Source organism: Diospyros lotus, chromosome 4 (assembly GCF_014633365.1).
Source record: "Diospyros lotus cultivar Yz01 chromosome 4, ASM1463336v1, whole genome shotgun sequence".
Classification (NCBI taxonomy): Eukaryota; Viridiplantae; Streptophyta; class Magnoliopsida; order Ericales; family Ebenaceae; genus Diospyros; species Diospyros lotus.
The window spans coordinates 16389581-16443817 of NC_068341.1; the positions used below are offsets into that span (position 1 = coordinate 16389581).

General features: G+C 34.1%; 3 protein-coding genes across 9 annotated transcripts; 2 read left to right on the plus strand and 1 right to left on the minus strand.

Annotated features, from left to right (window-relative positions):
• Window positions 1–258: 258 nt before the first annotated feature.
• On the minus strand, window positions 259–8456 carry LOC127799955 (uncharacterized WD repeat-containing protein C2A9.03-like). 4 transcript variants are annotated; one of them, XM_052334261.1, is made up of 10 exons: window positions 8269–8456; window positions 7743–7887; window positions 7501–7668; window positions 6807–6893; window positions 1816–1950; window positions 1624–1734; window positions 1421–1512; window positions 1219–1324; window positions 1030–1116; window positions 259–889 (listed from the first exon to the last, which is right to left on the minus strand). In XM_052334261.1, the coding sequence occupies exons 2-10, from the start codon at window positions 7881–7883 to the stop codon at window positions 476–478; spliced, it is 1341 nt and encodes a 446-aa protein (XP_052190221.1). In that variant the 5' UTR covers window positions 7884–7887; window positions 8269–8456; the 3' UTR covers window positions 259–475. The 4 variants fall into 4 exon arrangements, with proteins under 4 accessions (XP_052190221.1, XP_052190223.1, XP_052190224.1 ...); XM_052334263.1 differs by lacking the exons at window positions 7743–7887; window positions 8269–8456 and adding an exon at window positions 4008–4070 and having other exon boundaries at window positions 7501–7540; XM_052334264.1 differs by lacking the exons at window positions 7743–7887; window positions 8269–8456 and adding an exon at window positions 4008–4058 and having other exon boundaries at window positions 7501–7516.
• A 15978-nt stretch (window positions 8457–24434) lies between these two features.
• LOC127800422 (probable beta-D-xylosidase 7) lies at window positions 24435–32592 on the plus strand. Its single transcript, XM_052335015.1, has 6 exons — window positions 24435–24917; window positions 26676–26978; window positions 29051–29220; window positions 29764–29861; window positions 30812–31582; window positions 31703–32592. The coding sequence occupies exons 1-6, from the start codon at window positions 24468–24470 to the stop codon at window positions 32287–32289; spliced, it is 2379 nt and encodes a 792-aa protein (XP_052190975.1). The 5' UTR covers window positions 24435–24467; the 3' UTR covers window positions 32290–32592.
• Window positions 32593–38884: 6292 nt separating this feature from the next.
• LOC127799594 (uncharacterized ATP-dependent helicase C29A10.10c-like) lies at window positions 38885–48584 on the plus strand. 4 transcript variants are annotated; one of them, XM_052333763.1, is made up of 10 exons: window positions 38900–39014; window positions 40393–40425; window positions 40562–41936; window positions 43427–43615; window positions 44502–44597; window positions 44706–44868; window positions 45019–45151; window positions 45239–47005; window positions 47128–48002; window positions 48107–48584. In XM_052333763.1, the coding sequence occupies exons 3-9, from the start codon at window positions 40562–40564 to the stop codon at window positions 47455–47457; spliced, it is 4053 nt and encodes a 1350-aa protein (XP_052189723.1). In that variant the 5' UTR covers window positions 38900–39014; window positions 40393–40425; the 3' UTR covers window positions 47458–48002; window positions 48107–48584. The 4 variants fall into 4 exon arrangements, with proteins under 4 accessions (XP_052189720.1, XP_052189723.1, XP_052189721.1 ...); XM_052333761.1 differs by adding an exon at window positions 39131–39191 and having other exon boundaries at window positions 38901–39014; window positions 40393–41936; XM_052333762.1 differs by adding an exon at window positions 39086–39191 and having other exon boundaries at window positions 38910–39014; window positions 40393–41936.
• Window positions 48585–54237: the final 5653 nt, after the last annotated feature.

Consider the following 54237-nt stretch of genomic DNA (forward strand, 5'->3'; position numbering starts at 1 on the left):
TGTAAAATTACAGATTGCTTAAATAGTTTGATCGTGAAATAGAAAACAAAAAAGCCTAGCCAAGACGGTGTAAGACCCCCCCTTAAAACATACATATGATTAGGAACAAAAGATATGATTTATCCATGTAGGTCATCCGAAGACTCAATTCATATAATTAACACCCCCCCCACTCCCCCGCACCCACGACAATTAAAATTCATGACGATAACTTGAATTAAATACCCAGAGCATAATTAGTAAAAAAGAGAAAAGATGTACCAAAATTAATGAAGTCACTAATTACCATCTCTCTCTATTTGGGTACGAAATATATACACAACCGGTTCGGTTACAAACAAACTTTGCAAATCAAGTTTTCCTTTCTTCCTGTCCAGACTCAAAAAGGGTCCATTAATTCCAGGCTTACCCTTCGAAAATACACCAAACCCTTCAAAATGTACAATATCTATGAAATGCCAAATCCATCCTTGTCCTAATATATGGGATCCAAATAACGGTAACAATGCCTCCTGTTAAACTCCATTACACTACCATAAGTACGATCCGCAATGCCAACAAACAGTGCTTCAGCATCAGGGCTGAAGGAGAACCCGGCAATCTCTCCGAAAATGTCGATCTCCTGCGCCTTGGTGTAGTCGGACTGTGTGTCGTAGATATGGAGAAAGTCTGCGGGCTCAGCCATGGCCATGAACCGGCCATCTGAGGTGAACCGTATGGCTCGGATCGCGCCCATTCTCCCCTTGAGCAGAGCAAAGGACCGGGAGAGGTTTCTGATGTCCCACAATCTGCAGGTTGTGTCCTGGTTTCCTGTTGCCAGGACTCGCCCGTCTGGGTGCCAGGCCGAAGCAAATGAGTAATCCAAGTGCCCCTTCAGATTCCCTACGACCTGTTTGTAACCTAAGTTAACAGATTGCTATTTCATAATGAAAATGCACTATTGCTAGGTAACTCGCCTCAATTTGTTCTAGTAACACAGCTTTGAACATTACCAAACCAGTATTGAGATTAAGAAGAATGGAAACCAACCTTTCCAGACTGAGCATCGGCAATCAAGCACTCTGTACTATCACCAAGGACTGCCAGTAATTTACCATCAGGATTGGCCGTAGTGTTCTGCAAACAAAAGGAACAGTGACAATCCATGGATTAGGAATTTGGAAAATATGGCGGGTTATGAGAAACTGTGTCGGACAAGAAGTGTTGATGCCAACTCACATTGACAGACCAAGGAAAGGAGAAAGTGTTGAGGCATGTGAAATTCCCAGAATCATATATTCTCACATGAGCATCGTTGTTCGCAGCTATAATTCGTACTGTGCCACTGTAACGAAAGTGGAGCAGAATAGAAACATCAATGATGGTGCCTGATCTGAATGAAACAGGCTTTATACCTCAAGCCTAGCTACAGCATATTCACCTGGGATTGTGTGATATGTCCACTGCATTAGTTATAGCGAATTCCCTGGTGCTTATTCTTGTGGCAAAGGCAACCCCAGGCTGGTCTAAATACTGTAAGTGTAAGAATCAGAGAACATGAGAATGCCAAGACAGAGTAGTTTAAACATGAAAAAGGAAAAAAAAAAAAAAAAAAAGCTTTTTGTCAATCTTTTTATGTTATACCTTGCAGATAAGCTCCCCCTTGATACCACCTGCAACCAGTAGATTATCTTTAACAGCCATGGAGCTTACTTGGACTCTGGACAGGGTCTGTGTCGGGGAACTGGGGTATGGCTACAAAAAGAAAATTTAATTCCTTCAGATCATCAGAATAGGCAAATAATAAGGCAAGTAAATATAAACAATGATACTTACTAGTGTTGGCTCGATAGGTCTGGCAACATCTAGTACTTCTTTGCCCCTCCTAAGAAGGGCGGACCAGTGCATTAGGGAGTAGTTTTGGACAAGATATGCATCATGCTTCGAGGTTGCCCATAGAAGATTCCTCAACTGTGAAAAGAATGAGGGCACATTATTAACAATATTCAACTGTCACATAATGCAAACCGTGACTATTGTTTCCATCAATTCAATAAACCAGTAAGTGGCAGGACCTAGACCATCTAGTAAAGAGAAGACAAGGCAGAAAGGGAAAATAAAGTCTGGTGTATAATTCTTGCATGGATTTACTGTTTTCTTCAACTCAAAAGAAAACCATGAATCAAGAAAACATTCTACCCCGGCACTAGTTCCCCTTCAAAAAGATGGTCCATTCTAATGATTGCATGTATGAACTTAAAAGTTTTCCTAAGAGGCGTCCAAAAGAAAGAGGGGGAAGAAAGAAGAAAAGAAGATGGGAGTAATGAAATAGTTAGGGGAGTTTCTTAATCTACTCAGCGGACCAAGATAAAACAGAGAAAAAAAAAAAAGAAATAGTCAGGAAATTATGAGAGGAAAGGAAAAAAATAAATTACAAGATGCAGTGAAATTATTGCCATAGTTTAAAGTGAAGTAGTGAACAATCAGAAAGTAATCGCCTACTGCAAGCTGACAACCTATTTAACAATCCATAGCTAAAACCCATAGGACATTTTACTTATATATGTGCCATTATTTAGACTTCACCCTCAATGACAAAAAAATGATAATTAGCAAGCCACTTCAGCATGTGGATACTAATTGTGCCTTGTGATACATGGTACTAGCTCAGCTTAATTTAGGGAAGAGATTATTCTGAAAATAAGCAAATCTATCACTAAATTTCCATCCTACAGGACACGTGATGAGAGAGCAGCATCATGCTAACCCACACTAAGAGCAAGTAATCAACCAACCACGGAACAGGCCGCAGAAGAAGGGAAGTTATACATGTGAAAACAGGTCAGACACCAAACAGATGCACATGATTAGGTTTACTCACAATACTCCAATTTAAGAATTTCTAGACCATGATTATATGACACTGCCAAACATAAAACAAAACAGATATATTTGATCGACTAAATTCAATGACAAACACAGACACGATGGCAAGGAATTTCCATGCTTCAGAAAGTTCAAGGGTACACAATTGACTTTGTTGATGGTTGTTCTTACAGAATTAATAGCACTAAAAAGTGAATGTTTCTCAAGGAAGCCTAAATCCTGCAACAAGGACACATCCAACAAGATAATAACAGAACCTATCCACATTAAGATAGTTGGCATATTTGGCAAATAGTTGCCGACAGAAACTTGGGTGCCAACAGAAACTTGGGTGCCCTGACTTGGTACAACATGGGTATGCTATGAGATAAAAAAGGGAAAACAAAAGGAAATTACTGGAAGCAAAAAGAAGAAAAATGACAACAATAATAAATCCCACTAGGCAAATCAGGTACAGGGAGACAAAAGACCCAAGAAAATACAAAAATTAAGATTAATCTACTACTTAATACCATATTGAAGAAACCATGCTTGAAACAATCCCCCAGTGATACATTACATGACTAAAATGTTAGTAAGAAGGTGCATGATAACAAGGAAATATGCAGTCCCATCTCTTGGTAAACATTACCCATTAACACTGAGCCTTAATTCCACCAGGCCAATCAGCTACTGAGAGCAAAAAGGCCAGGAAAGAAAAGATGCAAAAATTAAGATCAGTCTACCACTTAATACCACATTGAAAAGTTAAAGCGTGCTTGAAAGAATCCCCCAGTGATACATAACATGACAAAATGGTTAGTACAGAAGGGGCATTATAACTAAGGAAATATGCCCCATCTCTTGTAAATATTAGCAGTTAGAATTAAAAAAAAAAAATCCACGACGTTAAGGCATATAATGTTAATCAATGATAGATTTGAAGACTATTTGAGACCCAAGTTTATCACAGAATTCTCCTCACCAATAAAAATCACTTATGTCAAAAGATAAGACAAAAGAAGTTAAGCTAACATGATGCACACTCAGATGATGAACATGAAAAGACATAGCTCTAATTAGCACAATGAGAATGAGATCATTACTAAGTGGAGATATTTCTACATGGGCCTCTTAAACGCAAGAATTATTCCCTGTCATACCATATGAAATGGAATCCTTATTGCGCCAGCTGCTCAGATTTAACTGCCACCCTGCTTTTAAAGCTGAAATAAAGATGAGATAGGAGTCCCAAATGCCACGGGAATAATATTATGAAAGCAAGTTAACAGCTAGAAATGGAAACAATTGAAACCAAATCTCAATATCCAGGGACAGATTAACTTCTGCACATGACCAAGAGTTTTGGCAACAATAGACCAACTCAAGCTAGAAGTTAAAATGAACAATTAGCAGATAAGGAGCAACCAATGTATTTTTTTCCATAGCTGTACAACAATCATATTAAGAATCCAAAATTTGTGTCAGCAAGAAGTAGAGCACCAAAGAAAAACCAAGTCAACAACCCCAAAAACGGAACCTAAAAATGCTAGTGAAAGTCAAGTAACGTAGAGAATCTGTCAGAATATGACAAACAGGCGCAGAAAGAGGACTACAGTAATCAACTATATACAGAATGCAGAAAAGAAAACTATAGTGACAAACCATTCAGATTGTAAGCCTGATGACAGTCAATGAAAAGCCACCAGGAAGGAACAACAAGCTACAGTCCTACAGCCAACCGAACATTTAAAAAAAAAAAAGGGTGGCAGTGGAATTAGAATGGTTAAAAAATAAAACTATGGTGACCAACCATATAAATTGTAAAACTATTGAGTCATTGACAGGTCAATGAAAAGACAAAGCAACCACCAACAAGCTACCATCTTTACAACCTAATAGTTAGAAACCCCAGAGGAGGAGCATTAAAATTATCACCTGGTGCCAGCTTTATGATTCCATAACTCTTTGAATAGGAAAACAACAAACTACTTGTGTTTCACCAGTAAACAGGAACAAGAACAAAGAGTTAATGTTTTCCCAATGAACGGATGGTTGTTCTTAGATAGAAAAAGATTCTAGGTGGGCCTGTAAGGCATCCAACCTCCCTAAGATCCTAAGCTAATTTAACCACATAAAGCATATATCAAGCCATAGACAGAGAACCAGCATGCACTATTATATCTCATGTATGACTAAAAAGGCTTATTAGAACAAGCTAAGTATAGTTCCACTGAAAGGGTATACTGCATATTTGCTTGTGACAAAGGGAAAATGTACAAAATGTTTAGTTTTTATCTTTACCAAAAGAAATTTATCAATAACAGTTGCAACATAGTACCCCAACACTTTCTATAACAGCAAGACAGAATAAAAGTGGTCCATTGATAATAGGATCTCCTGAAATATAGGGTGGCCACCTCACAAATACCACAAACTCCATTTGGGTCACAACAATAAGAGGAATCATATAAATCTAGAGAATACAGCAGAAGGCATAAGAATACAACAACAAAGTGGAACACAACACAATTTCAGCACTCACTTGATCCCAAGACATATGCACATTGCTGACTATCTCTTGAGTTCTTAACAATAAATATCCAAAGAAATAGTCAAAAGAAATGGAATAGCATGACAATGAGATAGCATATATTTCCAAGCACAGTTAGAAAACCAATGCCAAATGCATGCATAAATGTGTATACTCTCATTTTATAGCTGTGTGCATATATTGGTGAACATAACAAATAATTAAGCTACATCTACATCAGTAACAAATTGCATTTCTCAGTAGAGCCAAGTCATATCTCTCGCCAAAATGCCTCTCCATCCATAACTTGGGCATCAAAATAACTACTATGTTCACAGCAATTCATATATATTCAAGATTATACCTCCCAAGTACAGGTCTTGTAGTCTAATAATTGCATGTGAAACTTGGCAAGTGTAAAGAATCTGCACAAAAAGTATTGTGTAAATACAAGACCCGGTCCAATGCTACTTGAACCGGGTAGAAACCAAAAATAGCAAGATATGAAGCTAATACACAATTAAAGGGCCAGAGTGCATTCCATATTGTTGCTTGAATAAATTTCAGGTAAAAATTTGCCACCTACCCATCAGGAAGCAATATAAGCAATCACAAAAACCTAGGCAGATAACACTGTAAATAGCATCCCCAGAATCATCTGTCAGAAGAAAACTCAGAATAGTTGTGATCATTTAAATCAGGGAAGGCAAAGATGCACGAGCTTCCAACCTAGAACAAGGTTTATCAAAAGCATAATACCCTCAATAGAATATTATTTAATCTTGTTCAGGATTCACAGTGGTAGAAAGCTATTAAATATGCTGACATAAATTATTAGTAGATTGATAAAACCCTTGCAAAAGGTCAATATAAAAACTCACTCACAAAATCAATATCTTAACAAATGCGGCAGAAGAAAAGAGATAAAAGGTAAGGAAGTTAAGGTTTACACAAAAAAAACAATATACAAACAAATCCTTTGAAAATACTACCCCCAACTTTATGCCTATAACAAAGTGGACTCAGAAAGGAAGAGAGGGCAATTCATGAGCAGGACTGAAATTTCTAAAGTTTGTTAACAAACAAGATTATGTAAATTTTGGTGATATGAATAGAGGCCAGGAAGAATTTAAAGCAGACATTACAGGAGCTTTTAGCTCAAGGGCATAAATAATTACTATTTAGACTTAACTAGTGTTGCTTGATTAAGACTAACAAGGGAATGAACAAATTTTGAGATTAAAAAAAAAAAACTGATTTCTTCAAAAAGGTGTAGCAGTTCTTCAAAAAGATACTGCCACCAACTAATTTTTCAATAATCATTACGCTAAACATGAAAAAGATCATAAAAATCAAACTTAAATAAGATGTGCTTCTTCACCTCCTAGATTAATACTAAAGCCTTAGAATCAGTTGAGAGTATCTCTACCTGAAAATGCACAACTGTGGCTCTGACAATCCTCGTATTGAACTGAAAGTCATAGAAGCTATGGCCCTTCTTCACCTCCTTGAACTCCTATCAGAAATTACATTTTTTAGCTATGATAATGCCCAACAGAGAAACCATGCTCTACATAAGAAAGCAACACAGGCTTTCAATAAAAAAAAAAATATTAGGGAATTAGCCAATGCTGAAAGCATCTAATGAAATCTGTCATTACATCATTATTATCATCATGAATTGCACCTTGTCCTAACCAAGTTAGGGTCGGTGACATGACATTCATAATGCCAATTAACTTCTAAAAGTCACATTGACAATATAAATCCATGCAAAAAAACATTATGGAAAAATTTTATGCCAGATGTCCTCCTTGACACAACTCTCTAATGAAGGAATGATGACATAAAGTTTCAACACCGTTTTCAAATTTCATTACAAAAAATATGGAAAAGAAATATTTTCCTACAAAATTCAGGTTAACAGTGAGAAATAATACATTCAGGACATCGGTTTAGTATATCATGTTTTCATGGATGAACAAGAGAAAACCATCAAACTACTAGAATTTCAATCTCTACCCTTCCCTCTTCTTTTCTTTCTTATAACAATCAATAATCATAACAAACATAATAATAATTTAGCCAGCATTGGAAACAGAGGGGCTCAGCCAAAAATGGACCTTTGTCAGCCCCTTGCGAGAGCGTGCAAGGTTCTCATAATTTTTGTACAGTGACAATCTCTTCTCACGGTAATCATCTCTGGTGAAGTTGAACCTCTCCCAAGGAATTCCCTGAATATCTTTTCCGTTTCTAGCTTCCAAAGCAGAAGTATCACTCTTTGCATCATTCTGTATAACAACATAATTGATTCAAAACTCAAAAAACCATATGATTTCCAGTTATACGGAAAATCAAAACATACCTCCTCGGAGTCATCTTCAAAGTCCGAGTCCGAAAACTCATCAACATGGTTTCTGTGTGAGTTGGTGGCGTGAAAGGCATTATCATCAAAACCATTCCCGTTGTAGATTTCTTCCGTAATGTATCCGAGCATTTGCGCCATTGTTCTACAATCAAAAATTGGAAACATTGATCAACCAAATCACACAATATAAACTACATAAAAATGTATAGACAAGATCATTCAGGACTTTCTACCGAGAAAACGAGGAAAAACGCAAGGAAAAAAAATTATCTATAGAGAAAAAAATGTGAACAGAAGTATTTGTAAACCTAATTTAAAACCAATCTCAAAACAAAACAGTGGTTATCTCACAGTTCTCAACCAAATTGAAAGGGGAGTACACAAATTAGTAAAAAAAAAAAAATCACAAGAACAGAAGGCATCCGAGGAAAACCATAATGCAAACTTAAAGAACCAACAGATGATAGAACATAGAGGAGGACGAATGGATCAAGACAAAATCGAAGAAAGAAAACGCAGTTACCTATGGATCTTAGAAGAAATTGAGTAGAATGTCAAAAGCCGGACAAGGCAATGAACAATCTACGGCACAAAATTATGAATAAGCGTCGGATAGTCCAAAGCGAAAGGGATAGCGCGGCAAGAAGATTATGTCAGAGAAAAAGACAGCAAGACGAGAGAAGAGATGAACATCGGAGGGGAAGAGCGATCAATAAGTGTACTACTTATAACGTAATTTTTGGTAACGTACATATATTTTTGGTACAAAATATATATATAGATAGACGGCATGCATCATGTGGTGTGGTGCTGTATAATTTATTTATGAAATATTACGATAGATTTATCATTAATACAAATATATATGGGTGTCCAATTTTATGTCATGTGGGTGACTTGTATATATTTAAGTGTGCTTAATTAATATTCTTAATTTATAAAATCTTACGTTAAATTTTACCAAGTCACATGATAAGTACGTAAGTACAGCAAAGGGAAAATATGGATATCAAAAGCAAAGATCCTAATTACAATGTAATTGGTATCAAATTTTCTGCGTATTTTTGTAATTTACTAATTCACACAAAATGCTAAGGGAATTATACATATTTCAGATCAGCATGCTTAATTAATGTACGTAATTTATATAATAATAATGTTACAATAAATTTACGGATTCACACACAAAGTAACAAAAAAGAGAAGGCAAAATATTATGGATATCAAAATCAAAGAGCCATGCTATACTTATAAGTAACTAATATCCAATTTTAGTGGACGATTCCAGATATATTTTAATTATATGTTTAATTGATATGCATAACTCAACGTAAAATAATATGATTAAATAATAAGATCATATGAATTAAATAAAATAGATAATAGATGACATACATGTATTCATCATAAAATAAGATTATTTCATAAAATGTGAATCTCTTATCAAAATAGGTCTTTGACATTTCAAATTTTTCTCTTACTACTTTTTGGGCAGGCAACTTTTTAATGGTATAAGTGTACAAAAGTTAGGTACAAAAAACCTAACTCAATATTATTATATTTAATTGTAATTAAAATATTTATCTAATAATCTTCCATTACAAATTAATTAGATAACTTGCACTCTACTTCAAGTCACACTTAAAACTCAAAATTAATATGCATAGCTCACTAATCAATTAAATGGACCCCTATTGATAACGGATTATCGTAAAAGATAATTAATTATATTATTAATATAATTTTAACAAAATAAAATAATTTCTTATTAATGTTTTTGCTGAGAATTTATTTTAAAATTCTTAACAAAAACAATATATTACATTAGGAGCTCGAGCAACTAATAAATTAATTATTATATTTAATTAGAGTTCTTATACAGGGTCAAACAAGTTGACAAACAAATTTATAAAATAAAAATTAAAATATTAAAATATCTTCACTAAAATTACATTAGAAAAAATATAATACGATATAGATGATAATATTTTATTCTTTTGATTCCCATACTATAAACTTGTATGTGAACCTATCCAGAAGTTTTCATTCAATTATATTACACAAGTCGTGAGCCCGCAAGGGGTTACAACCAAATCGAGATGCAATCCGCCAGCTGGAAGTCCACGTGGAGGGTTCTGGGGTGAGTTGTTAGCAGAGGCCACGTGGGGAGCTCTGAGGCCCCACGCTGTAAGGCCTCGGCTCAGCTGGTGAAACCACGTAGCTGACGACAGCTGTCAAGTCTCTAGTCTCCGTTGAAAGTATACTAAAGCCGCCAAGTCGTTACCCGTCGCGCCGCTTCGGTTGGCCGGCGTCACTGTGAGGCCCCCGTACGGCTGCATTTGGTTTGGTGAAACGGTGTTGTCAAACGGCGGTTTTAAGGAAAATTCAGACCCACCGCTCTCTCTTTCAGTCTTTCTCCACTTCAATTTGGGGGTTGGATCGGGTCCCACCCACACCGCCTTGAAACGTAAAGTCACGGGAAATGTTAGTGGCTGTTTACTCGTGGGAGGTGATTTCAGTTTTTTTTTTTTAAAATAATTTTTATAAAAAATCTGATGAGTATTCAGACTTTAGAAATATAAAATTTAATTTTTTTAGTTTAGAAAATTAAAATATATGTTAAAAAAGAGAGATGTTTATAATTTTTTTTATATAACTTCTGTGAAAGAATGGGTTGGAGATGATTTGTAAAAAAAATTTGAAAATGAATCTTTTTCAAATCTTCAAATTAACAAGAAAAAAAACCCAGAAAATTCATTTTAGTAGCTTTTTAAGATTAGTTCAAATTTGAAAACCCTTAATTTTCAAATCTCCATTTTTTATTTCAAAATTTTTTGTATTTCAACAAATTTTTATTTTCTTTAAAATAATTTTTTAAAAAACTAAGGATATGTTCTTTTTGTTATTTTTAGACTATTTTTTTTTATATTTTTTAACACCCAAAATACGTCTACTTACTAATTTTCAAAAATTTATTTTTTAAAATACAAAAAAAAATTATATACAAAACTCAAAACACAGAAAACGCCCATGCCTCTTCTGTATCCTCTTATCTCTTTTTCTATTTTGTATTCTTTTTTTCTCTTTTAGAGAACACCATCGTCATCGACTAGTAACTGAGATCAACCCCTCCGATCGTCGTCGTTTGTCCTTCACATTTGCCCCCGCCCCCGCCCTACCCAGATTCACCATCATGTCTACTATCGCCGATCATTTCTTCCTTTTTTACCCTTTTGCCATTTCTTTATTTAGCCACCGCCTTCCTCCATGCCCAAATTGAATATGTAATATAGTTTTTTTTTCATTGATATTTTTAAAATTTTGGATAAATTAATATTTTGTTATTTTATGATTTATAATTTTTTTAATATTTATGTTGTGGGTAATCTAAATCTCAAAATCAATGTCAAATTTCAATTTGTAGGTGTTGACATTCAAAATTGATCGACCGTGATTCTTTGACCTGTACTGATAAAATTAACACGAATGCAAGGAGAATAAACAAATAGAACTAAGAACAAACTATATGCAAGGAAGTTTTTTGTGGTTCGGTTAAAATGATGCTTAGTCCACGACTGTTCCCTGATAATTCTTGCAAAATAACAGTATATTATTACTTTCCCCCTATTCAAGGGTTGTCGACATCTATTTATAGCATAGGGTGTTTATAATTTGAATAAAATTCAAATATGGAAGGATAATACCATAGAGATAATATATTCTTATAGGCTCCCCAAAATCAAAAAAAAGATTATGCATTATCAGGGATTTGGTTTGTCTCAGAAAAGGCAAGTGGGTATCGTCTCCGGTTATTCCGCAATCTTGTTGTTATGTGAGCTGAATAATTCGGCCAGGAAGCTGCAAGCATCGTTGGGAGCTCACTTGATTCTGTGATTTGAACTCGAGTTTTGGTAATATGCGACCTTGGTATGACAACCTCAGACTTAGGTCCGTTGGGTTTCGAGAGATTGGGTCGGCCCACTCGATCAAATCCAACCCATTAGAAGTGGTTCAGAAATTACCCATAACAATAGGTAAAAACAAATTCATCATGGAATTAATAGTTGAGTCAAATTAAAAATGATTTTAAAAAGCATTTTGTAATTTTAATATATTATACACGGTTAAATTATCAGTTATTTCTTGTATTATATTTTAAATTATTTGAATTAAATTTATTGAATAAAATATTATAAAATAAATTTTCTCAAAAATTTAAAATAAATGCATTTTTTAATTTCCTATTTTGAAAAATAATTTTTTAAAATAATAAAAAAGAACGTGTTTTTAATAATTTGAAAATAGATACTCAAAACACAAAAGTAAAAATGAATTCAAAATTAAAAATTAAAAAACGAATTCAAAACTCAAAAGGCACACTATTGGGTTCTAAAGAATCTAGTTTTGGGTTTTGAGGGCAACAAAAAAATGGGAAGGGATGAAAAAGAAGAAATTGAATTAACAATGAAAAAAAAGAATTGACATCTATTGATTGCAGCTTCGTTATTAACAATGAACCAAAAAAATGTCGATGATGTCAAAAAAGAAACAACGATACTTTTTTCAAATCTTGGATTTGAAAAAGGTCACAATGTTAGCGTTTTTCTGCTGTTGCTTCTTTTTTTTCTTGTTCTTCTTAGTCTTTGTCTTCTTTTAGAGATGTTAAATGGATCACACAATCCGTAAGTCCTTTTAACTAAACTTATGATTTATATATGGTTAGGTCAAGCCCAACATTTCTAGGCCCGTAACCCAACCCATCAAAGGGCTCAGCTTTGCTTGAGCTCGTTGAGTCAGCCCATTGGATCGAATCGAATTTTAATTTTTATAAAAAATTAAAATTATAAATAATTTAAATTATTGATATTTAATTTAATAATTTTAATATTTTAAAATTATATAGACAATGTCACAAATTCACAATTATAAATCAATAAATGCTGGATAATTTATATCTCATACATAATTTTAATATTAATTTTACAAAATATATATATATATATCATACACAGATGGCCATAATCACTTTAAAAAATGTTAAATATATAAATAAATATGTATTTCATACATAACCGTTAAAGTTCAAATTCAACCTATGAAGTAATTTTAAAAACTTTTAAATATTTATAAAATTTAATTCTACTTTTAAAAATAAAATTGGAAACTATTAAAAGTTTTAATTTTCAAACTTTTAATTTTTACCTTCTAAATTTTTATTTTATAAGTAGGATTTTTATTTTAAGAAATATTTTTATATCTTATATATTAATTAAAGAAATATATTTTTTAAAATTATTTTTCAACTATTTTAAAAATATGTTAGCTTGACATGTTTCTATTGAGCTTTCCTTGTGAAAGCTCACAAAGTCCTGAACAGCTTAACCTACTCTAGAGATAGGGTCACAAATGAGTCGAGTTGTTTAGGAACAATTTGGTGTTGGGCTCAATAAAAGTTCGTTTATTAAAGTAAACAAGTCGAACTTGAGCCTAATTTTGAAACTTAATTTATAAATGAGTTAAACTTGAACTCAATAAAACTCAACTCATTAAAGCTCGCGGGCATGTTCGGTTAAAAAATTGTGAATATTAAGAAAGTCAATTAAAGATTCGTAAACATTCTCAATAGCTTTGAATAATTTCATTTATAAATATATTATTTAACATAAAGTGATCAAATTTTAAATTATTATAATAATATAATTAATTTAAATATATTTAAAATTATATATATTAATTTAATCATATAATATAATATATGTATATATAATAAAACAAAATAGCAAATTACTGAGTAAAACAACAAATTTTGGTAAGTTCAAGTAAACAGGCCCTCGAGCTCCTATCAAGCTTGAGCTCATTTCATATTAATCAACCTCAGCTTGAGTCAAGCTCGAGCTTGACTAGAAATTGGCTCATGAATAGAGATTGAACTCAACAAAATTTAACTCAATTTGATTGCAAGTTTATCTAAAGCAGTCTCACGAGCTCAAGGCCACTTGGCCCACTCTAAGCTGGCTCGCGGGCTTTTGATTTGTTTAACAATTTGGGTTCAAGCTTGATTCGTTCCATTGAACGAGTAGACCTTATTTAGCTTGTTGAACAAATACTAGATGATAAGTTTAATGGTTGACCCGACCTAGATTTGAAGTGCCAGTCTTCTGTCCCTATTCTTCTTCTTTACTAGTTTTGCTTCATCTTCTTTGTTAATTAGCTACACCACCACCTCCTCCTCATATTTCTTTTCCCATTCCCTTTCGCCCATTTCTCTTCCTCAAACCCATATTTGGACAATCTAGACAATGGTCCAAATTAAGTGTCCTAGGAATCCATGAGAACCCACCAACAATCCATGCCAATGACATACTTTTTTCTATTCTTCTTATTTTTTTTGCTTTTATTTTAATTAAATTTAGTTTTTATTTAACTCAATTGTTATTTTATTAACTTAATTTAGGGTTAATTAGTAGAGTTAGCAAGGGAGAGAGTGATTAGGCCAAAAAATTAAATTACAAATACCTCTAGAACAATTTCTAAAATAGAAAGAATCTCCAAACCACAAAAGATTTGAGTGTAATTTACTCAATAATTTTTATATGAATGAACTCCACTCATTGCAATTAACGTTATTTGAAAATTGGTGGTCTCATCTTTGTCTTTTCTTTTGTTTAAAGAAATAACTAGTATTTTTGTTAAATTTATGAGTGTAATGTGCTAAATTAGTTACTATATTTTGGTTAAGGGTCAAATAGATTGATATATTTTAGAAATGACCAAATAAATTAATGTATTTTCAAATTCAATATCACATTAGTAATTATGACAAATGTTGTCTTGACATTATTAAATTATTGTTAATTTTATTAAGGTAAACTACCAATTTGGCAACCACTTTGGTAGTGGCCCAATGGTCAAGGAGTTCTCCTATATTTCTTGAATATGGGGTTTAAATATTAATGTAACATTTTGAGTGATAGGAAGGTTCGTGACAACTTATCTTGATGGGTCTACACGAATTTTTTAGGGAGGTCACACATTCTTAGATTACCCCAAGGCAAGCACGCTTAACTTAGGAATTCTTTGTCAGCATTCAACCCAAAAAATATCCAACTAGGGTTGTTTCCTTCCTTACCTATCATCGATATATACTATTCTTCTCTACGCTCTCGGAGTATTACATTCTCCTTTCCTTGAGCACATGACGTCCTCGTCATGCGACCTTACAACTGGTCCCAGATCTTCTCCCCTTGGGGGCTGCCATCCTAGAAACCTGCCAGAAGCCACTCATTGTACAGACACTCGAGCCCCGGCGCCACTCTCCGTCCTCATCGGACCGCCTTCGCCAAAGGTTAGCTCTGATACTACCTGTAACATCTCGAATCGAGCGATATGAAGGTCCGGGACAACTTATCCTAATAGGCCTACACGAACTTCCCAAGGGGGTCACCCATCCTTGGATTATCCCAGGTCGAGCACACTTAACTTGGGAGTTCTTTGCCTGTATTCAATTCAAAAGGTATCCAGTTAGTGTTGTTTTCTTTCTTACATATCCTCGATATATACTATTCTTCTCTGATCTCCTGAGATATTACAATTAAACTCATTATACTTGTAAGATAACTTAAACTCATAACATTAAAATGAATGATAAATGCAAGATTTTATCTTGTGTAGGCTAAGGTGACACGCTCGCCTTGTTGCAATAGTTATGGCTCAAGCTAAACCTTTCTTGGCAAGGAAGGTCTTTTATGGTCACGCTCACGAGAGGTTGCTATGTTGGTCGCCTTGCCTTTCTCTTTTACTAAGCCAACAAAAAATAAAAATAGAAATAAGAAAAGAGCTATCAAATTAATCACTATATTTTAAAAAAGATCAAATAAATTATTATACTTTCAAACTCTTAACCATATTAACTATTATAGTAGATGTTCACTTAACACCATTAGACAATATTTTAATTTTATTAACAACGTCAATTATATACTTAATCAAACTCTAATTCTAAAAAGATAGTGTTTGGGGAAGCTAGCAATTCCCAAACCCAAATTAGGTATCAAATTTTGATTGCCCTATTATATGCTAAAAGTTAAATCTAACTTATAAAATATTAACGCCTAAGTGAATTTAGAGCAATTTTCCAAACTTTATTAATTTTAAAATTACACCCAAAATCTCATTTTTAACATTTGTGATTGTTATATAAAATGATTGTGTTGTGAGCCAAAAGAGAGATATGAAAGTGATTGGTTTAATTCTTCAAGAGGGAATAAAGGCCAAGTACAAAGATTACTTTGACATTTCACCCCTATTAAAATTAAATAACCATCTAATGACGGCAATGTAATGTCTAATATAAAGATTAACATGGCTTAATTTATATCTAAAAGTAAAATAATTTATTTAACTTTTTGTTAAAAAAATATAATTACTAATTTAACACTTTATCCTAATTAAAAACAATTTAGTAAACATTGCAATAGTTTTCAATTTAGTAAACAATTTAGAAGTTTTCAATAGTTTGATGCCTTCTATTCTGTCACTTTAGATTTTATTCCTTTATTGAGTTTATAATTTCACTCCTTGTGGAGTTAAATATTGCAAGAAAATCTTTGACTTGTTCTCTTAATATATTTTTCTAAGAAAATTAATAAAAGACGATTTAGCATGTGTTTAATAACATTTATTTATAAAAGAAAATATTTTTTAACTTACATAGAAAACAAAAATCACCTCCCTTAAATAGAATTTTTCATCAAAAAGAGACCAAATGATACTTTAATAATTGTACCATAAAATTTAATATTTCATTAAAAATGTACTGTATCAAACAATAAAAATGAAATTCAATTGCTTAAATGAGACATTTTTCATAAAATTTTCATACTAATTTTTCATGGAACATTTAATAAAGCTTCATAATAAGGGAACAACAAATTCTTAATTTGTTTGTTTTTTTTTATAATAGAATAGATAAGTATATTTTAATTAATAATTATATGAAGGACATAAATATAATTATTAAAGTATTTAAATTACAACTCATAAATAATAAATACAAATACAAGTTAGAAATAAGTTGGATAAAAAATCTATATCTGACGGGACTTCAACTTAAAGCTTCCAAATTTTCAGTCCCTGCCTCGTCATTATGAACTTATTTGAATCTCATGTAGTAATACTGTTTCTGCCCTTATAAGCATTGCGATTTCATTTTATTATGTATCTACGAAACTAAATTTTGCCCTTCTTGTACTTTGATATTTTTTTTTTTGTATTAATTTAAATTTTTCGTTACTTCAATTATATTATTTGATCTGTATTTTTGAATTAATTTAATTTTTATATTTTTATGTATAAAAAAAATATAAAGTGAGATGATAAAATAAACGTTATACTCTATTTATATTAAAGTAAATGAGTTAAATTAATCTAAAAATATAAGTTCAGATGCATAATTGAAATAATAAAAAGTTTGAATTTTTATATAAAAAAATTAAAATATAAAAATTAAATTAATTCAAACATACAGATGCAAGATTGTAATCGAAATAATAAAAAAATTAAATAGATACACAAAAAAAATATCAAAATGTAAAGAAAAAAATATAAATTTGACTAATATAAAGAACAGGGGAAAGTGCAAATTATGGTGGCATATAGCCCTTGTTTAGGAAAGATCAGGTAGCCAAACAATGTTTTAAGATTGTTCCAATCTGTCGATGTTTCTCATTTGAGACAAAGCAAACTATCAACGGAAGAAAACCCTTTAATAGGTTATATTTCACAAAAGATGATTGATATATTGTCCGTGTTGAGTAGTTTTATATTGTCTATATTAGGCATTTTTATGCTGCCCGACGCGGGCTCCCCTTCCCACCATCACCCAATTTTAACCCTACCCCCTCCCTCCCTTGATCAAATTATCCAAAGAGGGTTGACATGATTTAGTTTTGGGGAGAGGGGCAAAATGATGGATTTAATTAGAGTAGGGTTTTAAGCCTATTACTAATTGGACTACATTAATGTTGAATAATCTAAACGGTTCGATATTTTTAATTTTTCAATATATTCGATTCAAGTATCTATTTGATCAAGTTGGTTTAATTTTAGAAAAAAATTAATATATTTAATTTGAGTAATTTGATCAATTCGGTTACATCCATATTTAACCGGTGATTACTCAAATTAGGTAATCCCTGGATGTAACCGAATTAATCAAATTATTCAAATTGAATATACCAAATTTTTTTCTAAAATTGAATTAGCTCGATCGAATAGATACTCAAATCGAACATATTAAAAAATAAAAAAAATTAAAAATATCGAACTGTTTATGTTATTCCTACACTAACGTAGCTTAGCTAGTAGCAAACTTAAAATCTCCCTCAAATTAGACCCCCTATTTCGTCATCTCTCCCTCTTCCCCCCAAATTAAATCACGTCAAGCTCGTCTGAGGAATTTGATCGATTCAGTTACACTTCTATTTGATAGACACGGTTAACAAAGACATAAAATATGTATAAATTCTGTTGTGATTAAATAAATTGTGACGATCCAGAATTTTTCATGGATCTTTATTTACAACTGGCTAAGAACTTAAACACATGAGCTGGAAATTTGCTCCATTATTATATAACAGTGAAAGTGAATTAAATATAAATATACATCTCAGGGGCATTTCCTTACTCAACAAAGCATCAATCAATCAAGTACCACATATACATAATCAAAGCCCTTGATCACAACTCACACCCCAAAGATTTTTTCGGTTGAGATTGCCCTGTACACATAGAATCCAAAGAAAATAATAATAATCGCCTCAGTAACCATCCCCGAACACCATTCTTCTCAATCTGGAATGATGTAAAACAAAGTGAGCCACAAAGACTCAGCAAGCACAATAGAAGAAATATGGTACGGTTGAGACTAAATCTCTCACATTGAGTACCACCCATCAAATGCCATGATGGAAATCAAAGTTTGTCTTACCATAAGGCTCAGTAAGCACAATAGAAGAAATATGGTACAGTTGGGAGTAAATCTCTCACACTGAGTACCACCCATTAAACGTCGTAATGGAAATCAAAGTGCCATACCATGCCATGTATTACAACATGCAGCCATCAACATAAATAAATAAACCAATGCACACAGTGACAGTCCTTAGGGCCCACATAAGAAATGCACAACTTGGCACCCAAGTCTGCATACAAACCTACCGTCGCCATAGACTAACTAGCATCCACCATATGGGCCTGACGCCCTAGTATAAACCATATGAGCCCAAGGCCCTATCTAGCAAAGATATGTGAGCCCGAGGCCTTGACTAGCATAAATATAGAGTATTGTAACCATGCAATGTAACGAGTAATAAATGCAATGACTTCTGCAGTATTAACATAATGACAAGGCCCCCATAAGCCAAGCATCAGGCCATGCTACGCCCACGTAGGAATTCACACAAGCGAATGCTCTAAATGTATATGTTCGCCTAACATACACAAGTCAGCACTCAGCAGGCCAACCATGTCATGCCAATGCTCACACCTCCAACACATACAAGCATAATCCCTAATAAATGCAAATCTAGTCCCATGCACTGCAATGCCATGCAATATGTCACATAATGGCAAAGTTGGTCAACAGTGACCAGGCACCAGTCGACAATCTATGACTAAGGATCAACCAGTCGACAACCGTCCATGGCTTGGTCGGCGATTCGCTCCCGTATCGCCAAATAGTCAACAAGTCACCTCACCGGTCGATAGCTCATGCCTCCCGTTATCCAGACTCACACACACAGGACACCATAACCACAACCTAATCCCGCCAATCCACTAGAAACCTAGTCTCGGATGAGGTTCGACATCATTCTCAAAGAAATAAGGGTGATACAATACCCCGTGGACACACAACAAATAAGACCTCAATAAGTCTCATATTTAATTTAAATCAATTCATACTAATAAAATCATTGACTTGTACAATTGATACGCGGAATCGAATCGGATCGAATTAAAAGAAGGCATGGAACTCATAAAACAGAATAGGTTCACAAAGGAAGTAAAGAGCTTGTCTCTATTTAGTCGATTTTAGCGTTTTTACTCTTGTATGCCACCAAATTAATACACGCTACAAATTAACATAACCTCTCAAAATTAACAAAATCGCACCCAAAATAAAATTCCAACCATAAAAAATTATTAATAGATGCTTATCTACTTATCTGACTAATTAATCTTTAATTAAACCATATTTAATCCCAAAATTTCTCCGACTTTCACCGTTGTGTGCCTTCTTCTTCCTTCTCTTCTTTTCCTCTTTTGTTGTGCGATTTCTCTACCTGAACTCACTGAAATTCAGGCTTAAAAAAGCCAATTTGAGGGCAGCTCAGCGCGTACCGCATGGCAGTTGCTGGCTGCCCATTGCCTTGCCCAAAATGACGTCGTTTTGGGCAAGGTTTGGCTGGAAAATTCCAGCCAAAATCCTCCACAGCGAGTGCACTCCCGCGGGCTCGAACTTGTGTCACCCCCCTAGTCACTCACACGCGCCACCGCCCACCCCACACACTGCCTTCAACCATCATATGCTTCGATTTAATTTTAAGGTTATTCTAGAACATTTCTAGGAAATTGCATTTAGACCTATAACTTCTGGAAATTATCATATGCACCTCATATATTAATAACACTCATGCCCCGAATTTTCAACAATTTCATGCCCATTTCTCTAATACCAAAATAAATTAATATTTTCTTTAAACTCATAAATATTCAATAATTATCACAAATACAATAATTAATAATTATCAACTATCCACTAAATTATTCAATTCCAATAAATCAAAAATCACTTCAAATGCAAAATTTAATAATTATTAACTACCCAAAATTACTGAGATGTTACATAAATAAATAAATAAATTATTAATTATGATTATAATTGTAAATATTAAAGTAATTGTAGCTTTAACAGACTAGAATTAACAATTTATTTAATAATAAATTATAATAATATTAAAAAATCAAAATTATATGTATGCATGCATGGATGTATGTATATGAGGGATAATTGGGTGACGGTGGAGGTGCGTCGGACAATATAAAAATGACCGTGAGCAATATATCAAATTTCTTTTACATAAACTCTTTAATGTTGGGTTTAAGAGGAAATATGTGAAATGTTTAAACAGTAGTTCTGTTACGAATATTTTCTAGGCCGATTTTATGGGTTGAAATAAGTCCAGTGGACCGACCCAATCTCTCTAAAGCCCACTAAGACTCGGGTTGAAGACGTCATGATGAGGTCGCAGATCGCTACCCAAGTTAAAGACGTCATGGCAAGGTTGCAGGTCGCTTTGACTAAGTTAGATGCGAAAAGTCTTAAGCCACAAGACACTACATCGGGCTACTCAGCTCGCATTGCGACGAGGTAGCGAATTTGTTAGAAATAATAATAGACAAAGTCAACCTGAGATCTTTAGAGTAAGGTCGCACATCGCCGAAACCCAAGTTCAGACCGTAAAACCAAATGAGCTCCCAGCGATGCTGTCAGCTTGCTGGCCAACCGTTCAGCTCGTATAACAACAAGGCCGCAGAATAATCGGAGACGATGCCCACCTGTCTTATCTGAAACAAACTAGACCCCTAATAATACGGGATCCACTCTCAATTTTATGGAATTAATAAGAACGTCTTGTCTCCATAATATTATCCTCTTATTTTGATTTTTTATAAAAATTGCAAACACGCCACAATATAAATAAGGGTCGAGAATCATTGAATATGGGTTAGGCAAAAAATATATTGTTACTCTACCGAAATTATCAGAGAATAATTGTATATTAGGTATCATTCTAGCCGAACTACATAAAATTTCTTACATACAATTTGTTATTTGTTCTATTTGTGTTTATTCTCTAAGTGCGGGCTAATAAATCACGATTGGCTAATTCCGAATGTCGACAAGTTTATCATATTTTAAAGTCTTTTGATGAAGGGTCCTTATTTACGAAGCCACCTTTAAAATTTAATTCTAAGAAGAGCTAATTTTTGTGTGACACATGTCCTATCTATTAGAGGGTGTCACAGGTAACATTCTCTTTTCTATTGCTCGAAGCTATTGTCCGCACCCTATATACTCCGCCCCACGACCTAGGAACCTTGGGTTAGTTATTGTCAAGGATCATACCTCATAATTATGGAGGATTATCATGTTATAAATCATGCTAATTATAGTCTCAACAGGTATAAAGAGGGGTGAAGTTAGTGAAGGTCCACTAAAGGCTTGGCCCGTCACTCATTAAGATCAACACTGACTTGAAATTTTTAACAGGTCATCACTCGTATTAAGTTGAATTTTTACATAACTTCAACTATTTTAGTTATAAAAAAAATTAATTAATAAAATATAAATATAAATCTTAATAATCTAATTTTAAATCATCTCAAAAAACTATTGTAAAGTATTAAATAAATTATTTTAACTTTTAACATATTTATATTATTACATTAATTTTTATTTTTTTATTTAATAAATTTCGCCTTCACTCAAAAAATTTTCTATACACACATATTCTTTTGACTTATATAATATTCAAACGCGTGTAGTATTTCTTTTTCGAATACTAATTTAATTGTGGAAGATTATTCTGAGGGAAGAAAGCCCAGTCTTGCTGGAATCCGGTCGTCCTGTTGCCGTTCCCTAACGTCATTTCGAACCCACAGTGGGGCTGGCTGGCTGGCTTGGTTACATTAATTGTAGCATTTATTTAAACATTTATTGTGTTGATGAATTAGCTCGAGGAAAAAAAAGTTAAAGATTGAGAAATACTGTTTTTATTTTTATTTTTATTAGTTTTTGAGTTACTCCAAGTCCAAGCCAATTTCTTCATACTCCAGGTTCGTAGGTAGTACTTGGGTCTTCCACAAAAAGCCTTGTATGGACCTCATTCACATGGAAGCATCTTGCCAATTTTGTCATATATATGACGGTGCTTTGGTTGGGCCCCTGCCCGACCTAGCACATGGATTCTACTATTGCTACTGGGTCCGCCTCCAAGTGGGCCGGGCCCCTACCCTTACCAGCTACCAATAATTTATATATCTTCACTAAATACAAATCAATTATTATCTCAATAATAATAATAGTCAAGATGGATCACTTTTCTTCAATAAATGGCCCTTAATAAGTTTTGAATTTTATTTTTTAGAATAAAAGGAAATTGAGTGGTTTTTATTTTCTTATGAAAATTACTTTTTTTAACTAATAAAAGTACATATTATACAAGTGATTGATTGAAAATTGACATGTGACATATTAGTCTTATCACTTAACATGCTAATACTATACAAGTGATTGATTTTAGTCATTCTCTCTCACATTACTAGAGGGACAAGGCTTTTTTTTTTTCACTTTTTTTTATCCAAACAGTATTTATCTTTTCCCTTTTTTTTTTTTTCTTTTTTTTTTTTTGTTTGTTCTCTCATATCTTATTTGACATTGGCCCCTACCTTTTTTATTTTAAAGAAAACAAATATTAAAATATATAATAATTTATACACAAAATGAAGGATAATGATGGACGATTTTAAAAGTTGAAGGGGGAAATTGCCCACCCTCACTTAGCTGTAGATTCGCCCATGCTAATGCCTATGCCTTCGCATTATAATTGTTTGAATAATTTAAAATTTATTTTTGGAATATATTATAATTGAAAGCATTTGAATTTAGATCTAAAATTTAAAATGACACTTATATAATATCAACGGATGACCCCCCTTGTCCAAACACAACATTAGAGTCATCTCAAATTCTTTTTTTTTTTTTTTCTTTTTCAAATATAGAATTGGTCAGGAAGGACCCAAAGGCAAAAAATTTCAACAAACCAAAAGCCAAATGGCCCTACCCAAATGGAGACCCATAATGCATTGGGGATTTGTATCTGAACTAGGATATATACTTGACATTAAAATAGTACCCAAAGGCCATTATTATTATCTCAACATCACAACTGTCGGAATTATGGACCTTGACATATGGCTACCGTATTGGTTTGCTTTTGTGTAAATGTTTTCCACTTTATATCATATCATCAAAGGTCTACCTTTATGTAGGTGTTAATATGTCACTAATGTGTAATTATGAGCCTATTAATTAATATTAGAAAATTAGCCTGTCCTGTGGCATGTCCATGTAAGTAAAAAATAAATAAATAAAATTCATTATCAAATAAATGAAGCTTAACTATTGTAATTTAATTATCTAAAATAAATTTTAATTAATAACAAACCTTAATATAATAATAAAATTACTTTTATTTTATTACAATTTGATATGAATATTTTATGATATTCATATCAAATTGTAATAAAATAAAAGTATATTTTATTATTATATTAAGGTTTGTTGTGTGCTCTTTCCAGGCAAAAACATGGGCATTATAAAAAAAAAAACACTAAATTAGGCTTTAAAAATAATAATACAATAAATATTTATCTAAAATAAAAATGATATTTTTGCATAATAATTTTGATAAAGAAAATGATGTAATAATGTAACATGGAGGCAAATAATCATTACATAATAATAATAATAAAAAAAAAAAAAAAAAAAAGCAAGCTGCTATCGATTAGCCCGTGCGAATTGCCATATAAGAGACAGCTGTGCCGCCCACTCTGCTGCAGAAAAGAAGTTTGGAATTTCGTTGCCTCTTCAGGAAGAAGATGAGAAGCCGCGGCAGCCATGGAAAACGCGCGGCTCTCATCAATCTCGTTGTCACATGGATTATACTGCTTACTTCGTGCCGAGTCCCGCCGGCGGAGTCGACTCGGCCTCCATTCGCGTGCGATGACTCATCCGATCCAGCAACCAAATCCTACGCATTCTGCAAATCGACGCTGTCGATCGGGGAACGAGTCCGGGACCTGGTCTCCCGCCTGACGCTGGACGAGAAGGTGTCGCAGCTCGTCGACTCGGCGGCGGCGATTCCGAGACTCGGCGTGCCGGCCTACGAGTGGTGGTCGGAAGCTCTGCACGGAGTTGCGAGTATTGGCGGCGGCGCGGTGGCCCAGGGCATCAGATTCGATGGCGCGATTCGCGCCGCCACCAGCTTCCCCCAAGTTATCGTCACTGCCGCCACTTTCGATGCCCAACTCTGGTACCGCATTGGCCAGGTGAGTCCAGTTTAGATTTTTTTTTTTTTTTTTTGCCTTTTTAGTTTGGATGAATTACTTAGACAAAGATTAATTACACACTACACTTTTAATACTGTGCTAAATTACAGCGAATGCGATTTGAAAATTGTATTGATTTTTCATCAGTTAAACAGATATTAAAAAAACTGTATAAATATATAAAACATAAAGAACACTTCCCATAGTTATAGTAATGGTAGGAGTGCCAGTTTTTTTTTTTTTATTGAAAACTCATTTAATGGAAAATTGGTTAAATAAATAAAGTTAAGAGGCTAAAAGTATTTTAAAACTGGTGGTTAGAAAGAATAAAGAACTTTTGTTTATCTATTGAGATTCTGTTGAGATATGGGGGCAAAGTCACGGGGATTGGCTCATGTGGTGTGGCTGACAAATGCACGTGATCACCCACAAGTCAATTTATCAGATGTAAGCTTGGATTTCAGTACTATCTTTCAGGCATTGCATCTTGGGCTTATATTTGGAATGGACATTGTGGGCCCAATAATCTAAAAGGCCCACCCAAACCATTTGATTATTATAGATATATGGGCCCATATATATAGTCCGTGCTTAACAGCATTTCTATGCGTTGCCAGTTAAAATGAATACCAAAATCCTATGTTCATCTGAAATCTAGTAAGTTGAATGCTTAAAAGTTAAGCCTGATTTATGAAGAAATATTTTTAGAGAATTTATTTAAGCCACTCCAATTTTAAGAAATATTTTTTAATTACTGGCTCAAAAAATGGATAAAAGCTCAATTTGGCTCAAATGTATCATTGACTTCTTTTTTTTTTTTATGTTTTTGACTCAAATATATTCTTGTACTTTATGAATTGAACTATTTTGACTCTGATTAACGGTCCATTAGTTATACGGTCAAAATAGACCAATTTGTATAGTATAAGGGTACATTTGAACCAAAAAAGGTTCAAGGGTTAAAGTGAGAAATCACAAAAAGTTTAGGCACTAAATTGACCTTGTATTCTATTCAAAAAATCATTATTACATTGAAATGAAAATTATTTAAAGAAAATATTACCTGTAAAATTTTCATTGTTTGTATCATAAACAACAAAATTTAAAAAGAAAATTTCACAAATTTTCAGATGCAAGAAAATTCCGAAAAATATATGTCCTTGTGTAATACATGGTATATCACATCAATATATTTGATTGAAGATACATTTTCTTTTAATCTCATTAGGAAAAGTACATACTCAAAATAAGGGACATCCGTCCTCATATTGTGTGGAAGCTAAGAAAGGGTCATTTTTATATACAATCATATTCTTTTTTTGTAAAAATATTCACAATTCAAGAATGATTTTTCTAGTTTCAAATAAACAACTTTATTATTGTCACCGAGATTGGCAATTCAAGTATATACTTAGATTAACTTCTTATATATGTATTACTGATTTATACTTTCTGTGAATATATATTTTTTTAGGAAATGATATTCTCACGGAAATTCTTATACAAAAAAATCACCATGACAATACAATACTGGTATTTTCATAAATACGAATCCTTGTGATCGGTTTTCAAAATATAAATCATTATGGCACAGTATATCCATATATATTAGGGTTTTCAAAATATAAATCATTATGGCACAGTATATCCATATATATTACTCTATACATTTAATTTTTGTATAAAAAATTCTTCTTATATTGCTTTATCACATTCATTGGTGTTTGATTTGTATTTATGGTTGAATGCTTGTTATAGGCAATTGGGAAAGAGGCCAGAGCATTGTACAATGAGGGGCAAGCAACAGGGATGACATTTTGGACACCAAACATAAATGTGTTTAGGGACCCAAGGTGGGGAAGAGGGCAAGAGACCCCTGGAGAGGACCCTTCGGTTGCAGCTAAATATGCAGTTTCATTTGTGAGAGGAGTTCAAGGGGACAGTTTTGAAGGTGGGGAGCTTAAGGATGGACACCTTATGGCCTCTGCCTGCTGCAAGCACTTCACTGCCTATGATTTGGACAATTGGAAGGGTTTCAATCGCTTTGGCTTCAATGCTATTGTAAGTAGTCTCTCCAAAGTCTAGCCCTAAATTTTAGTTTGAATCTTTAAAGATCCCATATTGGCATGATTAGTGCCTTTTCTGTTTGATGTTTAACAAATGCTTGAATGTTTTTTTCTTGGTTCTTTGTTTGTGTTGCATTTGTTCATGGTATTTGTCTTTGAACTGGTGACGTAAGGGTTTAAGCTGAATTTAGTGGGTTAAGTAACTGAGATTCTCCTGTATTCATTTGATTAATTTTTGTTCCCTTCTACCAGGGAAAGTTTAGAACACGGTATTCATATTAAACTTCAATTCAAGAAATCTCATATCTAACGAGCTAACAATGACATTTTTTAACAATTACAAGGTTTTTTTTTTTTTTAGCATTTATCTCTAAGCTGATAAATAAAGGTTTCAAGTTGAATTGTGGGATAAGAAATGAGATTCTTCTGTTGGCATTTGATTATTCAATTCTTTTCCTCACCTACAAAGAACTTTCTTATTGAAAATTCATACAGAATGAGTTGGCAATATGACAGTTTTTATGGAGGTAATGTTATGCAAATAGAATTTTCATGTAGACTCTCATGACTAATTAAAATCCATGTATTGAAAAAGGGAAGAACCAAACATAGTAGCTCATAATTGTACAAGCACCTTATTGCTCATTCTTTATGATTTTCCATACAAAAATTCCATATAACAACAAGAACAATCAAGTCTTAATTCCACACCATGTGAGGTTGGACATGTGAATTCTAGCTCGCCAATTATTTCATTTCTATCTATGGTATTATCTTCATTAAATTATGTCATATCTAACAGCCTCCAACCGAGTTTTTTCTTGGTATTTTTCTCTCTTTTGCTAAAGACACATTCTATTCTATCTATTCTCCTTACAAAAGCCTTTATTAGTTTATTCTTACATGACCAGATAATCTCAATCATATCTTATGCATCTTATCTTTAATAGGAGCCCTTTCGACCTTATTACACATAAAATTTTCTTTTCTTGTATAGCTATATTCATGTAACATTCTTATCTCTATTACCCTCACATTTTGCCCATTTGGTGCTTTTTTACTCGACATCTAACGTTCTTATGCATCTTATCTTTAATAGGAGCCTCTTCGACTTTATTACGCATAAAATTTTCTTTTCTTGTATAGCTACATCCATGTAACATTCTTATCCCTATTACACTCACATTTTGCCATTTGGTGCTTTATTACCCAACATTCAATTCCTCACAACAAAGTTGGTCATGGATCATCTTATCAAATTTTCCTTTTAGCTTTAATAGATTGTTACTATCACATAAAATGCTAGATGTAATTTTCCATGTTAACCATTTTATATTAATTCTATGGGTAATATCCTCATTAAGCTTGCCATCTTCTGGATGATTAATCAAAGATACCTGAATTGATCTTTTATTGAGATGACTTAATCTTCAAGCTTTACCATGACATCATCCTCGCTCGTATTTTTATTAAACTTAAATTTCTTATATTTGGTTTTCAATCTATTTAACTTGAAACTTCTAGATTCTAAATTGTTCTTTTATGTCTTGAACTTAGTATTCATGCCTTCTTTTGTCACATCCACCAAGACAATGTCATATCCAAATAGCATATGCCAAGGCACCCCTGCTTGTATATGTTTACTGAGTTATCCATTCTGATGGTAAAGAGATAAGGATTAATGCAAATCCTTGATGTAATCCAATTGCAATTGGTAAAGCCTTAGTATCTCCTCCACATATTCTAACACATGTTTCAAGTCCTTGGTACATGTCTTTAATAACATGTATGTAAGCCTTTTCTATATGAATAACATTTTTATTTTCAAATTGAAAGCTATTTATATGGGTTTTCTTTTTGTGTTTTTTTATGCATAAATATTAATGAGTAGCATCTTGTAGGTCTATACAAAAAACTAAAACCAGATAATATATATATATATGTATGTTTTTGCTAGAAGAAAAGAAAATATTTGACTAATTATTCTATGTAAATTTTCTGTGTATTTTGGGGATGTCTCTCCTTTCCAATTTGTTGAAGTTTGAATCTCCTGATCTTGGTGGGTAGGTGACTAAGCAGGACTTGGCAGACACATACCAACCACCATTTCATAGTTGTATAGAACAAGGAAGAGCCAGTGGGATAATGTGTGCTTATAACCAGGTGAATGGGATTCCAAACTGTGCTGATTACAATCTCTTGACCAAGACCGCTCGTGAAGATTGGGGTTTTCAAGGGTGAGATCAAAATTGAACAAGAAAGTATTTTTAATTATTGATTTTTTTAAATAGTTTATGACTAGTTTACTTGCTTATTTTTAAGTACTAAAATGCAAAAATATAACTAGATCTCAAAAAGGGGAGAAAAAAAAAAGGAATTCGGTTGATTACAAATTAAAATTTGACAGAAAGAACTAGTTGTTATGAGGTGTAAACAACAACAATATCACAAGTCTTAATCCCATTGGATGGGACAAAGCTGCAGGTAAACAACCTACAAAAAAGATATAAAGATTGTATCCTATCAAAGTAAAGAATCACTGAATCCGAATGTGTGTTTGGAAAGACATTGTTGATGAGAGATTCTAGACATCTGTCCTTCCTGAAGGAGTTTATTTAGATAAGTAGTCCGTTTTTTCTTCTTTTCATATGGTAAATAATTGCCCAAAACATGGAGTGTGAATTAAATCCATGTTTGAATTGAAACTTAGAGGGAATTATGTAATCATTAATCCATAATTCTCTGATTTTCGCATCCTTTTGAATTGGCTGAATGATCAGGTACATCACATCAGACTGCGATGGGGTTGTTATGATCAATGAGGCTCAAGGATATGCTAAAACACCAGAAGATGCTGTCGCTGATGTTCTTAAAGCTGGTATGTTTATGACTCTTGTGAACCTCACTATTTGCCCCCTTATCTTTTGCTAAATTATTCCTCTTGCACAGGAGTTGTAGATAATCTTTTCTAATTCTAATTTGTTTATAAAAGTTGAAGGTGTATAGCTCATCTTTTCATCTAATTTTAAAATCTTATGCTATATTTGGGTATTAAATGAAATGAAATAAAATAAAGAGAAATTATTTACTATTCTCCTTCATCTTTTATGGATTGCTAGACAGAAATTAATTTTATAGATGAGATTGTATTAGTTTTGCCTTATTGTCTTGAACCAACCAAATAAAAGAAGAAGAAGAAAAGGTCAGAGGGTGAATCTTGATGGCAACGGTGAAGTATTGGAAGGTCCAGGTTCTGAATTATGGAAATAACCTCTTCACAAAATAGCAAGGGGAAGATTGCATGTAAATAAAACCCTCCCCTGACCCTCATAAAATGAGCCTCTATGACCATTAACGCCCATCTTTTCCACATTGCGATTCAAATAAACTGGTAGGGTTGGGTTCTTTTGTCCATTTTAGTCTGAGAAACATAATATATTTTGTTCATTTTTTTTTTCAACTTATTGTAATAATTCAAGAAATGTCACTAATTTAATACGCCTCATACTAAAGCCATGAGTCCATCGTCTTTCTCATGGACATTGTTTTACACAGAGACAGCACAAGCAAAGATTTTTTTTTTTTTCTTAGTAAAAGAGAGAGATGAAGTGACCAGCATATCAATCCTCTCTGGGCATGAGCATAACAACCCCCTCTTGCTAGAAAATGTCCGATTTAAGTTATAGCTACTGCTTGTTAAGGCAAGCACCACCAGCAATGAGGGTGCCTCCCCAATCGCTAGGCTATCACCATAGTGGTAACAGAGAATTCTTTTATGCACCTTGAATTCTATATATTTTGATATTTGTGAAACAAAAAAACTCATAGGCATGGATGTTGAGTGTGCTGCTGGAAAAAGGCCCTTCTTGAACAATTACACAAAATCTGCTCTTGAACAAGGAAAACTACCTATATCTGAAGTAGACAGAGCCCTGCACAATCTTTTTTCTGTTCGAATGAGACTAGGACTGTTCAATGGCAATCCAAGCAACCGGCATTTTGGAAACATCGGTGCAAAACAGGTCTGTTCCCAAGAACACCAAGATCTAGCCCTTGAAGCTGCGAAGAACGGTATTGTCCTCCTCAAGAACTCCCAGAGGCTTCTCCCTCTCTCCAAGAACTCATCTCTTGCTGTAATTGGCCCCAATGCCGATGCAGTGGAGACATTGCTCGGAGACTATCAGGGCCCTCCATGCAAACGCATTTCACCTCTCCATGCACTCCGGGGGCATGTTAGCAACACAAAGTATCACTCTGGTTGTAATGCAGTAAACTGTTCTTCTGCTGACATTGACAAGGCTGTGGAAATGGCAAAAGCAGCAGATTACGTGGTGTTGTTCATGGGGTTGGATCAAACCCAGGAGACGGAGTATCATGATCGAGAGGACTTGGTGCTGCCGGGTAACCAACAGAGTCTGATAGTTAATGTGGCCAAAGCTGCGAAGAAGCCAGTCGTGTTGGTGCTGCTTTGTGGAGGTCCAGTTGACATTTCTTTTGCGAAAAAGAACCTGAAAATAGGAAGTATCTTGTGGGCTGGTTATGCTGGAGAAGCTGGAGGGATTGCTCTTGCAGAGATCATCTTTGGTGACCACAACCCAGGTCAAGTTTCTCCAAAATTCTCCCAAAAACCAATTTTTGTCCATTGCTTTGAACATTAAAAAAAAAAAAAAAAAGTAAAAGCACCAAACTGAAATGCTTTTTGTTCATCTTGTCCTGCAGGAGGAAAATTGCCTATGACTTGGTACCCACAAGAATTCACCAAAGTACCAATGACAGACATGAGAATGCGCCCGGATAACTCAGGCTACCCTGGGAGGACTTACAGATTCTACACTGGGAGAAAAGTTTTCGAGTTTGGCCATGGCCTTAGCTACTCAACATACTCATACAAGTTCGTCTCTGTAACCCAAACTAAGCTCCATCTAAACCAATTATCAACTTCTCATGCCCTTAAAGGCACCGATTCAGTTCATTCCTTGCAAGTACAAGACATTGGTACAGAAATGTGCTACAAGGCGAAGTTCTTGGCCGTTGTTGGAGTGGAAAACCATGGAGAGATGGACGGTAAACACCCAGTAATGATATTTGCAAAGCAGGCAAAGCCAAGAAATGGAAGTCCAAAGAAACAGTTGGTTGGTTTCCAGAGTGTGAGATTGAAGGCAGGGGAAAGGACAGAGATTGAATTTGTATTGAACCCTTGTGAGCACCTTAGCAGACCCAATGAAGATGGATTGATGGTGATTGAAGAGGGCTCCTTTTTCCTAACTGTGGGTAATACAAAGTATCCCATTTCTGTTGTGGCTTGATGCTGAGGCCTTTGCTTCTTCACGTACTTGAGCCAAAATTTTCAGGGATAGTTACAGTTGAAAAGAAAATAGAAAGTAAGAATGGAAATGGGCCGAGTGAAATCGCGAGGCCTGTCGAGTTAGTGGGGTGGGCTTTGGGAAGCAAGTGAGCCCTAGCCGGCCCAGCATATGCATTACGGTTTATTTAATTCTGTTTCTTGAAAAGATACGTTTCCACTTTTTCCAGCGAGAAGAAGCTTATCCTTTGATTTTGTATGATTTGTTTCTATTTATCTAATGATAAAAGAAGTTGAATAATGACTATTGAATAGAATGTAAATTATAAGAGGAAATGTAGAAAAGGGAAGGAGAGTGAAGTATTTATTTATCATTTCTCTTTGTTTAGTTAGGTAGAAAATATTTTTTTTAGGGGTTGTTTGTTAAAATGAGTAGAATAAGAGACATCAAGATAAAATTAGAATATTTTTCAAATCAAGATATAAAATGGTTAATATAAGATTGGGAAACATTTTAAAATTTCTATTAGAGTATTTGTTAAATTTTTTGAAATCCAATAATTGTACTTTTTTTGTGTGTGTTTATTAATATATATGATAAGCACCAAGATAAGAATTTTTTCACCAAAATATCCTTATTACCAAATTTATTCAAAATTATTTGTTCACATCATTAATAAATTTATAATTAAAATAATATTTTATGATTAATATAAATTATAAAAAAATTAAAAATAATATTTTATTTTCATGTTCAAAAATAGATTTAAAAAGTAGAAATAATTATTGCTAAAATTATAATAATTCCACCTAGATAATTAAAAATGGCCAAAACATATTTTCATAATAGATAATAAAATATAAAATTAAATAAAAGAATTTAAAAATTAGTGAAAGGAATTATATTAGTTAATAAAATATATATGGAGAGAGAAATTTAAATTTTAAAAATCAATAAAAGGAAAAATGTCATTTAAATTTTAAAAATTGTCAAAACATATAACAATTTAAAAATATATTAAATAATATTAATTATAAGACTTAAATAAATAAGTTCTTTTGATAAATTTAAATATTTAAAATGCATTAAATGGCATTAACTATCTTACAATGGTCATATAGGTAATTAAATCTTATCTTGAAAGAGTCGGATAAATTTATCTGAGAGAAAAGTCAAGTAAATTTATCTTGAAAGAGAAAGATAAAAGGTCACGTGAGATATTTTTTAAAAATGATCAAACAAATTTAACAAATACGTTAGAAATCTCAAACATCCATAATACTTTCTATATTTAACATTTTCTCCGTCTTATCTTAGTTAAAAAACATCTCTTAGGGGGAAAAAGTGAAGTAATTAGGTCAAATACAGAAATTTAAAATTTAATTTTATCATTAGCTTCAAAAAAAATTAAGATGTAGTTCTGTTTAAAAAATAGTGCATTGAACATATCTGTCAAAGGTTAAAATGGACAATCCCTTAAAGCATTATGTATATTAAAAAAAATAAAACCGGATGAACAAGGGATAGATATGCAGTCTTTGACCGGTCATTGATTGCACATAATTTTAAATAATATTTATTTTATTTATATATAATTATATTTTTTTTATCTAAAAGAAAGTTCTTTTAATCAATAAATTTGCTCCCCTTTTTTCTGTGTAAATTTGCTCATTCTCATTTCCAATTTTAAGTTTATGATTAAATGGTATTTTTTATGTTTTAATATTCAAAATTAATTTTTTAAGAATATTCAAATTCACTTAAATCTATCAAGTTTTTTATTTTTGTTTTTGCATTGTTTTATTTTTTAAATATTAGTAGAAATCTAAAATACAAGATAAACACTCACTCCTAGATAGAGATGAGAATGAAAAATTAAGTAAATTATTTAATATAGTGAGAGATGGAGATAACGATCGAAAAAAGAATATACTGTTTGACTTTTTAATTTTAATGCTAAAATAGAATTTATTAAAATAAAATTTTGTCGCATATTTAATTTTATCTAGAGAATAAATTTTTTGAAATGTGATATTGGAAATATTATTCCCAACAATTTTATTCTTAGGAAAGTAACAGCAATGTGTTTAGTATACTATATAAATTAAAATAGTGATAAAAAAATATTAAAGTGTTGGTATTTTAATCACTTTTACCAAAAAAATTGATCATTTATAAATTATGAATCAAGTTTTATATACATAATAAACATTGCTAAAATCTAGAGTTCCAACTTCCAATGACGATGGATATGGATAGAGTCACGAGCAAGAATATTTTAAAGACTATTATTAGGAATTTACAAAAGTCTGATTTCAATATCCAAAATTTTGCTTTTTTTTGGTTTTTTTTTCTTAAACAAAGAGTTATTGGACACAATATGCTTTAGTTAAAAAAAAAAATCGTTATTACGAATAATATTGTCTCTTCTACTACCTTTTGTTTTAAATAAATTTGGGGTTGTTTTTAGAAAGATCGATGAAATTAATATGCAAATAAAGGCTAAAAGAGGAAAATGAAAATATTGTGAAAGTGAGAGACTGAAAAATAAGAAGATTCCAATTTGATACCCTATAAACCTCAGATACCCACATTTACAAACTTAGCCTCAATTTTATAGGAGCTCAAGATGGTTCTTCATATTAGGGATAATGAGCAAATCGCCATTATTTGAATTTTCTATTTGATGAAATAATATTCTGTCACCATTAATTTTAACATTAAATGAATTGGGATAATTGAGATCACAGGCCTTGGATAAGTGTACAGTGACATGAATATCATGCTAAATTTTAGAATAATTAGTTTAAATTTATACACAATATGTAACATACAAAATAAAGAAAAAACACAAGTTTTTCTTTCCCCTTTCAACGTGGGTAAGAACCTTCTAAAATTATTCTTAGTTGAGCAAATTTCCAATCAATAGAAAAGAATTTCTAGAACATTGTTAGTAGGTTAGGTACTTGTAGTTCATTAAGTTAAGCACAAACATTGTTAATTCAATCCTTTTCAAACTCTTTTTTAAAGCCATCGATCAAGTTATAAGCCAATTTAATTTCATAGTGTGTTACAAAGATGTCTCTTTCCTTTTCAAGTAACGCTTGTTAAAATGAATAAGATAAGATTGTATTAAATTAAGGTTATTATATTTAGATATGAAATGATCAAAATAATGTTGAGAAATATTTAAAGATTTTTATCAAACTATTTTGTCTTATTTTTTGAAATGCACTGTAAAACATATATGTTTTTTTGTTTTATCTGTAAGATTTAAGATATACTTATCTGAACAAAAATAGATAAACATATTTAAAAAATGACAGATAAAAAGTCACACGATTTCTTTTCTAAAGACCACTAAATAAATTTAACAAAATATTAGAAATGACAAAAATATAGAATATTTTTTATATTTCATATTTTTTTCTCTAGATCTTAATTAACAAACACTACTCGATAATATAAAGTTATGGATTACGTTCTTATTTTCATTAATGTCCGATGGTTTCATAAATTATAAATTTTATTTGGAGAGGCTATAACAGTTTTAAAAGGTTTTAGCTGGGTATATATGAAATTGATAATGCATGTCAATAGTGAATTGCAAGTGTTACCTTGTAATTCTAATTGGAATGATTTAGTGGGTTGAAGTTGAACATTAAGTCTCCTTTCATAAAGCTCATCTCTATCCAACCATAACTTTACCTTCATCACTAATGTATGCAATCTGATGATGATTATATTTTCTAGATAAATTATTGAATCGACAGCGGTCCAACCAACAAACCAATACCCAAAACCAACTTCATAACCAGTCCAAATTTAATTACTAGTAGTTTTGGGTTGTCTCACAGTTAGGCTTTAGCTTGTCAATTAGCTCAAAATAAATAAATAAGCACTGTGTGTCTAAAAGCGACGTATGTACGTTGATTGCATAATAACATAATATAAGTTGTTGGTTGGCGTGGAATTAAAGAATCTGTGGATAAAAAGACTTTTTTGCCCATGACTTGAAATTTATATTACATAATATGCTTCAAATTTTAATCTATGGAAAAGAAAGTCTTTTTTGTCTTCTCGACAGTTCTAATGGGCTGCTCTTTTTGTCATGTTCTAAAAATTAAAAATGAAATATCTTATAATTACTTTTATATTAATTTAAACTTTTAAAGATAAATTATACTAAAAACTCTTAAGAAGAGGATTGATAAAAAAATAAAAAAAAAAATAAAAAAAAAAAAAATAGAGTCATCTTTGACATTGGAGAAATGATAGAAATCTCTATTAACTTTATGCATTTTGTCCCTTACTAACACTTTATAGATGTTAAAAAATTTTATATAACATGATTGCAAGCATGAAATTGTTTGATTATCTTCATTTTTTATCTATAAATTGTTATATTTTTTTAATATTTGGTGTTTGATTGTCATTATTTTTCATGAAAATAATCACATACATAAATGCAGTTAATCAATAACTAAATACGTAAATTAATAATTAATTACTTAAAATAATCAAATATACATATACAAAATATTCGAAAAATAAATCAAATATACATACACCCAACAAGAGGATGAAGGACCCACCGTCATTGGCCACCGCTGTCGCCATCATCGTTCACCTCTTGGCCGCTCACTATCGCTCTCACTTGTTACCTCTCTCTTGCTCGCGCACTCACCCTCTCAATCGCTTGCTACCTCTCAGTTCCTCACCATTTCTCTCGCTCGCTCCGTTGCTGCCTTTTGTTCGCTCGCTGTCCTTCTCTCGCTACAGATTTGCTTCCAATTTTTCGGAGAAATTGGAAATCAAAACAAGATGATGAATGAGCAGTCGTGATTGAGAGTGCCTAGAAAATTTATTCTCCCACCCCCCTCGAGAATTTCTTTTCCAGTAAAAGTGAGAAAAATGCCATCATGTGACCAAAAGTTGGAATTTAATTTATCTGAAAAATATAGTCAATCAAACACCTCAAAAACTAGAATTTAGATGAAAAATTACAATTTTTTTATGAAAAATATGGCCAATCAAACAAGCCCTATTTTCTTTCATCTAGTATCTTTTCTCCTTGTATAGGTTAGAATTCGACCATCTTTTAATCACTCTCTAGTTTGATGATAATTCAGCCATTACTATACTAGAAAAAATATTGAAAAATTATTAGAAAGTCAAATTTCAAGAATGTCGAGTGTAACTTAAAAGTTTGGTTTGGTTTGGTTAATTTTTTTCAAAAGTTTCATTTTCAATTTTTTGGGTTGAAATAATTGAACTAACGAACTGACAAAACTTTAAAATAACGTCATTTTTTTTGCATTTCTATTGGTTAATTCGATTTAAAATGACGTCCATTTATTGGTTAATTCGATTTTATTTATTTATATATATATATTTACATTTCTTCAGTCTAACCGGCTCAATTTATATGATTTGAGTTCAATTTTTTCAATTATTGATTTTTTGGGTTAATTGATCAGTTCGGTTCGATTTTGCTCTATAGTTCGACTTAATCGGTTAATAGATTTCAATTGATTCAGTAACCGAACTGATCGTTTGCACACCCCTATTAGTTATATAATGTGATATAAATTTAACATATAATTTTGAAAATCACAAGCATTAATGGTAGTCTATAATAATTGTAGTAAAATTGAAATGGATGTTCCAATTAATAAAACTAAAAGTTAATTTAATTTGAAGATAACATAAAAGTTGAGTATTTTTTTTCATAACTTATTATTTTAAAAATAAATAAAATAAAATTTAAACTCTTTGCTCTACCTTATTTTTATCCACCAAATTAGGTTGTGGGATCACATTGTATTACATAAAGGCAAGCGATGTAATCTTTAGATATTTAAAACACCATTAAAAATATTATATAAAGTAGTGATTGATTTAAGTGTTTCTGTGTATTATAATATGTTTGATAATAGTAGATAAATATAAAGATTTTAATTAAATATTATTATTATATAAATTAAATTCATATAAAATATATATTTTCTAATTATACATTAATTGAAAAAATGTTTTTATTTGCAAGACTTGGTTATTTAGAGCTTAGAAACATGTTTAAATAAAATTTGTATTTATATGTCTTCTGAGAAGAGAGAAACCAAGTCAAAGACTCTTTTAACCACAAAAGCAAATGCAATTAGTGATCAAGCCACCTCGGATGCCGCGCATCCAACGGTGAGAAATGAAATGCCACTGAACCTAGTTTAAACGGCCAGGATCACTCAGACACAGTGAGTGGATAGGCCTGCGCCACACCCGATCCCAGCCCGACAACTTGGGCTCAAGCCTTGGCGCGCCGTAATACCAACTCTACCCTTTACCCTCATCGCATCTTTTCCAGAAACCTCAATGGGCCGGTGCGTAATTCAACCGACGAAAATAAAGGCAAAGAACAGGGGCATTTTCGAAAACCCACAAAAAATATTATTATTTCCTATAAAGGATAAACAAGAATAGTAAATAATAAAGGGACCCCGATTAATACTCCGCCGGGAATAATTTAACGGTGATCGGAGGAATTTCCGGCCGGCGAAAGGGCCCCAATATTTCCTATAAATACCCGCCTCTACCCCCTCCTCTCCTCTCATATTTGGATTCGGCCTTCGCCGTTTGTCTCCTTGGAGCTACTGTCTCTCTCTCTCTCTAAATATATATTCCGTATATACATACATAATTCCTCTCTCTAGAATCGGCGCTTCTAAGAGGTAAATTTCTCTCTCTTGGAAATCCTTTATTTAATTTAATTTGGTGCTTTTGATGAGTTTATTTAATTTAGTTTCTCGTTCGATCTGGTGCCGGATATGCGTCGATTGGCAATTAGTTAATCGATTTGAGAGCAAGGGTTAATCGATTGGGTACACGAGTGGTGAAGTTGCCTCTAGGTTAGTGTTCTTCTGCTAATCTACGAAAGTAGTGATTGTGATTTGGGGACTAATCGATGCTAATCTGCTAGTCCTTGCGGAGATTTAGGAGTTTATCTGTACAATTCTCTTGGTTATTTGATGATACTCGGGAGTGATTTAGGAGATTTGCTATACATGTATATTGGGGATTTGATTTGTTTGTGATGTAACTAGGGTTTGTCGTGCACTGATTTGAAACCTTCTGATATTTTAATGTTTGAGCAATCGTACACAATGCACGGGCTAGATAATTAATGGGATATGGAAGGAGAACGTGGGAAGATTGGGAAAGCGCTTCTACTAATTTCCCCCCAATTTGCGAGGGTACTATTGGCACAAAGGGCGCTCTGATAATCTTGTCCCACAATTACATACCAATAAGAGATGACTTTAGTTAAAGTCTACCTTTCTGGGCATGTCACATTTTCCGAACGTTTCCTTGCTAACCAAGCTTGTGCTTTGAGGTTCCCTGTGAAACGGATAGCAAAGCACGAGCAGTTTCTGAATATTTGGCATGGGGTGAACAGGTGGTTCATGTTCCTTCTCTTTTAAGTGCATGAAATGCTTTCTAAATGCTCAATAGATTGGAAGTTGTAGTTTCTTAGCGACCATGTTTTTAGTGCCCCCTATTTTTTATTGAAACCTCTTATTTTGATAGTGCTCTGAAGACTCAATTTTAGTGTGGTAGTTTCTCCAAATTTTAATTGCCAAGACATTCATTGAGAAGCAAGCACAAGTCTGTATTGTGCATCAAATATTTAAGTTAGTTTCATGTCTATCATGACTGATGACCATTACAGAGCAGTAAACTTTTGTCTGTTTTTGGTTATAATAGTGATTTTTGCAGGTTTGTGTGACATTATTGAAACGATTGGGGTGTTTTATGAGTATCTCCTCTCTTGCTTGCCTTTTTAGTGAAGGGAATTGAAACTTCAACCCTTTTTCTGGGTTTACGAAGGATATGGAATTAGGGTTCCACATTTTTAAAATTATTATCAATAATTTTGCAGTGTTGCAGTTTGATGCTTATGTTTGTTTTGTTTTTTATTTTCAAGAGAGGAGTTTGATGTTTACATGTAAAGCTTAGCTAGTTTTTGGTGTTGTCTTGTTTATTCGTGTAGATGGTTTTCTTTGCTCGGCCTTTAGTCTTATAAACTGACTTCCTGAAATTGTCTTGCAGATACCAGTGTCTACTCGTTTGAACTCTTCTTAGGTCTGAGGATTTATTCTCTATTTGTCTCCTCTTCAATTGGCATGATATATTCACTTATTGCTATAAAAAAATCGCAAGGAGTGAGAAGCATAGCTAATTGGATTTACAGTTTAGTTTGTATGCAATTTTGTATCAGATGAGTTCTCGAGGAAGATTGTTATTTGATCTTAATGAACTTCCCAGTGAGGAAGATGAAGAGACCGATGGTGGTTCCCACATCCAGCCTCAAAGGGCCATTCCTTCTTCTAATACTCACCCTCCTGAGTTGTTTGTGACATCAACTAGTTCCCAAAGAATGGTAAATGCGAATACTTTCTCCCATGCATCTTCTGTTTCTGGTTTTCAGCCTTTTGTTCGTCCAAAAAGTGATCAGGGGTCTTTAGTCTGCTCTGAGCAAATGAGCTCTGGGCATATAAGCTCTGAGGCTGCCTCATTATCAAAGGCAGCTAATGGTGAGGATAAAACAGTAGCATCAAAGGTGGATTTGAGTTCTGTAGATGTTCAGGCTGTTGAAAAGGAAGAGGGGGAATGGTCTGATGCAGAGGGTTTTGATGGTGCACCTGGAAGCAGTAGTAAGAATGAACAATCACTTACTATTTGTGACAAAGAGTTGCAGGACAAAGGAGTGACTAAAATGGTGGATCATGGTGGTGTAAATATGGAGAATGCCTCTCAAAATCATGAAAACACCAAGGTTGAAAACAGTGATCGTACTTTGGGATTAGATCTAGATGCTGATGATCAGAAAACCAATAGTAGCCGGAATTCAGAAGGCGATTGTAAAGGTGATATATCCATGTTTGGCCATGAAGAATCTGTGTTGGTTCCAAAACAAAGAGAAGTTAAAGGAGTTGAAGCAACTCATGCATTAAAATGTGCAAATAATCTTGGAAAGAGGCCTAGGCTTGACCAACACAAGGAGGCAATGCTAGGGAAAAAGCGTAGCAGACAAACAATGTTTCTCAATTTGGAAGATGTCAAGCAAGCTGGTTCTATGAAAACATCAACGCCGAGAAGGCAGAACTTTCCAGCACCAATTACCACTCGTACGGTGAAAGAGGTGCGTAACATTCCTCCTGCTGAACGCAGCGGAGAGAAGCAGAGTGAGGCTACAGACAAGGATTCAAAACAGGTTGATTTGTCTTCTAATGAAGGAAACAATTATTTGGAATCTAATGATTCTAAATCTGAATGTAATGGTGATATGCATTCAGGACTTCTAGGTAGGCCTAGGAGGCTGAATAGCACCACAGATCTTGCTGCAGAGGTTCTTGCACATCCTGTACCGAAACAGAGTTCATGGAAACAGCCCACAGATTCAAGGCAGCTCAAGAATTCACAGGTTTCTGCAAGGAAGCCAGCTCTAATAAGTCACAGTTCCATGGATGCAAAGTTAGGGACCAAAAAACTTCCTCCCAAGAAGCAAAATACACTAGCCACTCAATATCAAGATACATCGGTGGAACGCCTTCTCCGTGAAGTTACCAATGAAAAATTTTGGCATCATCCAGGTATGAAAACTGTTATCCGAGATCACAACCTGACATCTTTAACTGTTTATATTGAGATGCCGGATAGTATTGAAATTTCCAATTTCTCATCTTGTTTGTTGGTGCTATTATGTTGATGTTGTACTGTCTTTTATTGTTTTACATTGTTGGAGTAGGTTAGATTTCTTTCATTCTGACATGGCAAATATGGCCTTCCCTGGAGCACTAGTACTGCCAACCCTCACTTTATGATTCCTTTTATTCCCTCATCATACCAACTAAGCATCCTTTTATTCATTCACCGTACAAAGTATGCATTCAAATATGGTGTAGATTGAGCTGAGGAAATTCAAAGACTGCTGTTTTGGCTACTGGCTAGGGAATGGCACCATTGCATTAGTGTATATGATTTTATAGCACTTTTTTAAGTAAAGAACTTAATGGCAAAATAGGTAGAGGGAAGGGAAAAACTAGGTGGGAAATGCTTAAGCATGATATCTCTTATAATGGGTTTATAGACGATATAGTTGTAGATAGAGATGATTGGCAAGCTAGAATCTATGTAGACCCATTTAGTGAGATTAGGGCTTAGTATGTTGCTGTTGTTAACACTTCTGTAAATTAGATATGGCTGATAGTTTTTGTTGAATTATTCTATTTCACGCACTCTTTTTTTGCATCTGAGGCAAATGCAGTGCCTGTGGCATGTAATACTGGGCCATTCTTGTGCTAATGCATTGCTATATCTTATGTGTTTCATTTGGTTTATGTTTATCCTGGATTTAACTACTACCATGGCATATAATGGTGGGCCAGATTAGGATTCAATATTAGTTGTTCAGTATGATTATCATTGCACAGCTCAGACCTGGACAGCTGAGGGGATCACTGCAGCTTAATATGGGAGGCAGCCAATCCATCAACAAACCCTGCTCTGATAGAAGAATGTATATTTGTGGTGAAAAGAGTAACTAAAATCTATACATAATTTTGCTTCAACATTCTCATGTAAAGCCTCATGCACGAGGTTTTCTTTGTCTTTTCTCTGTGCAGGTTATTTGGACACATTCTTCTTGTTATAGTAGAGGAATTACACTGGAAAATATTTTTACTTCTATGTTATGTGTTATGTGCATTTAATTATTATCTTTGAAGGGGTATGTTTTATGGTGAGTGAGAAATAGTGTTTAGAACCTTGTTAAGAATACTTTCTTGGACTTGATGATTTGGTTTTATTATTTACTGATCATCAACTGAGGTTGAGCCTTTTGGTAGTAATGGTAAGGTTTTGCTCATTTGTGAGTGGAAGGTTGTGGGTTATTGTTGTCCACAACCACCTCTTTGCAAAGTAAGCAAAGAGCCCTGTGCATTGGGAATACCTTTTTTATTTAGTGATCATCAGCTATTTCAATGTTTATTTGTTTGTATATCTGAAAGCATATTCTGTTCCTGGTCCTTCTATTATCTATTTAACAAGTTTTTTTCTGTTTTTTTTTTTTTGGTGGCGTCAGAGGAAGCTGAACTCCAGTGTGTTCCTGGTCGATTTGATTCTATGGAAGAGTATATTAGAGTATTTGAGCCCCTGCTTTTTGAGGAATGCCGTGCACAGCTCTACAGCACTTGGGAGGAGCTCACTGAAACAGTTTCTAGAGACTTGCATGTAATGGTCCGCATAAAGAGTGTTGAAAGACGAGAAAGAGGTGATTTGCCTTCTTGTTATGGCTATATATTATCTTGCTTGTTAATTCCTAATAAAGTGTTGGTGGTCCCTTCATCCCAGTTTACCTGTCTCTTATTTATTTATTTTTTATTGGATTTCTGGAAATAGTCATCCACTTTGGAAGTTGATGCTGGAGATTCAAATCACATATCATATTTTAACAGCTAAGAGGAATGCATTTAGTTGATGTCCTATAATTGCATGCCAGCTCCTAACAAGGCAGCTTTCTGAAAATGGCCTAAAATATGGATTGAAAGGTGTATTTACGTTTTTGTATATGTGTAGATTTGCTGACTTAAATCATACGAGCTTTCAATTATAATGTTTGTTTGTTTGTTTGTTTGTCATGCAGCATTATACCATTGCCTTTTAAAATCTGAAAATAAATTTAAAGAAGACATTTTTAATTCACTAAAAGGAGGATTAATGATTCCTGGAAGTTATTTTATGGGAAATGTCGGGCATGGTTCCAACAAGTGACTAGCATTCCTATAATGGAGGAAAAAGTAGGTATTACGTGCTTTTGATCAATCATATCGTATAGTTTTATGATTTCATTTACTATTAAGTTTTCTTTTTCTTGCTAATTTTTATTGACTGGTTAGGCTATTCAATGATCCTTGGCATTTTGACCTTTTAGCTTTTACATTTCATTAGGTTTTTATTCTTGTAATTTTTTAGTAGGTTCTGTTCCTTCTGATAATGCATGCAAGAGGATACATTCAATTAGTTGAGGAGAATCCCAGTGCAACAGGATCTTTGTTTTTTCTCCTGCTTGACATGTTGACTTCTGAAGCATCAATTGGTTGAGCTTTCTTTTTATTTTATTTTATTTCTTAATCCTTTTTCTCTCCATTTTGCCTTAGGGTGGTATGATGTGATAGTTCTTCCTGCAAACGAGTGTAAACCGACATTCAAGGAGGGTGATGTTGCAGTTCTTTCAACCCCAAGGCCTGGAACTGGTTTGTTCTGACTTTATAAGAGGTTTATTTTACTTGTTGGTTATGTATAATGGGTAATACTCTTTTTTCAGTTTCAATGTACAAATTAACTTGTATTTGACTGAGCAGTGAGATCCAAGAGGAACAACACTTCTATTATTGACCAAGAGGAGGAGCCTGATGTCAGTGGACGTGTTGCTGGAACAGTTAGGCGATACATGCCTATCGATACTCGTGATCCTCCTGGAGCAATCCTTCACTTTTATGTTGGGGACTCTTATGATCCTAACAGGTCCCTCAAATTTCTCAGTTTGTTTCATAATTGCTTAGAAGTTCCCTAGAAAATGGAATTGATTTTTTTTTTTAAATTAGTGAATACATGATTTTCTATCAATTTTCATTGACAATGTCTTCTTTTTTCTTCTGCAATGTTTATTTCCAGCAAGGTCGATAATGATCATATTCTGAGGAAACTGCAGCCAAGAGGCATCTGGTTTCTAACTGTGCTTGGTTCTCTTGCTACTACCCAAAGGGAATATGTTGCCTTGCATGCATTTCCTCGCCTCAATTTGCAGGTTGTAGCTGGAGCTTAATATTTTATATATAATTTTAACAATCATATTGTATGATTGCAACAAGTTAATTGCCATTACTTTTGACAGATGCAAACTGCTATCCTTCAGCCTAGTCCTGAGCACTTCCCCAAATATGAAGAGCAGTCTCCTGCAATGCCTGAATGCTTTACACCTAACTTTAGTGACCATCTACATAGGACATTCAATGGTCCCCAGTTAGCTGCAATTAAGTGGGCTGCGATGCATACAGCTGCTGGTACAAGTAATGGGATGACAAAGAAACAAGATCCTTGGCCTTTTACTCTAGTTCAAGGGCCTCCAGGCACAGGTAAGACACACACAGTCTGGGGAATGCTTAATGTGATCCATCTTGTTCAGTATCAGCACTATTACACTGCACTGCTTAAAAAACTTGCTCCTGAAAGCTATAAACAAGCTAGTGAGAGCAGCTCTGACCATGTTGCTAATGGATCCATTGATGAAGTTCTACAAAGCATGGACCAAAATCTCTTTCGCACTCTTCCAAAACTATGCCCCAAACCTAGAATGCTTGTTTGTGCTCCTTCAAATGCTGCTACTGATGAATTGCTTGCACGTGTTCTTGATCGTGGGTTTATTGATGGTGAGATGAAAGTTTATCGACCTGATGTTGCTCGAGTTGGGGTTGATTCACAAACACGTGCTGCTCAGGCAGTTTCTGTTGAGCGTAGAACAGAACAACTTTTAGTAAAGAGTCGTGATGAAGTATATGGATGGATGCACCAGTTAAGAGTCCGTGAATCTCAGTTATCACAGCAAATAGCTTGTCTGCAAAGAGAGCTCAATGTTGCTGCTGCTGCCGGTCGTGCCCAAGGATCAGTTGGTGTGGACCCTGACATTCTTGTGGCCCGGGACCAGAACCGAGATACCTTGCTGCAAAACCTAGCAGCTGTTGTTGAGAGCAGGGATAAAGTTTTGGTGGAAATGTCCCGCCTTCTCATTATAGAAGGGAAGTTTCGTACTGGTGGAAACTTCAATTTGGAGGAAGCTCGTGCCAATCTTGAGGCAAGTTTTGCCAATGAGGCTGAGATTGTCTTCACTACTGTGTCAAGCAGTGGACGCAAATTGTTCTCTCGTCTTACTCATGGTTTTGATATGGTTGTGATTGATGAGGCAGCCCAAGCCAGTGAAGTAGCCGTTCTTCCTCCCCTTTCCCTTGGTGCAGCACGATGTGTGCTTGTTGGGGATCCCCAGCAACTTCCTGCAACAGTTATCAGCAAAGCAGCTGGAACCCTGTTGTATAGCAGAAGTCTTTTTGAGAGGTTCCAGCAAGCTGGCTGCCCTACAATTTTGTTGTCTGTGCAGTATAGGATGCATCCTCAAATCAGGGACTTTCCTTCGAGGTACTTCTACCAGGGACGCCTTACCGACAGTGAAAGCGTTGCTAATTTACCTGATGAAAAATACTATAAGGACTCTTTACTGCATCCGTATGTATTTTATGACATTTCTCATGGTCGCGAGTCCCAGCGAGGAGGATCTGTCTCTTACCAGAACATACATGAGGCACAGTTTTGTCTCCGATTGTATGAGCATCTTCAGAAGACTTTGAAGTCATTGGGTTTGGGAAAAGTTTCTGTTGGCATAATCACACCATACAAGTTGCAACTGAAATGTCTTCAACGGGAGTTTGAGGATGTTTTAAAATCAGAAGAAGGGAAGGATATTTATATCAATACTGTGGATGCTTTTCAGGGCCAAGAACGTGATGTCATCATAATGTCTTGTGTTCGTGCTTCTAGCCATGGAGTGGGCTTTGTGTCAGATATTCGCCGAATGAATGTGGCTCTCACGCGTGCAAGAAGAGCACTTTGGGTATGTACATATGTTTGTTCTAGTTATCTTGCTTAGCAAATTTATGATGCTTCCAGCGCACACATGCAGTTGTAAACCTTTAATTTATCTTGAGCACTATTAATCTTGGGAGTTTTTAACAGGTTATGGGGAATGCTAATGCTCTGGTGCAATCTGATGATTGGGCTGCATTGATTTCTGATGCCAAGGCAAGGAACTGCTATCTGGACATGGATTCTCTACCTAAAGATTTCCTTGCACTCAAGTCACCCATTGATGCACCATTGTCTGGTAAAATCTCCTCTAACCCAAGAGGTTTCCGGTCTGGGTTAAGATATAGATCGTTTGATATGCACATGGAGTCCAGGTCAGGAACACCATCAGAAGATGATGAGAAGTCAAATGCGCCATTATTATCCAAAAATGGGAATTATCGATCCTCCAAGACATCAAAAGATAAACTGCATGGATGAACTTGCACTTGCGATAAATCCTGAGATACCTGGCAATATGGAATTCAAGAGAAGAAAGTTCATCAGGAATTGCTGGGAAGAGGAAGCTTAGAGCCACGAATTGATGTGTGAACATTGTCCTCTTGCCTTATGCGCTTCAGACCATTATCAGTCTCAATTTGGTTGGCAATGGCTATTAGTTCCAAAAACTCTAGGCTCCTTCTCCTGATCAAAATAGAGCTTACTATCTAATGGTTGATAATGGTCCCTGGGTGCAAAGGCTTGTGGTACTTTTGCTTCTCATCCTGATTACATAGGCAGAATGCAGTTGACGTGGAGCAAATTGCCAGAGACCAGTAGAGTACTCATAGTGACAGAAAGGCCCCGCGGGGGGGGGGGGGGGGGGAGGTTACGATGAGATGGTATTGAGAACAATGCTGTTGCTTTTGGGGTAGTACCGAGTTTGCTTTTAACAGATTGCTAAATTCCTCACAAGGTGCAGCCTGGATCTGGTGGGTTATTCTGCTTCTTAACACCCTGAAAACCACAGGTTACATTGTTCAAAGGTAAGAAATTTCACATTATTGAATTTTTCACGTCTTTTTGACAAGGATTATTATATACTGATGTCCTGAGAGTTCACCACAAATGCTGTATGCAAATACTTCAGGAGCATTTGCATGGTGTCGAGAAGCAGTTAATGTTGAAGGCACGAGCTGTGTTTTCTGCATGAAGAGCTGCCGGTCCAACTTGCTGTCACACGTGGGATGATTGGCGTCGATGAATTAGGGGGAGCCAGGGTCCCAATACCAGTGAAATTTTCTCCTCCTCTCACACATACAGTTGCTGGCCTCTGGATCTCAAAACTCTGATCGGAGCTGTCCAGGTTAGAAAGTAGATACATTTTTACAGAGTACAATGAACTTGGAAATGCTTAAAATCTTGTAGGATTGACCTCATTATTCCATTTATTTTATTGATTTGAAGGGCAACATGCATCATATCTATTGGGTGGTATAGTGAGCATTCTGTATAGAAAAGAGTAGGTTATTATCTATTTAGGAGGACACATTGTTTTAGCGGTGGACTTGTTTGTGTACATATCTTTTTCAGCTGTGAAATTGGAAGGAATTCTTTTTTTTTTTTTTTTTTTTGTGCCAACTCTTATTGTAGCTTAATGTCTGTGGAAGAGCTCGATTCGCAAATTGCGAACTGAACCTCTTTTGAATTCATTGCGGTCATTCAAGTTTTAGTGTAGAGAGACCCGTTAATCTAACTGGCGAGTTTAAGTGGCATGAGTTTTCTGTCTTGCCCAGATACTTGAGGGCAAGGCAAAACAAATGTGCCAATTAGCCTTTCTTCTTATGTAGAAAATTGGTCCGAATTGGTAGGGGAGTATTAGCACATGGTTATTACTTTTTCTGAGGCGACAATGCTATGTTTTAAACAGCAAATGATTAAAGAGTCTCAATGAAGATAAATTAATATCACCTATCCCAGATATTAAATATATCCACCGAAATTATGCATTATCTGGACAAAATTGCCCCTGGGTACAAAAACCACCCCCCCTCCCACCATTCTCTCTCAACTCATGTCTCGTGTCTCTTCCGAGCCCCCACGCCCGGTGTAAAGCCAAACCCAACAGTCAGTTAACTGCTATCAAAGAGTCTCGACTCCAACGCCATAACTAACTAGATAGAGCAGATTGATGCAAAACAATTCTTTAAGCTAAATAAAGGAGAAGCTGATTAAAATATCCAGGAGGAAGATGAGAGCAATTAAAGAAACCACATCCACCATCACTTCATCAACATTTAAGAATAGGACTGAGACTCCGATTTCATCATGGGTCTTTCGTTCTTCGATTTGTATCTGAAAATTCTCCAGGGCAACAGTTTCCACGTGGTCATCCCATTTCCTGCTGGTAATCCAACATTATATTTGGGCAAATGGGTAATTTGCCTGTTATCTCATTAATAATTTGACTTACATATATTTAATATAGCATAGTTTAATTTCAGGCAATCCCTCCGTTTGGGACAATATTATTTTGGTGCATTACTATTTTTATCTTATTTTTAACTTCATTTTATCATTATCTAATCCGGATACCAAAAGGGAGTATCTTTTGCTAGCTGTTGGCAAAGACAAATTAGAGACATCTATCGGTTAGGCTTAGGCTCAATAACATATGATGTTACTATAGTAAAAATCATAAATACAATATCAGTTGCGTAAGAAATAAAAATAATATTAATTAGTAATTTAATTGTGTTGTGATGTGTGTCATTTTCAAGTAATTCAATTATTATATTACATCATCATTGACATTTTGTAGATAAAAGAAAATTTTGACACAATTTGCCCTTTTGTGATTTGTGTTGTGGCTGGCTACAATGAGAGAGAGAGAGAGAGAGAGAGAGTTGTAGTGCTTTTTAAGGTCTTTTTGGTTTTGTACAAAAAAGGCAAAAGACCCCTTGTGATTGATTTGAGCCAGCCAGCCATCTAAAATGAAACTCTCTGTAGTTTTAGGTTATAAAAAACATTCTTAAATTACATAAAAAAAAAAAAAATCTGTTTACAAATAACGCTCCAATCGGCCGATGCACACACAGCTGATGTGATCTGGGGGTATCTGTCGGCTTCCTTTGAAGGCTTTTTGACCAAATTCACTATCAACAACAACATGCTCTGCTAAATTGCTGCTAATTGTTTAAATGACCACTGCATGCATTGGTCTCCTCTGCTTGCAGAGTCAATTAAGATGGCCTTTTACATTTTTTTTTTATCTTATAATAATAATAATAATAATAATAATAATTGCGGAAACGAGGTCGAGGGTGAACATGTCACGGCACATGCCGTAACGAACAATTGTTGATTAGTTTATTATTATTATTATGAATGAAGGGGGCAAGCGCTCATCCTCCAGCAGCAGCAGCAGCAGCAGCCTGCGAATATACTTTTAAATTATTAAAAGTTAGTTGTGACAAAAATTTCATTTCAGATTTCGATTAGAATGAATGAATGAATGAATGGCTATTAATTATTGTTGTTGTTAGTCATCCATCACAACTCGCTTTACACTTTTTTAATTTTGTTCAATTATTATATGATAAAAGTTTGATTAAAACTTTTATTTTTATTTAACAGTCACACCAATTGAATTGAATTGAACCACCTCTAACTCTAAGATGATGACGTTTCGATAGTCATCCAATATATAATATATTCAACTACTTCGGCCCAAATTGCATAGAATAATATTGTCTACCAGAGTAAGAATCGATGGGTATCAAAATTTTCAAAATAAAATCTAATAGAGTAAGGTGAGATCATAATTTAGTGATTTCAATATAAAATCTAATAAAGGTAATACTATATATTGACATAGTAATTTAGTGAAATGTAGTGGTATTGGTGATGGTAGTAAATCATTTGAATTCACGGTCTTATAAATTTAATTCTTAATATGATTCACTGATATACTAATCTTGATTTTAAGAAATAAGAAATTAAATGTTGCTTAATTCTGTGAATCTTACATAAAATTACCAATCACGTGAATAATAATACATTGAATGGAATCAAACAGCGCACATATTTTTTTTCTTTGATTTTTAACCTTACCATTTACCAAAAAAAAAAAAAAAAAAAAGGGTTGGATGTAAAAGGAATGTTTCTTATTTTATTTCAGTTTTTGGAGGTAGGATCATAAATAAATTGAGTTGTTTGTGAATGACTCAATGTTCGACTTGATAAAAGTTTATTTGAATTTATTTATTAAAGTAAACGGATCGATCTTAAACTTAATTTTGAACCTCAATTTATAAATGAGCCAAATTTAAAACTAATCTCGTTAACTCGTGAATCGACTAAGCCTTAGGAATAGTGTCGATTAAAAGTTGACGATTAGTTTGTTAAAATAAGCTTATTTATAAATATATTAATAAATTTATTTATAATTTTATAAATATATTATTTAAACATAAGTACATATTACATACATACATATATCATCATTTATTAGATTTTTTTTTTTTTTTTTTTGGGGGGGGGGGGGGCGGGAATCTCCACCAAACCCTATTCTTCTTTGACTTGTTCTGCCCTATCTCTTCTCTCTCTCTTTTTTTTTTCCTTTCACGATGGTTCCTTCCTTTTCTTTTCCAAAGCAGTTGTAAGTTATAGCAACTATAAAAACATAAGTCTTGCCTTAATAATTATATGGTTATAGAAGTGGAATCGAAGATGATAATGTAAAAAACAATACTAGAAGTTATGATTGATATTAGTGTTATTAATTATGTGGTATTTTCTCATTAGAGTAGGATAAAGGGACTATATGTTATTGCATCTTTTTTAATAACGATGCGACACATAATTAATCGTCATCAATCATGACTCTTAATATTACTCTAATATAAAAGATTATATTAGATTATCTTCATTGATTATGTGTCAAACATTAAGTTTGCGAGTGCATTTTTCATACTATAAGTATGAATTAAGTAATATAATAATGATGATTTAATGAAGGACGAGGAGTAAGGGTGTGCATTCGGTTATAACCGAACTGAACCGTCCCAGTGAATATAACCGAACCGACTTGATACACTAATCGAAATAACCGAAACCGAATTAACTGATTTGAACTTTAAACTAACCGAACCGAACCGAAATCCGAACCAAAAAAATAGCCCAAAAATCGAACCGAATTAACCGATTTAGCCTTTAAACTAACCGAACCAAAAACTAAATCGAAAAACAGCCCAACCCAATACATCTTGATTCAATTCCTTGACATCCTGATATATTAATTTAATTTACCTCCAAGTCAATTCCAAATACATCTTGATTTCTAAGTTCCTAACCCCCTATCATCAGCAACAGAAAACACTGAAAACCAACAAAATAGAAACACATGGGATGATTTTTGACTCATGACAATTAGTCAATTACAGTGGATTACTGAATTCCGACTACACTAAAAAATCAAATTCAAATTCATTTATACGCTAAGGAAAACTTAATTGCTCAAAGTTAGACAAAAGTGTGGGGGCATTATCCTCAGCCTCATTATCGTCATCGTCCAATAAAAAGCTTTATGTTCCAAAATTGATTGCTATATTCACCCATCACAACCCCCTGAGATTGCAATCTCTTTGCGTTTTTTAATTTTGTGATCAATTCAACATTTAGTACACGGATATCCCAACATTGGATACATGGAAGAAAACCGATACATACATGGAAGGTATCTATAGGTTAAACAAACAGCAAATTACAACACTGAAACAGAACCAAATCACAAAACACAAAATAGAAACAAGTAAACAACGAACCAAATCACAAAACAGAAACAAGTTAAACAACAAATTCGCAAAGCCAAGTCAAAGCATCGAAAGATTAAACAAATAGCAAGGGAAACCAACCAGATCGGACATGATAATCAAAACCACACGACGATTAAGTTGCTGAAATTGTATTACCTTTTCAAATCAATGATGGTCATACTCGCAAAATCGTTGATGGCGAGGTGAGGAGGGTGAAATGGCTTAGGGTTTGCTGTCGTGTTCGACGGGGTGGGGGGTGGGCTGGGTCTCGGACTATCAGGAGTAGGGGGGTTGGGTGTTGGGTGAGGGAGAAGCCGTCGCCAACGGTGAAGTCATTTGGGTCTGACGGCGACGACGAGATGAGGGTTAGCCACCGATGATCAAGGGCTAGGGTCTATGCTTTCGACCATGGGTGGGGAGGGGGCTGGGTCTCAGGCTATTAGGTGTTGAGTGGGGGAGAAGTCGACAGTGAAGGGCCTCAAGGTTGATGACGGGTGGGGGGTGACTCGAGTGAGGCGATCGCGGTCTCTGGACTAGGGCTATTGTTATCGGGTGTGCTACGCCTGCGCAAGAACGAAGAAAGACAATGGACAGAAGTCGGAGTCAGGTAGTGCTGCGAGTCGGTCGGTTCGGTTTTGCAGGCATTTTTGCCCAAATACCCGAACCGAACCGATTAATCGAAATATTTATAAAATATTAACCGAACCCGAACCGTTAACAATAACTAACTGAATCGAACTGACCGAATCAGTCAGTTCGGTTCGGTTTAATCGGTTAAACCGATTTTATGCTCACCCCTAACGGGAAGGTAGATGGCTCCAATCATCCCTTCTCAACCTTAAGGGAAATTCTATTCGTAGCCATGTTTTTACTCTTTGCAGCCACTTTTCAATATACCTAAAATACCCTCAAGCAAAAATTCAATTTTACCTTTCATTTTCAATACTCAACCACCCACCTAACATCGCACTGTCTTTCGCAGGTGAAAGTCTGTAATTTCTTTTCACCCATTGTCCCAATTACTTATTCGCGAAGCTATTTTCTCCTAACATCTCCCATTCTTCTTGTTTCACACCCACACCCATACTTATCCATTTTCTCTAAGAAAATATCAACAACTCAATCATTTTATGATCGAAGTTAGTGATGGATTGTTATACTCAAATGTTGGCAACAAACTCAGAAGAGTTTAACGAAGAACATAACAACTATTTAGAAAAACAAGCACAAGTAAATAAATCTATAAATATTATTCGTGTACGTATTATTAGTGTGCGTTTGTAATAGTGTGGTGGGATTGAGAGAATATCTCTAGGTTTCCTGAATCTCATACTTGGGGAAGCTTTTGAGATGTTTTTCTTACCTCAAATTCTAACATTCCGAAAGCATCGTCATTCCCGAACCATAGGATTCGGGAAGAAAAATCCTTCTCGAATCCCACAATTCAGGAAAGGCCATCTTTCCT

Excerpts from the sequence above, each read along its gene's own strand:
- LOC127799955 (XM_052334261.1), bottom strand. The coding sequence starts at position 7,883 with ATGGCGCAAATGCTCGGATACATTACGGAAGAAATCTACAACGGGAAT. Across the intron at positions 7,669-7,742 it reads TTGAAGATGACTCCGAGGAG|AATGATGCAAAGAGTGATAC; the intron begins GTATGTTTTGAT and ends GTTGTTATACAG. Across the intron at positions 1,513-1,623 it reads AGGGGGAGCTTATCTGCAAG|TATTTAGACCAGCCTGGGGT; the intron begins GTATAACATAAA and ends TTACACTTACAG.
- LOC127800422 (XM_052335015.1), top strand. The coding sequence starts at position 24,468 with ATGAGAAGCCGCGGCAGCCATGGAAAACGCGCGGCTCTCATCAATCTC. Across the intron at positions 24,918-26,675 it reads TCTGGTACCGCATTGGCCAG|GCAATTGGGAAAGAGGCCAG; the intron begins GTGAGTCCAGTT and ends TGCTTGTTATAG. Across the intron at positions 26,979-29,050 it reads GCTTTGGCTTCAATGCTATT|GTGACTAAGCAGGACTTGGC; the intron begins GTAAGTAGTCTC and ends CTTGGTGGGTAG.
- LOC127799594 (XM_052333760.1), top strand. The coding sequence starts at position 40,562 with ATGAGTTCTCGAGGAAGATTGTTATTTGATCTTAATGAACTTCCCAGT. Across the intron at positions 41,937-43,426 it reads AAAATTTTGGCATCATCCAG|AGGAAGCTGAACTCCAGTGT; the intron begins GTATGAAAACTG and ends TGGTGGCGTCAG. Across the intron at positions 44,598-44,705 it reads AACCCCAAGGCCTGGAACTG|TGAGATCCAAGAGGAACAAC; the intron begins GTTTGTTCTGAC and ends TTGACTGAGCAG.